Raw genomic sequence first — 72,089 nt, 5'->3', positions numbered from 1 at the left:
TGTGTCTGACAGAGGATCCCAGTTTGTTTCCAGGTTCTGGCGATCCTTTTGTGCTAAGATGGGCATTGATTTGTCGTTTTCGTCTGCCTTTCATCCTCAGACTAATGGACAAATGGAGCGAACTAATCAGACTCTGGAGGCTTATTTGAGGTGTTTTGTTTCTGCAGATCAGGATGATTGGGTGACCTTCTTGCCGTTGGCTGAGTTTGCCCTTAATAATCGGGCTAGTTCCGCTACTTTGGTTTCGCCATTTTTTTGCAACTCTGGTTTCCATCCTCGTTTTTCCTCGGGACATGTGGAGCCTTCTGACTGTCCTGGGGTAGATTCCGTGGTGGATAGGTTGCAGCAGATTTGGAATCATGTGGTGGACAACTTAAAGTTGTCACAGGACAAGGCTCAGCGTTTTGGCAACCACCGCCGCGGTGTGGGTCCCCGACTTCGTGTTGGGGATTTGGTATGGCTGTCTTCTCGATTTGTTCCTATGAAGGTCTCCTCTCCTAAATTTAAGCCTCGCTTCATCGGTCCTTACAAGATATTGGAAATCCTTAATCCTGTGTCCTTTCGCTTGGATCTTCCGGTGTCGTTTGCCATTCACAACGTGTTCCATAGGTCTTTGTTGCGGCGGTACGTTGTACCTGTGGTTCCTTCAGTTGAGCCTCCTGCTCCGGTGTTGGTTGAGGGCGAGTTGGAGTACGTGGTGGAGAAGATCTTGGATTCTCGTCTCTCCAGGCGGAGGCTTCAGTATCTGGTCAAGTGGAAGGGCTATGGTCAGGAGGATAATTCCTGGGTGGTTGCCTCTGATGTGCATGCGGCCGATTTAGTTCGTGCCTTTCATGCTGCTCATCCTGATCGCCCTGGTGGTCTCTGGTGGTCTTGGTGAGGGTTCGGTGACCCCTCCTTAAAGGGGGGGTACTGTTGTGAATTAGACTTTTTTGGCTCCCTCTTGTGGTCACTTGTGATATGACTCTGGGATTGTCTTTCCTCAGTTTGGCACCCACCTGGGTCGTTAGTCCAGGGGTGTTGCTATATAAACTTCCTGAATTCTCAGTCTGGTGCCTGGCATCGTTGTAATCAGTTCCTTTCTGTTTGCTCCTGTCTGCTGGTCCTGGTTTTTGCAAAATTAAGCTCAGTCCTGCTTCTTTGTTTTTTGGTTATTTGCATTGCTATTATTTCTTGTCCAGCTTGTACTAAATGTGATTCCTGATTTTGCTGGAAGCTCTAGGGGGCTGGTATTCTCCCCCCGGGCCGTTAGACGGTTCGGGGGTTCTTGAATATCCAGCGTGGAAATTTTGATAGGGTTTTTGCTGACCGTATAAGTCATCTTACTATATTCTGCTATTAGTCAGTGGGCCTCTCTTTGCTAAATATCTAGTTCATTCTTACGTTTGTCTTTTCTCCTTACCTCACCGTTATTATTTGTTGGGGGCTTGTATCCAACTTTTGGGGTCTTTTCTCTGGAGGCAAGAAAGGTCTATCTTTTCCCTTCTAGGGTTAGTTAGTTCTCCGGCTGGCGCGAGACGTCTAGAACCAACGTAGTCACGTTCCCCGGCTGCTGCTATTTGTGGTGCTAGGATTAGATATACGGTCAGCCCAGTTACCACTGCCCTATGAGCTGGTTTTTTGTGTTTGCAGACTTGGTATTTACTTTTGAGACCCTCTGCCATTGGGGTCATAACAACGTCCATCAGATGAAAGAAACTCCTTAGTTTTTTCAATATTGGGACAAGCGATGCATTTCCCACAGGGGCTACATCCCCATACATTGGTCCCATTTATGCCCTTATAGCCGAAGGCCGGAAGTTGGTTAGTCGGTAAATAGTAACTTCTAACTAAATGGTCACGTAAGTTATCACATCTACGAGAAGTGACAACAGGTCTCTCAGGTAGATACTGTCTCAATGTCTTGTCTGCCAATAGCACTGGCCAGTGTTTCTGCATGATCTCATACATCATCTGCCACTGTGAGTGGTAGCGCGTCACCATTCTTGGAGAATCCATTTTTGTTTTTGTTTTTTTTGAGAACATCAGATCATGACGATTGGCGTTTTTTGCACGGTTATACGCATGTTTGATGGAGTGTTTGCTGTAACCGCGTTCGCAGAACCTATCTCTCATTTCTTTTGCACGTTCTTCAAAATCGAGATTTGTGGAGCAAAGGCGTCTAAGCCTAAGGAATTGGCCAACCGGAACTGACCTCACCACATGTGTTGGATGAGAAGATGTGGCGTGTAAAATGGAGTTAACTGCAGTTTCCTTCCGTAACATATCTGTCTGCAGTAAACCCGTATTGTCTTTCTTTACCAATACATCCAAAAATTAAATTTGACATGTGTGGTATTTATAGGTCAGTTTGATATTGCAGGAATTATTATTAAGATTGGAAAAAAATGCTTCCAGCTCAGATGGAGTACCTCGCCAGATCAGGAAAATGTCGTCGATGTACCGGGCCCAAAAAATGACCCGGTCCATCGACGAGCCCTGATCCGACGAGAACAGGTCCCTCTCCCACAGCCCCAGGAACAGGTTAGCATAGGAGGGCGCACACGCCGCCCCCATGGCTGTTCCCTGGAGCTGTAGGTAGAAGGACCCGTTAAAAATAAAAAAATTGTGGGTGAGAAGAAAGTCCAAAAGTAGCTCCTCATATGAAAAATTGGTCATGGAAAGGAAATATTTAGCGGCTTTTAGGCCATCATGATGACGGATACTTGTGTAGAGGGACTCCACATCACACGTGACGAGAAGCATGTCCCCGTCCATGTGTATGGAGTCCACTCTACACAAGAAATCCGAAGTGTCCCGTAAAAAAGAAGGAATGGTTTCGACAAGAGGTTTAAGAAAAGTCAATATACTTGCCAATATTTTCGGTTAAACCCCCCACCCTAGAAATTATAGGCCTACCTGGAGGGTTTCTGATGTCTTTATGGACTTTTGGCAAGAGGTATAAAGTTGGAACAGATGGATCCTTGATACAAAGGGTGTTGCATGTCTCTTGGGTAATGACCTCTTTATCCACCGCTGACTGAAGAATTTCGCTAAGAAGATCCCTGTATGAAGACATAGGCTTCTTATAGCAAGACGGATCTCTCAGTTGCCGGTATGCTTCACTCTCATACATTTTACATGGCCACACCACCACATTTCCCCCCTTGTCAGCGGGTTTAAAAACCACATCATTAAGTTTTTTAAGATGTTTAAGGCCAGCACGTTCGGAGTTGGTCAAATTGTCCCTATAGATGTTTTTGGGTATCTTTTCAAAGTCGCCTGCAACAAGCTGGACAAAAATTTCAATGTTAGAACACACTGACAAGGGGGGGAATTTTTGAGATTTTTGTTTCAAAGAAGATGGTAAAATACCTAAAGGTGGTAGGTCATGTTCTTTACTGAGTTCTTCAAGGATCCGTAATGCCTCTTGTTCATCTGGTAAGGGACAATTGCGCCTTGTGTCCTCGTTGTGGAACCACTTCTTAAAAATCAGAGACCTCGCAAAGATATGGAGATCCTTGATGGCCATAAATGGATCAAATCTACTGGTGGGTAAAAATGTCAAACCCTTAGATAACAATTGTAATTCAGTATTAGAGAAACAATGCTCAGATAAATTAATTACCTTTGGTCCATTTTTTTGTTCTTGTTTAGATTCATATGTTCCATGTTTGGCTGATGGTAACTTATGATCTCCTTTCCGTTTGTTACCTCCAAATCTCGTTTTCATCGGTTTAGAGGAGTACTGTGAACTGTCAGATGATTCACCAACTGAAGACACTGATGACATGGATGCTGATCTTCTACTTCGCACTCTAGTATTACGGTGCCGCCACCTATATACCTTATTTTGTTGATAATCAGTAGTATCTCTAGCAAGTTTTTTCGCCTGCAGTGTTTTTATCTGAGTCTCCCACTCTTCCGATTTTTTTTTTTTGATAGAGATATATTAAAACCCAGCGGGGGGTTATTGGCCATAGTGAGTACAGTCCTGCTGCTTATTAGCGGGGTTATGAGGTAATTGAACTCAGTCCCATTGCTGGGATATGGCGGGCAGGGGTTAACTGGACGTCTTTATTATGTACTTGGGCTGTGGGGGAGGTGTAAGTGTTAATGTGCTTGGTGCCATTAGTGATACGTTACAGTAATCTGCATGTTGCAGCTGTGGAGCGCCCTGATCAGTCTGGTAGGACCGAACAGCGCGCTCACGAGCTGCAATATTGTGTGTCCTGCAGGTCCCACGGTACTCCTGTGCAGGCGTCGGGGCTGCGCCTGCCGGGGGTAGCGTGGAGACCTGGCCGGGACTTTGCTGAAGCTGCCTTCCCGGGGACCGGAAGTGATGCAATGGACTGGGTGGGACTTGGCTCTGACACGCTTGGCTCCGGGCAGAGCCAGTAGCAACCCGGGACTGACGCTTCCCTGCCTGCTGCCAGGGAGGTTGCAGCGTGGGGTAGGGAGGCCGCATCTCCGACCTGCGGATGAAGGATCAGGTGCTCGGGAGTGGGGGCCTGAACAGGTGAGCGAGCATGTGTGGGCCTGCCGGGAGTGGAGGTGCGAGGGATATGGGGGACCAGGGTAGGGGAGGCTGGAACTGGCGCCGTGCTGGGGCTGCTGTGGATATCTACTGGGCCGCCGGTGAGCCCAAGGGGGGATGTGATGTGAGTGCCCTCGGTGAGGCAGGCAGCACCGCAGTCAGGAGCCGGCATGGGGAAGGGGACGGCGGAGGGCACAGGAAGGTGAGCGCTAAGGCTGCTAATCATGGCTCGGATCCAGTGCTCACCTTACTGTGCTGCTCTCCGCTGTAGGGCCTCGGTCCAATCGTCGGACATGCTGATGAGGGGGTCGACTCCAGTTGTCCGCCGGGGAAAAGAGGATGTTACTGGCACGGACGCCTGGATTAAACCCCTGTAGGTGTGGCCATAGGACCCTTCCCCTTTAGGGACCATTGGCCGGCTGGGGCATCCTAATTAGTGCATCACCAAGGGGAGTGGTGCGAGGGGGGAACTGGGCACTGACCGTATTTTATTGTTGCTTGCTATATGTGCTCCCCAGTCAGAGGCATGCGCCTTACACAGTACCTCGCCTGCCATTCAATAGTGAGAATATAGTAAAAGAACGTTCTCAACAAGTCAGATGGCTGTATGGAGGGGGAGAGAGAAATTCTTGTATCGTAGATTGATCATCAGGCGATTCATGGGACGGACAATACCCTGTCAGTCCCTATGGAGCTAGCAATAGTCAATCCCCAAGACTCCCGCCCTGACAAGGACATTTCACAGCTACCCCTGTGATAATCATGCCCTGGACTCTCCCTTGAATGTCGTCCCAACGTGTTTCATTCAAGCCTAATCATCAGGGGACTAGCTTGTAAAAGGAGTTAAAGTGCTGAGTGCTGTGCTAAGGATTCCTGTGATTCATCTCCCTCATCTGAGGAAGACTCGGGTCGCTTCTGCCTTCCCCTAGACTTCCTGGACAAATTAGTGAAGGTGGTTAGGTGAACAATGGGATAGTAGAGCTCAGGCCAGAACTTTCCATGCAGGACATCATGTTTAAGGGATTCGATCAGAGGAAACGTAGATCCTTTCCCTTGAATGGAAAAATTCAGGATCTGATTCTCCGGGAATGGAAGAGGCTGGAGAAAGGGGCTCCTTGCCTCCGGCTCTCAAACGCAGATACCCCTTTGACAACCTGGCGTTAATACTTGGGATAAAGCCCCTAAATTAGATGCAGCTGTAGCTAAGGCATCAAAGAAATCCTCCCTACCCTTTGAGAATATGGGGTGCCCAAAAGGATCCTCTAGATAGAAAGGCAGACACTTTCCCTAAGAGGACTTGGGAGATGGTGGCCGGATTCCTGAGGCCAGAGGTGGCTTCCACTTGTGCGGCCAGATCATCGATAGTCTGGCTTGACCAACTCAAGTCTCAGATAAAGGAGAGATCTCTTTGAAAGACTATTTTGGGAGTCCTTCATGTAATTGAGTGTGCCGCTGCTTTCCTGTCCGATGCTTCAGTCGATTCGGTCAGGATGGCGGCAAGACCAGCAGGTCTTTCCAACGCTGCCCGCAAGGCCTTGTGGTTAAAATGCTGGCCAGAGGACATCCAGGCGAGGTCTAAACTTTGTGCTATCTCATGTGAAGGGGAATACCTCTTTGGCCCGGTCTTGGATGAGGTTTTGGATAAGGTGGGAAATGAGAAAAAGAAATTCCCCATCCTATTGTCCTCATTCTTCCTATCGGTGTCCCTTCTGCAGGAGAAAGTTCGGTCAGGGAAGGCCTACCAAGGACCATTCCAAGTGGGATGACACAGAAGAGAGGTACAGGCTTCATGTTTAGATGTTCTTCACGAGAACACAAGAAGCCATCCCAATGACTAGTGGTTCCCGTAGGGGGTAGATTGCCGGCCTTCTATCCAGCCTGGTCAGAAATTACCAACAGTGACTGGGTGCAGGGCGTGATATCATCGGGACTAAAACTTAGAATTTTTTTTCGGTTCCAGGGGATAAATTCACAATAACTCCCTTCTGGTCCTCTCGCCTAGAGCAGTCTGCCCTGGAGGCGGAAATTATGAGACTGTATCATAAAGCGGTCCTGGTGGAGGTTCTGGAATCCGATGAGGGTAGAGGTTTCTTCTCTCCCCTGTTTTTGGTTCAGAAACTGGATAACTCTTACAGAATCATCATCAATCTTTGGTTGCTCAATAAGTTTCTGATCATTCGCCCCTTTAAAATGGAGTCAATAAAGATGATGTTTCAAAACTGCTTCATGACGGTACTAGATTTAAAAGACACTTATTATCATGTGCCCATTCACACAGATTTTCAGCGTTTCCTGAGGGTGGCAGTATCTATAGGGGGCATAGTCCTTCATTTCCAGTTCAGGCCCCTCCCCTTTGGTCTTTCAGTCGCTCAACAAATTTTCACGAAGTTAGTTGCCGAAGTCATGGCTCACCTTCGGGAGTCGGACATCATGATTGTACCCTACTTGGACAACTTTGATTATAGGCAGTTCTGCTGATCATTGCTTTTCACAGGTAGAAAGGTCTAGGTCCACTTTAGACCTTTTCGGATGGCTGATAAACTCTGAAAAATCCCGTTTACAACCCTTGAAGGTTCAGCAGTTCTTGGGTCTTGTTTTAGAATGTCATCTGTCACCTGACAAAATAATTTGCCTTCGTCACCAGCTTTTGCAGGCAGTAAATAGGCCCTCCATGACCCTTAGGCAAGCCATGTCCCTATTGGGTCCCCCAACATCTTGCATCCCATCAGGTGGGCTCAGTTTCACACAAGATCCCTTCAGATGGATGTCTTACTTAATGATAAGGCCCTGGGGGGTCTCTGCAGGGAAAACAAGGGTATTACATACCTAGTAATGTGTTTTTTCCTGAGACATGACAGCACCACGAGAGAGGGTTCCGCCCATCAAGGGCAGGAAACCTTCAAGATAAAAGGGGTTGCTCCTCTCTCCACATCAGTTGTTTTACAGAGTATGAGAGGAACTCCGCCGGTTAGTGTACATATAAATAATACATCCTGTACGGTTCTATTCACCGATACCCCAGGGAGTGTAATAATGCACCCAACTAATGACGTGATCAAAAGGGTGGAAATATAAGGGTGCCATCATGTCTCATGAAAAAACACATTACCAGGTATGTAATACCCGTGTTTTTCCATCATACAGGACGGCACCACGAGAGAGTTACAGAGATTTGTATTCTCTATTAGGGAGGGATCACTGCTTATAACACTCTTCTCCCAAATGTGAGATCAGAGGTAGCAGATAGGTCTAGCCTATAATGTTTAAAAAATGTAGACGGAGAGGACTGTTATGACCCCAATGGCAGAGGGTCTCAAAAGTACATACCAAGTCTGCAAACATAAAAAACCAGCTCATAGGGCAGTGGTAACTGGGCTAACCGTATATCTAATCCTAGCACCACAAATAGCAGCAGCCGGGGAACGTGCCTACGTTGGTTCTAGACGTCTCGCGCCAGCCGGAGAACTAACTAACCCTAGAAGGGAAAAGATAGACCTTTCTTGCCTCCAGAGAAAAGACCCCAAAAGTTGGATACAAGCCCCCCACAAATAATAACGGTGAGGTAAGGAGAAAAGACAAACGTAAGAATGAACTAGATATTTAGCAAAGAGAGGCCCACTGACTAATAGCAGAATATAGTAAGATGACTTATACGGTCAGCAAAAACCCTATCAAAATTTCCATGCTGGATATTCAAGAACCCCCGAACCGTCTAACGGCCCGGGGGGAGAACACCAGCCCCCTAGAGCTTCCAGCAAAATCAGGAATCACATTCAGTACAAGCTGGACGGAAAATAAGAGCAATACAAATAACCAAAAAACAAGGAAGCAGGACTTAGCTTAATTTTGGAAGAACCAGGACCAGCAGACAGGAGCAAACAGAAAGGATCTGATTACAACGATGCCAGGCACTGGACTGAGAATCCAGGAAGCTTATATAGCAACACCCCTGGACTAACGACCCAGGTGGGTGCCAAACAGAGGAAAGACAATCCCAGAGTCATATCACCAGTGACCACAAGAGGGAGCCAAAAAAGTCTAATTCACAACAGAGGACCAAGTGGCCGCCTTACAGATTTGGTCGATGGTAGCATCTGCTCTCTCCGCCCACGACGTCGCCATGGCCCTCGTGGAGTGGGCTTTCAGACCCTGTTGAACAACCCTGCCTGCAGTACTATACGCTAGAATAATGGCCTCTCTCACCCATCTAGCGATAGTTTGTTTCGAGGCTTTAAGGCCCTTCCTTGATTCCTGGAATGAAACAAATAAAGCCCTCTGTTTCCTCCAGGATTTTGTCATCTCTAAATACTATAGGATACATCTCCTGAGATCTAGGCAATGGAGTCTCTCCTCTTTCTTGTTACTAGGATTGGGACAGAAAGAGGGTAGGGTTATATCCTGAGCCCTTTGAAATCTCGATACCACTTTGGGGAGATATGCCGGATTTAATTTTAATACAACCCTATCGTCCATAATTTGTGTGTAAGGGGGGTCAGCTGACAACGCGTGTAAATCCCCCACCCTACGGGCCGATGTAAGTGCCACTAACAAAGCTGTCTTTAATGTTAGTACTTTATCTGATGTTGTATTTAACGGCTGAAAGGGGCTTTCTGTCAAAGCTGTCAACACTAAATTTACATCCCATGGTGGAGGAGTATAGGATGGAACAGAGTCAGCTCTACTCCAGGCTCGGATAAACCTCACCACCCACTTATTGCTTGCCAGGTCACAGTTGAATAAGGCTGCTAAGGCTGAAATGTGTACTTTGAGGGTACTAACAGCTAATCCCAGATCTAAGCCCTTTTGCAGGAACTCCAGTATTGCCACTATCGGGACCTCCCCTTCCCGTATTGGTCCTGAGCTGGACAGGAATTTCTTCCATATTCTCCCATAGATCTTGGTCGTTACTGGTTTTCTGCTACTAAGCAAGGTGGATATTAAACCAGCTGAGAACCCTTCTTTCTCTAACAACGGCCGTTCAAATGCCAGGCTGTCAAATGTAGCCCGGAATTCTGCGGGTGGTTGAAGGGACCCTGTGTTAGAAGGTCCTGGTCTTCCGGGAGAACCCACGGGTCCGTCACTGACATCACTCTCAGCCAGTAAAACCATGGTCTTTTCGGCCAGAAGGGAGCTATTACAATTACCCTGGCCTTGTTCTCCCTGATCTTCTTCAGAACTACTGGGATTAGACATATCGGTGGGAAGGCATATAGGAGTCCTGACGTCCATTCTATGCTGAAGGCGTCTACTGCCAACAGACTGTCTGCTGGGTTCAGGGAGCAGAACTTTTGAACTTTTTTGTTGGCTTTTGAGGCAAAGAGATCTACACTGGGTCTTCCCCACATGTGCACTATCCGTTGAAAAATTGACTTTTTTAGGGACCACTCCCCTTGCCTTAAGTGGTTCCTGCTTAAAAAGTCTGCCTTTATATTGTCAACACCTCGAATATGCAGGGCCGATAATGAAAGGAAATGCCTTTCGGCTAGAGTCATGAGTCTTTTGGTTATGTGCATCAGTGACCGAGAACAGGTGCCCCCCTGGTGGTTCACGTATGCAACCGCTGTTCAGTTGTCCGATAGGACTCTCACATGATGCCCTGTCAAGTGAGGAAGTAATCTCTCTAGCGCCTTTTTGATTGCTAGGAGTTCCCACTCATTTGAGGATAGATTTTTCACCACTTGAGCCCAGGGATCTTGGACCCATAGTGTGTCTGAGTGAGCTCCCCACCCCCATGGACTGGCGTCCGTTGTAATTACTTTGGAGGCTGTGTATGTTGTAGCATGGCTAAAGGGTGTCTAATCGATGGGAGATATGTATCACAGAGAAGGCTTGTCGCTGTGATGTGACCCAGAGTGTTTTCTGTTTGCACATAAAGTAATAAGGAATTGTGTATTTGGGTCCGGGTTACGGGTAGCTATGAGAGATGGGAGGGTCTGGCTACCCATATACCTCACCCCTGGGTAAGGGGCATAACCATGCCTGTCTATGTTTGTTGCAGGACCTGTGGTGAGGTCACAACCACATGTCTGATCATGTGATGAGTTCTGGGTGTGGTTAGACCTATTAAAAGAAAGCCTAATGCTAGCCTCCAGAGGGAGAGTGTGGGAATCTGTCATGGTGGACAGAGATCCCTGTGTCCAGGCGGGACACTACAGACAGGAGTCTGTGTGTGTGGAGGAGAAAGCCTCCACAGGACTGAGCCTGAAGGACTAGACATTTGTATTTTCCTTTCCTGAGCTAAAGGCTATTTGTTTTCTGTTTTGCTGTATGGTTTATGGTGCAAATAAACCTGTGAACTTTTAAAGAGAACATGCCTCCGGTTTCCTCCAACGCACCTGAGCGAGTGAATCCCTACAATGTCCAGGGAACTCCTCTCTGAGATGACTCTATCTGTAACCACCATCTGAGTGATTTGAGTACACAGAGCGGGAGAATGAGCTTCTGCTCTAGCTGCCCCTGAAGATCCAGGTTGTTCTGCAGCACACACCATTGCAGTTCTCTTACATGGAACTGGGCTCATTTTACTGCCGGTATGCAGCAGGTTAGGGACCCTAACACCGACATGGCTCTTCTTAAAGTCATCTCTGTTTTTTTTAATGTGGTCATAATCATTTGTTTGATCTTTTCCTCTTTTTCCTCTGGGAGGTGACACTCCTGTGCCACGGAGTCTACCGTTATCCCTAGGAAATTCTGGACCATTGCTGGCTCTAGCTTGGATTTCTTGAGGTTCAGTTGCCATCCTAGTGTTTGTAGAGTGTCCATCACTATTCTGACCTGTTCCTGACAGTGAGAAAAGTTTTTCCCCACTATCAGGAAGTCGTCTAAGGGTACCGTCACACAGTGCCATTTTCATCGCTACGACAGCACGATTCGTGACGTTCTAGCGATATCGTTACGATATCGTAGTGTCTGACACGCTACTGCGATCCGGAACCCCGCTGAGAATCGTACGTCGTAGCAGATCGTTTGAAACTTTCTTTCGTCGTCTAGTGTCCCGCTGTGGCGGCATGATTGCATCGTGTGACACAGGTTGTATACGATGTGCGCACAGTAACCAACGGCTTCTACATCGCAAATACGTCATGAAATTATCGCTCCAGCGCCGTGTATTGCAACATGTGACCGCAGTCTACGACGCTGGAGCGATAATCATACGATGCTGCAACGTTACGAATCGTGCCGTCGTAGCGATGAAAATGGCACTGTGTGACGGTACCCTAAGTAGGGTATTATCAGAGTATCTTTCTCTCTGAGATGTGCTGTGACCTCTGCAGTTTTGTAAATACCAGTGGGGCTGTTGCTATCCCAAAGGGCAGAGCCCTGTACTGAAAGTGACGCAACTGGGACCCCATCTGAACTGCCACTCTGAGAAACTGACGATCTTGTTGTCTGATTGGGATGTGATAATAAGCGTCCTTGAGGTCTAGGACGGACATGTAACACTGAGGATATAGGAGCTTCACTGCTTATTTTATTGTTTCCATTTTGAACGATGGAATTATTAGATATTTGTTGAGGCCCTTTAGATTTATTATTGTCCTTCAAGAATTGTCCGTTTTTTTATGAGAAAAAGGGGGGAGTAAAACCCTTTCATCCTTTCCTCTATTGGAACTTCTTCCAAGACGTGTTTGTCTAGGAGTGATAATATTTCTCCTTCCAGACTGTCTCGTTTCTCTTGGGAGGACTGTACCGGGGTCTGCATGTATCTTCTTGGAGGCCAGTGGTGGAATTTTAGTTTTAGGCCTGATCCTATAATCTGACGGATCCATACGCTGGATGAGATCCTCTCCCAGGCTGGAAGGAAGTGAGAGAGCCTCCCTCCCACCTGAGAAGGACCGTCACTGGGAGGGTTTCTTGGTGTCCCTGGGGGACTTGCCAAAATAGAAGCCTTTTCCTCTCCTGGATCGCTTGTCCAAGTTGCTCCTGTCTCGGTCTCTAAACTGCTGCCTTCGGAATTTTCGGCCTCTCTGAAAGGAGCGCCGAAAGGACTGAAATGGCTGCTATGGAAAATTTTTCTTTTTGTCACTGGCTTTCTCCAACACCTCGTCTAATGCCGGTCCAAACAGGAAGTTCCCCTCACAAGGCAAAGAGCAAAGCTTCATCTTTGCCTGTGTATCTCCCGGCCAGCATTTAAGCCATACCGCCCGGCGTCCTGTGTTAGCTAAAGCTGCTGACTTTGCTGCCAGTCTAGCCGAGTCTGCTGATGTTTCAGCTAGAAACACTGCCGCTGCTCTCATGGTTGGTAATGCCACTAGGATAGTTTCTCTGGGAACTTTTTGTTCTACCTGTTCCTCCAGGTTGTCTATCCAGATTTTAAGGGATCTAGCTACACAAGTGGCCGCGATAGCTGGCCTTAGTGCCCCTGCTGAGACTTCCCATGCTGTTTTCAGGGAACCGTCCACTTTTCTATCCAGCGGTTCTTTTAGAGAACATAAATCCTCGAATGGCAGGGAGGACTTTCTGGCAACTTTTGAAACTGCCACATCAATTTTTGGGGCTCTATTCCAAGATGAGGACGCCTCCTCCTCAAAAGGATATCTTCTCTTTAGGGAGGTGGTTATTTGGGACCTTTTTTCCATTTTTTGCCGTTCCCTTTTAATCAGTTCTTGTAGCTGTTCATTAATAGGGAATGACCTCCATTTTCTCTTTTGCAAACCACTGAACATAAGTTCTTGGGCTGTATTTTTTGCCTTCTCATCTACCAGCCCCATGGTAGAGCGAACAGCTTTTATAAGCTTATCCTGTTGTGAATTCTGCTCCTGGGTTCCCTCCTGTGGTTGCTGCTGGTAATGCAGTGTCCCTGGATTGTGGTTCTGCTCAGGTGTCCCTGCTTATTGCTGGCTTGCTGGGTATTTAGCTTTGCAGGATCCTTTAATCCTTGCCAGTTGTCCATTGTTCTTGGAGGATTCACATCTCTGCCTGGTTTCTCCTCTCTGCTGCCCAAATCAGCAAAGATAAGTTCTGGCTTTTGTTTTTGCAGTCCACATGCTGTGGGCTTTACAGTTCAGTGCATTTCATGTTTTTTCTTGTCCAGCTTAGTCTGTGTAAGGATTTATTCAGCCAAGCTGGAATCTCTGGAGATACAGATATACCCTTCATATCTTTAGTTAGATGTGGAGTTTTTGTATTTTCTGTGGTGGATATTTTCTAGTGTTGTAATACTGACCGCATAGTATTCTATCCTATCCTTTCTATTTAGCTAGAGTGGCCTCCTTTGCTAAATCCTGTTTTCAGTCTGCGTATGTTTTTTCCTCTCCTCTCACAGTCAATATTTGTGGGGGGCTGTTTATCCTTTGAGGATTTTCTCTGAGGCAAGATAGTTTTCCCTTTTCTATCTATAGGGGTATTTAGTCCTCCGGCTGTGTCGAGGTGTCTAGGATCGGTAGGTACATCCCACGGCTACTTCTAGTTGCGGTGTTAAGTTCAGGGTTTGCGGTCAGTACAGGTACCACCTTCTCCAGAGTACGTCTCATGCTGCTCCAAGGCCACCGGATCATAACAGTACAACTGGCCAACTATGAGTTAAATGCATCTCAGAAGAAGGGAAGGAAGCTTTTGAGCCATTTTTTTTTCTGTAGTCTGCTTTGTCTTTCCTTCCCTCTTTACCTCTGCGTGGCTGAGGAGTTTTTTGCTAGCATGGATGTTCAGGGATTAGTTTCTCGTGAGGATCAGCTTGCTGCTAGGGTACAGGGTATTTCAGATTATATTGTTCAGACTCCGGTTTTAGAACCTAAGATTCCTACTCCTGATTTTTTTTTGGTGACAGGTCCAAATTTTTGAGTTTAAAAAAAAACTGTAAACTGTTTTTTGCTCTGAAGCCTCGATCCTCTGGTGATTCCATTCAGCAGGTTAAAATTGTCATCTCCCTGCTGGCGATCCTCAGGATTGGGCATTTTCCCTGGAATCGGGTAATCCGGCCTTCCTTAATTTTGACGCCTTTTTTCAGGCTCTAGGATTATTGTATGATGAACTAAATTCTGTGGATCAAGCAGAGAAGACCTTGTTGGAGCTGTCTCAGGGTCAGGAAGCGGCAGAATTGTACTGCCAGAAATTCAGAAAATGGTCTGTGTTGACTAAATGGAATGATTATGCTTTGGCGGCAATTTTCAGAAAGGGACTTTCTGAATCCGTTAAAGATGTTATGGTGGGGTTCCCCACGCCTGTCGATCGGCGCTTGCGGGAGCGTAGATCTGTGCACGCTGTGGCATTGTCCTCAGAGCGGATGCCTGAGCCAATGCAGTGTGATAGGATTCGGTCTAAAACGGAACAGCAAGGATTCAGACGTCAAAATAGGTTGTGTGTTTATTGTGGTGATGCTTCTCATGTCATTTCGCTTTGTCCTAAACGTACAAAGAGGATCGCTAGTTCATTTACCATCAGTACTGTACAACCTAAATTTCTTTTATCTGTGTCCTTGATCTGCTCATTATCGTCAGTTTCTGTCATGGCGTTTGTGGATTCAGGCGCCGCTCTGAACTTAATGGACTTTGACTTTGCCAGGCGTTACGGTTTTTCTTTGCAGTCTTTGCAGAACCCTATTCCTTTAAGGGGCATTGATGCTACACCCTTGGCTAAAAATAAGCCTCAGTTTTGGACACAGGTGACCATGCGCATGGCGCCAGCCCATCAGGAAGAGTGTCAATTTCTGGTGTTGCATAATTTGCATGATGCTATCGTGCTGGGTTTTCCGTGGTTGCAGGTACATAATCCTGTGTTGGATTGGAAGTCTATGTCTGTGATTAGTCGGGGTTGTCAGGGGGTTCATAATGACGTCCCTTTGATGTCAATCTCCTCTTCTTCCGCTTCTGAAATTCCTGAGTTTCTGTCTGATTTTCAGGATGTATTCGATGAGCCCAAGTCCAGTGCCCTTCCACCGCATAGGGACTGCGATTGTGCGATTGACTTGATTCCAGGCTGTAAGTTTCCCAAAGGTCGACTTTTCAATCTATCTGTGCCTGAACATACCGCCATGCGGAGTTATGTTAAGGAGTCTTTGGAGAAAGGGCATATTCGGCCATCTTCTTCACCGTTGGGAGCGGGATTTTTTTTTTGTTGCTAAGAAGGATGGTTCCCTGAGACCTTGTATTGATTATCGCCTCTTGAATAAGATCACGGTCAAGTTTCAATACCCCTTGCCTCTGCTTTCCGATTTGTTTGCTAGGATTAAGGGGGCTAGTTGGTTTACGAAGATTGACCTTCGGGGGCGTATAATCTTGTTCGTATTAAACAGGGTGATGAATGGAAAACTGCGTTTAATACGCCCGAAGGCCATTTTGAATACCTTGTGATGCCATTTGGGCTCTCTAATGCTCCTTCTGTTTTTCAGTCCTTCATGCACGATATCTTCCGGACCTATCTTGATAAATTCATGATTGTATATTTGGATGACATTTTGATTTTTTCCAATGATTGGGAGTCTCATGTGAAACAGGTCAGGATGGTGTTTCAAATCCTTTGTGATAATGCTTTGTTTGTGAAGGGGTCTAAGTGTCTCTTTGGAGTTCAGAAGATTTCTTTTTTGGGCTTCATTTTTTCTCCTTCATCTATAGAGATGGATCCAGTTAAGGATCAGGCCATCCATGATTGGATTCAACCCACATCCGTGAAGAGCCTTCAGAAATTTTTGGGCTTTGCCAATTTTTATCGCCGTTTCATTGCTAACTTCTCCAGTGTTGTTAAACCCTTGACCGATTTGATGAAGAAAGGCGCTGATGTGACGAATTGGTCCTCTGCGGCCGTCTTTGCCTTTCAGGAGCTTAAGTGCCGATTTACTTCTGCCCCGGTGTTGCGTCAACCAGATGTTTCTCTTCCGTTTCAGGTTGAGGTTGACGCTTCTGAGATTGGGGCCGGGGCCGTTTTGTCCCAGAGGGATTCTGTTGGTTCCTTGTTGAAACCGTGTGCCTTCTTTTCCCGTAAGTTTTCACCTGCTGAACGTAATTATGATGTCGGCAATCGAGAGCTGTTGGCTATGAAGTGGGTGTTTGAGGAGTGGTGACATTGGCTTGAGGGAGCTAAGCATCGTATTGTGGTCTTGACCGATCATAAGAATCTGATTTACCTCGAGTCTGCCAGACGGCTGAATCCTAGGCAGGCTCGATGGTCTTTGTTTTTTTCCCGTTTCGATTTCGTGGTTTCGTATCTTCCGGGTTCTAAGAATGTTAAGGCTGATGCCCTCTCCAGGAGTTTTTTGCCTGATTCTCCTGAGGTCCTTGAACCGGTCGGCATTTTGAAAGAGGGGGTGGTCCTTTCTGCTATTTCCCCTGATTTACGACGGGTTCTTCAGGAATTTCAGGCTGATAAACCTGATCGTTGTCCAGTGGGGAAACTGTTTATTCCGGATAGATGGACTAGTAGAGTGATTTCGGAGGTTCATTGCTCTGTGTTGGCTGGCCATCCTGGTATTTTTGGTACCAGAGACCTGTTTGGTAGATACTTTTGGTGGCCTTCTTTGTCGCGTGATGTGCGTTCTTTTGTGCAGTCCTGTGGGACTTGTGCGCGGGCCAAGCCTTGTTGTTCCCGTGCTAGTGGTTTGCTTTTGCCATTGCCGGTCCCTGAGAGGCCCTGGACGCATATTTCTATGGATTTCATTTCTGATCTTCCTGTTTCCCAGAGGATGTCGGTTATCTGGGTTGTTTGTGACCGGTTCTCTAAGATGGTTCATTTGGTGCCTTTGCCTAAATTGCCTTCCTCTTCTGATTTCATTCTGTTGTTTTTCCAGCATGTGGTTCGTTTGCATGGTATTCCAGAGAATATTGTGTCCGACAGAGGTTCCCAGTTTGTTTCTAGGTTTTGGCGAGCCTTTTGTGCTAGGCTGGGCATTGATTTGTCTTTCTCTTCCGCATTCCATCCTCAGACAAATGGCCAGACCGAGCAAACTAATCAGACCTTGGAGACTTATTTGAGATGCTTTGTGTCTGCTGATCAGGATGATTGGGTGGCTTTTTTGCCGTTGGCCAAGTTTGCCCTTAATAATCGGGCTAGTTCGGCTACTTTGGTTTCGCCCTTCTTTTGTAATTTTGGTTTTCATCCTCGTTTTACTTTGGGGCAGGTTGAGCCTTCTGACTGTCCTGGTGTGGATTCTGTGGTTGACAGGTTGCAGCAGATTTGGGCTCATGTGGTGGACAATTTGGTGTTGTCTCAGGAGGAGGCGCAACGTTTTGCTAACCGTCGTCAGTGTGTTGGTTCCCGGCTTCGGGTTGGGGATCTGGTCTGGTTGTCTTCCCGTCATGTTCCTATGAAGGTTTCTTCCCCTAATTTTAAGCCTCGGTTTATTGGTCCGTATAGGATTTCTGAGATTATTAATCCTGTGTCTTTTCGATTGGCCCTTCTGGCCTCTTTTGCTATCCATAATGTCTTCCATAGATCCTTGTTGCGGAAATATGTGGTACCCGTTGTTCCTTCTGTTGATCCTCCAGCCCCTGTGTTGGTTGATGGGGAGTTGGAGTATGTAGTTGAGAAGATTTTGGATTCTCTCTTTTCGAGGCGGAAGCTTCAGTATCTGGTCAAATGGAAGGGTTATGGCCAGGAGGATAATTCTTGGGTTTTTGCTTCTGATGTCCATGCTGCTGATTTGGTCCGGGCCTTTCATCTGGCTCGTCCTGATCGTCCCGGTGGCTCTGGTGAGGGTTCGGTGACACCTCCTCAAGGGGGGGGGGGTACTGTTGTGAATTCTGCTCTTGGGTTCCCTCCGGTGGTTGCTGCTGGTAATGCAGTGTCCCTGGATTGTGGTTCTGCTCAGGTGTCCCTGCTTATTGCTGGCTTGCTGGGTATTTAGCTTTGCAGGATCCTTTAATCCTTGCCAGTTGTCCATTGTTCTTGGAGGATTCACATCTCTGCCTGGTTTCTCCTCTCTGCTGCCCAAATCAGCAAAGATAAGTTCTGGATTTTGTTTTTGCAGTCCACATGCTGTGGGCCTTATAGTTCAGTGCATTTCATGTTTTTTCTTGTCCAGCTTAGTCTGTGTAAGGATTTATTCAGCCAAGCTGGAATCTCTGGAGATGCAGATATACCCTTTATATCTTTAGTTAGATGTGGAGTTTTTGTATTTTCTGTGGTGGATATTTTCTAGTGTTTTAATACTGACCGCATAGTATTCTATCCTATCCTTTCTATTTAGCTAGAGTGGCCTCCTTTGCTAAATCCTGTTTTCAGTCTGCGTATGTTTTTTCCTCTCCTCTCACAGTCAATATTTGTGGGGGGCTGTCTATCCTTTGGGGATTTTCTCTGAGGCAAGATAGTTTTCCCTTTTCTATCTATAGGGGTATTTAGTCCTCCGGCTGTGTCGAGGTGTCTAGGATCGGTAGGTACATCCCACGGCTACTTCTAGTTGCGGTGTTAAGTTCAGGGTTTGCGGTCAGTACAGGTACCACCTTCTCCAGAGTACGTCTCATGCTGCTCCAAGGCCACCGGATCATAACATTATCCGTAGCCTCTGCTGGAAATGTATCTCCCTCCTCTGAGCTACTATCTGAGCAGCGAGCTGTATCTGAGTCTCCCTCTGACTTCGAGGAATCTCTTTGGGATGCTACTGAGGGGCTGGATCTGTCCCTAGATCTGGTATCTGTGTTGGCTGTCTGCAATGCTTTACAGACCTACAGACCTCTGATTGGATCAGTGATCTTCGACTCTCTGTAAAGGAGGGTGTTTCCTCCGCTACGGTCTTGTTAATGCAATCCTGACACAGATTTTTATTCCAGGATAGTTTCAATGCTTTCTTGCATAAGGGACATTCCTTGTTTTTAGCCTTTGATTTACACTTCTTGGGGACCTCCTATACTCCACCCCCCCCCAAATGTATGTAAGAAAAGAGGGGAGAGACGGAGATAAGAGAAGAGAAAAGAACAGACATTAGCGTGCTGGACTTTCTCGAAGTTCACTCACCACTCGGACGCTTTCAAAGTATGGGTACCGGATCCGGAGGTTGGCTGGTTTTCTCCATGTCTCCCAATGAGACGAGGGACCCCTCCTTGGTATGGCGATCCTTCCGTACGCTATCCGAGCGGCTTCTGCTGCTGCCACGGCGGGTCTGGCTCTTTTCACTTGAGCGAGACCGCCTCTCCTGCACCTCTTGCTGTGGCATTACATGTTCTGGTGAAAAGCTCTCCATATTACACACTACCACGTAACAAGAGCAGTCACAATCAACCTGGCCTGGTTTAGTGACACAGGGCAGCACTTCTGGTTCGTTTAAATAGACTCGCTTCCCTTTTTTTTTTTTTCTAAATGGATCACCTGGTTGATCCTGCCTTTTACTGGCCGCTCAGCATTTTGTGCTACAATTAGGTGTATGTGCGCACCTGTATGTTATATGCAATTAATCACCTGGCTGATCCTGCCTTTGCAGGACCACTGGGTCCAGCCCCAGCTGGTTAATAAATGCATTTGCGCTTTCATTCTATGCACGCCGACGGTAGCCACGTCCGGTGTGCGCTATTTAATCAACTATTCACCTGGTTGATCATGCATCTGCTGGCAGCTAGCGCAACGCCTGCGCTGCATAACTATGCCATAGCGGGCACCCAGCAACCACTTCCGATGCGCGCTTCTTAATCCACCATTCACCTGGTTGATCCTGTCTCTGCCCAAACACTGCTGTCGGGCCTGCACGCGCACTCGCTTCCGGTGCGCGCTGCTGTATTGTGCTCCAGGCACACATCCGGTCACTACTTCCGGTGTGTGCCGCCTCTTTCGGTCCCCCTGCCCCTTAGCTCCTGTATAGTTTTCTGAGTGCTGCCGCCGGGTATTGTGCGCATGCGCGTACCCACCATTTCCGGGTAGCGGGCGCCGGCTGAGGAGCTCCACGGACTCCAGGAGGCAGAGTAGCACTCACCAACGTCCTGCTTCCAGTGACCCGGACAATGCTCCATACCCTTTGCAGCCTCAGGTACCGACCAGGGAGGAGGGAGGAAGAGAGGGGGGACCTGCTTTCAAACGCTCAACAGGGAGGGCCCCAAAAACCTCCAAGGAGCTTACCCAGCCTGGGCACCGATGTGCCTTATGGGCAGCATGGCCACCTTTGGTCAACAGGGGGGGCACATAAAAGTGACCCCCAAGGACAGCAGGATTTTTATACCCGGGCATTGCCTCACGGGTTGTGGCCATGCTTCGCTCAGGGGGGGCATGGAATACATGACCCCCGAGGCGACTACCGGTACCTGGTGACGGGTGCAGCAGACCAGCGCCTGCCGAAATCCACCCGACCCAGGCCCAGGCATCCTCTTCTGTCTTCATCAGAAGTCTCATCTTGAGGGTTTCCTGTCAAGGACAAGAAACCAACTGATGTGGAGAGAGGAGCCGCCCCTATTATCTTGAAGGTTTCCTGTCCTTGATGGGTGGATCCCCTCTCTCGCGGTGCCGTCATGTATGATGGAAAAAATGACATTAAGTCCGTCAGCCGTAAGTTCCCTAAGGTGGTGGTGGAACAAGGATAACCTAGCCTCGGGGGTTCCCTGGGAGAATCGCATATCCCGAATAATAACCACAGATGCCAGTCCTTCCGGTTGGGGGCCCATATGGGGGATATCGTAGTACAGGCTCAATGGGATCCTCAGGTAGAAGGTTCATCTAGCCTGAAGAAGCTATCGGTGGTAGAATTGTCAGTTAAAAAAACTCTTTGTGTACCTACAGAGTCACCATGTAAGAATTATCTCGGACAACCAGGTGGCGGTGGCCTACATCAACCAGCAAGGTGGGACCCGATCCAGTGCTCTGGAAGTAGCAGATCACCTTTTTCAGACAGCGGAAAGACATCTTCTATCTTTGACAGCGCTACACATAAAAGGAAAACACTAAAAGAGCAGACTTTCTAATTCACAATACATTGAGACATGGAGAATGGTCTCTAAATGGGGCCATCTTCAGCCAGATTGTCCACATATGGGGTCTACCAGACACAGATCTCTTTGCCACCAGGAAGAACAGAGAAGTAGAGCAGTTCTGCTCCCTGAACCCAGGGAAAATCCTCTTATGTCTTAAGGTGGATGCCTTCTTGAGGAAGTGGGACTTCAACCTGGCCTACGCATTACCTCTATTATCCCTGCTACCTCTGGTAGTGAGGAAAATCAGAGAAGACAGGGCAAGGATTATACTAATTGCCCTTTTTTGGCTCAGTAGTGCTTGGTTCTTGTGGCTAAGGACTATGTCAGACTGCGATCCCTGGGTGCTTCCAACTCTTTTGGATCTTCTCTCCAAGGGCCAGGTCAACCATCCACAAGTAGCGGGTCTCCACTTGACGGCATGGAGTTTGAAAGGGCGTTGTTGAGAGAGAGGTTTCTCCCTGAATAACTACCCTGCTAAAGAGTAGGAAGTTGATTACAGCTAAGATCTGTGCTAGAACCTAGAGACAATTCTTAGCAAATTCTATCCCTCAAGGTAGCCTTTTTGGTAGCGATAACTTCAGCATGCAGAATAAGTGATATTCAGGCACTCTCTAGACTTCCTCCTTATACGCAGTTTCTGGATGACAGGGTAGTCATTAGGCCAGATCCTGCTTACTTGCCCAAGGTTGCCTCAGACTTCCACAGGTCACAGGAGATAGTCCTTCTTTCCTTTCTCCCTAGCCCTACTAGACAGAAGGAGGAAGAGAAACTTCACACATTAGAGGTTACAAGATATCTCTGTTACTAATCCTTAGAAAAGGACGATGCCTTGTTTATATCCTTCCAGGGCTCTAGGAAGGGTCATAGAGTTTCAAAGTGTACATTAGCAAGATGGATTAGGGAGGCTCTCTAGCATACACAGCAGGTGGCGGTCCACCTCTGCAGAATTTAAGGGCGCATTCCACTCGAGCCATGGTATCCTCCTTGGGCAGAAAGATTGTGAGTTTCCATTGACCAAATATGTAAAGCGGCTACGTGGTCATCTCCTTCCACCTTTCTTAATCATTATAGGCTGGTCATGGGTGCTTCTTCAGATCTCACCTTTGGGTTAAGGGTGCTGCAGGCTGTAATCCCTCCCTAGGATAGTGTTTACATCTCTGTAATTCTCTTGTGGTGCTGTCATGGGAGTCCGAATGTAGTATTAATTTGCTTACCGGTAACAGTATTTTTCAAGAAGCCCATGACAGCACCGTTAGTTCCCTCCCTTCACATGTGGGTGTGCACTTCCCCTCTTATAAGTTTTCACGAGTGTGGAATTGTTCAGATTTAAATTTTGTACATATTATTTCCCATTAACCATGGTGGTCCTCTCAAGCTCTGTAATCCAACTGATGCGTGGGAGAGGTGCCACCATTTTATATCTGTAGGTTTACGGTTCCTGAAGGGTGGATCCCCTCTCTCGTGGCGCTGTCATGGGCTTCCGAAAAATAACGTTACCGCTAAGTAACTTAATACTTTCATGATGTGGTCAGATGACATTTTCTCTTAAAGGGCTCGTTCACACAAGTGTATAACACGGTTGAGTGCTATCCGATGTTTTATAGGATAGCACATGGACGAATATTATACTATGGTGCAAAGCAGATCTGTGTTTTTTTTCTCATACAGGTTCAGACCACAAGAACCCATTCAAGTCTAAGAGAGAGTGTAAAACATTGGACTGCTTGAGCCGAGTATCATTTACATCATTGATCCGATTCTCTCGAAAGAGAGAATCCTCACTCGTGTGACTCCAGCCAAAGCCTTATACATCCAAGCAAAGCTGGATAATTATATTTGTCGCCTATAAAAGGATCATTTAAAAAATGAAAAAGCATTTAACAAACCTGAAATACATAATGTAATTATTCCTTTAATATTTCTATACAAACTGCATACCAGCTGTCCCTCAACTATACAGGTTCTAAGGCATTATCTTATCATTTAAACAATAAAGATATAAATACAAACAGATGGATGTTAGTATTTTAGGGCAGATATGTATTAACCTTTGGTTACAAGTTGTAAAGAGGTGGTTCGAGGCCTCTCTTTTCATGTGATCTGGTGTCACGTGTGGGTAGATGCTTTTGAACTTGATTAGGACAGTTAAAGAGGGGATCATCCAGTCCCCACTTGGTCTCATCTGATTAATGAGACACCATAATCGTTAGATGTGACATGTTTGGTGTCTGACGCTTGCCTCAGCAACTGTCCCGATCATGAATACCAGAGAAGTGCTGGTCAACTCCTTTAAGATGCAGCTATAGTGATCACATGACAGTAAAGTATTCTATATACATGGTGAAATATTTAGGATTGTTATATCCATTCTACTTGCTGATGGTTATTGGTCACTGCATATAGTACATTTCCTAATCATTATCATTTAATATTCTAAATTGCTTTTCCTTTTAGACTTGTAGTTTAACTTTTACTGTAACTTTACTTATTTAATTCATTAATAAAATAATTTTATAAAATAAGAAATGTCTATTACCCTGTGTTTGCCTGATGTTTAACAAAATATAATTTCTTTGTTAAACATTTCCATATTCTCAATGTCAAAATGTCTTCTCTGTGTGTATTCTTTGATTAATAACAAGAGTTGATTCACAGGAACAACAATTCCCGCATTCTGTACATGAAAATGGATTATACTGTGTGAATTCACAGATGTACAGCAAGATTTGATTTCTTGGTAAAACCTTTCCCACATTCGGAACAAGAAAATGGCTTCTCCCCTGTGTGAGTTCTTTTATGTCTACTGAGATTTCCTTTGCAAGTAAAACACTTCCTACAATCTGGACATGAAATGGTTTCTCCCCTGTGTGACATCTTTGAAGTACAACAAGATTTGATTTCTTGTTAAAACATTTCCCACATTCTGAACAAGAAAATGGCTTCTCCTATGTGTGAATTTTCTGATGTGCAATAAGACTTGTTCTGTTGGTAAAATATTTCCCACATTCTGGACACGAGAATGGCTTTTCCCCAGAGTGAGTGCTTTCATGTTTAACAAGATCTCGTTTGTAAGTAAAACAATTTCCACATTCGTAACATGAAAATGGCTTCTCCCCTGTGTGACATCTCTGATGTATAGTCATATTTGCTTTGTTAGTAAAACATTTCCCACATTCTGAACATGAAAATGGCTTCTCCCCTGTGTGACTTCTCTGATGTACAGTAAGATATGATTTCTTGAGAAAATATTTCCCACATTTTGAACACGAAAATTGCTTCTCTCCTGTGTGAGTTTTCTTATGTGAAACAAGATTTGTTTTGTAGGTAAAATATTTCCCACAGTCTGCACATGAAAATGGCTTCTCCCCTGTGTGAGTGCTTTTATGTTTAATGAGATCTCGTTTGTAAGTAAAACAATTCCCACATTCTGAACATGAAAATGGCTTCTCCCCTGTGTGACATCTCTGATGTATAGCCATATTTGCTTTGTTAGTAAAACATTTCCCACATTCTGAACATGAAAATGGCTTCTCCCCCGTGTGACTGTTTTTATGTTTAACGAGATGTGCTTTGCATGTAAAACATTTCCCACATTCTTCACATGAAAATAGCTTCTCCCTTGTGTGAACTCTCTGATGTACAGTAAGATTTGTCTTCCTGGTAAAACATTTCCCACATTCTGAACATAAAAATGGTTTCTCCCCTGTATGAGCTGTTTGATGTTCAGAATCCCTTTTGTTATTATAATTTCCCTTAACTGTCTGTAATGACTCAGAAGATGAAACCTTTTGATAAGGAATAGAGGATAGATTTTTGATGTGAAGAGCTGGCGATATATCTGGAATAAAGTCATAATCTTCGTCTATATATGGTATGATACCATAATCAGATGCTTCAAAATCAGTATATGTCATCTGCCCCTCTGACGCACAGTCATCTGCCAAGAAAAACAAATATTTTTTTTTTAGAAATGCTGCCTTTAGAAACAAATTGGATTTAAATTCAATTACTAGATGATGAAGACAGGGAAACAAACTGTATACTTCAATGCAAGGACTAGTAGATTATGATAATAAAAAGTTGTACAATTAACTTCTCATCCAATGCTAGATTATTTATTTTAAAGCTTTATATTTCACTGTGCTTGTCACCAAATTTTTGTAATGTAATGTTCAGTGGAGAATCATAAAGAGGCCTGTAAGTCAGTGCTATTAGGTGGTGTCTGTGTCATACACTCCCTGACATCTACATGAACTATAGCACAGACGGCAAAGTGGAGGAGCAAGATGGTCGTGTACACTGAAGCCACAACTTTAGAGGAGGTGTAAGGTTGGAGTAGTACATGCATTTATGTATGTATTTTCAATGGCAAAAATAAAAAGCAAAGAGAAATTAGTTAATTAAAAATTAAAGGAGGACAAGTGAAATATTGGCTTTTAAGTAGTGATGTGCGAGTGTACTCGTTGCTTGGGTTTTCCTGAGCACGCTCGGTTGACCTCCGAGTATTTGTTATTGCTCGGAGATATAGTTTTCTTCGCCTCAGTTGCATGATTTATGGCTTCCAGATACGCTGAATTCATGTGAGGAATGCCTGTTTTTTAGGGAATTCCCACATGTATTCAGCTTATCTGGAAGAAGTAAATCATGCAACTGAGGCGATGAAAACTATAAATCCGAGCAATGACAAATATTCGGAGGTCACCTGAGCGTGCTTGGGAAATCCCGAGCAACCAGTACACTCGCTCATCACTACTTTTAAGCCATATGGGAGAGCTGGTACACCTGAAAATTAACTTAAAGCAGTGTCATTATCCTATTATGACAGCCAGCATCTGGTCTTTGAGATATAATAATAATCATAAAGCTTAATTACATTAAATGTATTGTATATTGTTGTATATTGAATACAGAAATGTTTGGCCATTTCTGCATCAAGATGAGCTATGCTTCTTTGCCCAAAGTACTTAAGCTTATATAAAATACAAAGAAGGATTTAAAAAAAAAATGGGGCACAACAAATATAAAGCTGATCTAGAAAAATTTTATTTTGTACGTACAATATATTTGCTAAACTGTCACATGATTATGCTATAATGTTGTTGGCATGATCCTGCACTTCATTTCATACCAGCTGCATTAATAGAGTCCATGGCAGCGCTGGTAGGGATGCTGCATGATGCATGTGGTCTCACAATCTAACCACGTACATGGCAGATTAGCCACTCTGGCAACTCTTCGTTTAGACAACTAGCTTCATTTTGTGATTGTGAGCATTATTACAAGTGCTTCTCACTAAATTAGAATATCAAAAAGCTAATTTACTTCAGTTCTTCAACAAAAAAGTGAAACTCATATTAGAGTCAATACAAACAGAGTGATCTATTTCAAGTGTTTATTTCTGTTAATGTTGATGATCATGGCTTACAGCCAAGGAAAACCCAAAAGTCATTATCTCAGTAAATTAGGATAATTAACAAAAAACACAAGCAAAGGCTTCTTAAGCGTATAAAAAGGTCCCTCAGGGTATGTTTCCACGGTCAGTATTGGCAGTACTTTGGATGCAGCATATGTCCACTCCATCCAAAGCGCTCCCGGCTTTTGTACGCACGGTGATTCTGCGTGTGTTCATTGAACCATGCGGAATCACAGCATCCTATACATAGGACTGTGATATTTATACAGGGGCGGATTATCAGAGGGTCAATATGGGCGGTAGCCCAGGGCCCAGTGGCTTGGGGGGGCCCTGGGCCACCGCAGATTGACCCTCTGATAATCCGCCGGAGGGTGACTGAATGCCCGGCCCGCCGGCATTTATGTGCCCCGCCCCCCGGACCCGGTGGGCAGAGAGAGGGGGTCCGCATCGGGCCCCTTCTCATCTGCTCACCGGGCCCCTTCCGGCGCTGCGGCGCTTTCCTATTGACGTGCGTGCGCGCGCGCACACCCGCACCTCAATAGTTAACAACAGCCGCCAGCCAGCCAATTGGAGGCTGGCAGCTGAAGTCGGCCGCAGCTCACACGTCGCCGGCGTCTGACGTCATTGTCAGTCGCTGGCGAGTGTGCGCTGCTGGAGGGAGCTCGCCGCGTGGAGCGCTGGTAAGGTGAGGAGACTGGTTTTTTTTGTTTTTTTTCGGGTTTTTTTATAAGCTAACGGTGGACTGTGGACACATTGGGGGCAATGCTGTAGACACTGGGGCAGATTGCTGGAGACACTAGGGCAGATTGCTGGAGACACTGGGGCAACGCTGGAGACACTGGGGCAATGCTGGAGACACTGAGGCAGATTGCTGGACACACTGGGGGCAATGCTGGAGACACTGGGGCAGATTGCTGGAGACACTGGGTCAATGCTAGAGACACTGGGGCAGATTGCTGGACATACTGGGGCAGATTGCTGGACACACTGGGGGTAATATGCTGGAGACAATGGGGCAGATTGCTGGACACACTGGGGGCAATGCTGGACAATTGGACATACTGGGGCAGATTGCAGGACACACTGGTGGTAATATGCTGGACACACTGGGGCAATATGCTGGACATACTGGGGCAGATTGTTGAACACACTGTCTGGGGGCAATATGCTGGAGTCAGACACTGGGGCAGATTGCTGGAGACACTGTCTGGGGGCAATGCTGGACACTGGGGCAGATTGCTGGTTACTGGGGCAATATGCTGGATATACTGGGGCAGATTGCTGGATACACTGGGGGTAATATGCTGGACACACTGGGGCAGATTGCTGGACACACTGGGGGCAGAACTGGAGGCATGGGCAGAATGTAGACACAGGGCAGAATGAAAGACATGGGGCAGGATTGGATCATGGGGCAGGAGAATACGATGGAGACAGATGGGGCAGGATGGGGAGAACACATGGGGTAGAATGGATACTCATGAGTGCAGGATGGGAGAACATATGGCAGGAGCCAGGAATGAGACACACGGGGCGAGGGTGGGGAATATTATTACCATAGGGGCTAATTAAGGGATATTATTACTGCAGTGATGTATTTATTTTATTTTTGGAGTATACTGTTTTAAATGGGGGGGCGGTCCTGTTACTGTGCAGAGTGACTCTATATCGCCTTTTTTTCTCCATGTGTAATGTAGAAGTTGTGAAAAATTAAGTAATGTGTTCTGCAAGCAGAGCTCGAGATAACTGTGTTATTTCCTGCTGAAACGAGTCCTGGCTGGAAGAAATGATGGCGGTCTGTGCTGGATGAAAGATGAAGGACTTCACCTAGAGACGTCATTGGTGAGTCAGTGTTACCTATACATTGACACTATACTATATACAGAGGTCCTGTGTACAATGTCACCAGTGATCACTGTATTACCTATACACTATATACAGAGCTCCTGTGTATAATGTCACCAGTGATCTCTGTATTACCTCTACACAGACACTGCATACTAAGTATAGATCTCCTGTGAATACTGGCGCTTATGGTGATAGTATTGTGTTGTTTTTTTTTATTATTACTGATAAGTATTGTAGTATTCAGTCACTATGTGGTGGTAATATGTGGTCTGGAAATGGTGTTGTGGTATTTGTCCCTTGAATGTGCTATTTGGTCACCAAGTGGTGGTACTATGTGGTCTTGACATGGTGCGGTGGTATTTGTTCCTTGTATGTGATATTATTCGATCACTGTGTTTGTAATTTGTGGTCTGGTCATGGCGCGGTGGTATTTGTTCCTTGTATGTGATATTATTGGTCAAAATATACCTAAATTATATTGCAGATTTTAACAAATATTTAATAGGTTACAGTAGAGTAGGGCCCGGCCATTTTTCTGGAATAATCTGGTTCGGGTATAATATGACCCCCCCGTCACATGACCCCCCCCTTTCACATGACCCCCCCGTCACATGACCCCCCCGTCACATGACACCCCCCCCGTCACATGACCCCCGTCACATGACCGGGGGGGCCCACAGTGTCTGAACAGCCCGGGCCCTGGCTACCCTTAATCCACCCCTGTATTTCTATTGCGAAGACTGAGCTACTCCGCAAGATAAATTGACATGCTGCGGTCTAGAAACACGTGCCGCATGTGCGTATAAGCAGGGACGCCGGAGGCTGCAATGTCTGGCCGCTGCGGCTGTACGCAGCATCCAATCGGCAGCGTTTACTGACTGTTGAAACATACCCTTAGTGTGTATCAGTAGGCTCCACAATCATGGGGAAGACTTGACAGATGTCCAGAAGGCAGTCATTGACACACTCAACAAGGAGGGTAAGCCTGAAAAGATCATTGCTAAAGAAAAAAAAAGCTCATTGCTAAAGAAGCTGGCTGTTCATAGAGTGCTGTATCCTAGCATAATGGAAAGTTGATTGGAAGGAAAAGGTGTGGTAGAAAAGGTGCACAAGAAACCAGGATAACTGCAGCCTTGAAAAGCTTGTTAAGAAAAGGCCATTCAAAAATTTGGCGGAGATTCACATGGGGTGGACTGCTGCAGGAGTCATTGCTTCAAGACCCACCAAACAGACGTATCCAGTACACGATCTACAAGTGTTGCATTCCTTGTGTCAAGCCACTCATGACCAATAGACCACGCCAGAAGCATCTTACCTGGGCCAAGGAGAAAAAGAACTGGGCTGTTGCTCAGTTGTCCAAGGTGTTGCTTTCAGATGAAAGTAAATTTTGCATTCCATTTGGAAAATCAAGGTACCAGAATCTGGAGGAAGAGTGGAGAGGCAAACAATCCAAGCAGCTTGAGGTCTAGTATGAAGTTTCCACAATCAGTGATGGTTTGGGGAGCCTTGTCATCTGCTGGTGTAGGTCCACTGTGTTTTATCAAGACCAAAGCCACTTCATTGTCCCTCTGCCGACAAGCTTTTTGGAGATGGAAATTTCATTCTCCAAAAGGACTTGGCACCTGTCCACACTGCCAAAAGTACTGATACCTGGTTTAAAAACAACATTATACGATGTTGCACATTTGGTGGGATTGTGACCAAATCAGACCTTTTTGGGATGGGGTAATTAATGCATATTGTAAGATCTCAGGGGAAAGAAACACTCCCTCCCCCTGGATTGCCCTCTTAGCTATGCTCCCAGGCCCTCTAGGTACATAGAAAAGTAGTCTTTTGAGATTCTGCTTGGCAGCAGCACGTACAATAATACCCAGACACTGGCGGACATCAGTCACTCCATCTGTCAGAATGGCAGGACGAAATTTCGTATATTTGTCATATGGAAGATCTATCAGCAGAAGTAGCGGGTGACAACATAAAGTTTGTTATGTTGTGGCAACCCTGGATTCTCTTTAGGAACTCACCCGAATTCTTTTCCTTATTTTCCTGAGAGAATAGACTAGACTTCACAATACTAGGAAGTAATCGATTTGGTCACCCCTCCTAGACACTTGTTTGATCCCCACTATTTATCCTTCCGAATAGGGAAAATATGGACTAAAAATTTCCATCACTCCACCTTACTCCTCTCCACCCTGTCCTCCCTTTGTTTGTCTTATCCTCTTGTATGATCTTCTTCTTCTCCTCCCCCTTCCAACTTCTAATCTAATAGAATTTATATATCCTTCTTAGGTAGTGTTCTGTCCAGCAATATAATTGCTGTCTAAAGTGTAGTCATATTTATGTCTCCGTTATTACAGACATTGTATTTTTGTGTGTATTATTCCTTCCTATATTTTATATTGTAAGATTACAGCACCATCTGCTGACATTTTAATGTTTACATTCTAGTTTAATTTGCAATGTATTATGGGAAGTTCCTAGGGCATTGTGGGATTGTTCCTGTTGCATTGTGGTCTTATTATGACACTGTGAAGGCAACAGCAGCCATTGCTTCTGAGGGTCATTCCATGTAAAGTGAACCAATGATTTTTACCTCTATATTTTTAATTCTTTTGAGATTTTGTTATTTGGTAATAGTATGTCAGAGAATGCAAAATGTGAAGAAGAAAAAATTCTAGATATTTTTTTTTTTTTATTGATTTTCAAAGTTCGGAAAAAGTGCGAATTTCGGTGTTGCCTGCCTTTACATTTCTCCTCATAACTCAGGCTAGAAAAAAGATAGAGAAACAAAATAAACACCATTCTACTCAGAACAGTACAGGCTTTCACCATATATGTCACAAGAGTATCTTTGTTAATATTTTACCCATGCGATCGGAAACGCAAAATTTTGAAACGCATTTCCGAAAAAAAAAATTATTTCCAAAATGTCAAAAACGGCATATGTGCCTGTTATGCTCCTAGCCACATCTGTACCAAAATACAAGTTGGGATCATGATGGGATCATATTTTAAAAAATAAAACTATTACAGTGTCAATTCGAAAATCTTGATTTCAGATCTGTTCAGCCTGTTGTCTAATAGTGTGGGGTCTATATTTACCAAATAATCCATGATTTTTAGATATTACTGTATTATTTTATTATGTTACAGAATCTTAGAAGCAGGAGAGGACAGAGGAGAAAGCTTTGTTAGGGCTGAACCTGAGAATGAGCAGGGGTAGACGGTGAATGCAGAGCAGATGACAGGCCGGCAGCTCGAGCCTCCAGACGCCACATTCACACCAAATCTTAACACCCAGGCAACTTTTCACATGGAGGGAGAAAAATATTCTCAACATCCAGTTCATGTATTGTACAAACCAGGACTACGAAGAGGAGGAGTTTGTGAAAACATCGGTTACAGGGAGCAGAACCCATCACAGGGACTCAGCAATACCGGACTGTCATCCCATGTAGTGACACAGAAATAAAAACAAGGATTTTTTCATTCAGCAAAGACAGTGAAGTCCATGAAGTGGTAGAAGGTGGCACCAGATGGGCCATGGATGACCTAACTGGTGATGTGACCTGTGAATATGATTGGCGTTGGTGGCTGCTACTGTACTCTCCAAAGATTGTGAAAATGAAGAAGTAGATGTGACTTTTCTGCACCTTCTGGTCCAGCGCCATCCTTTGTGTATCCAAGAAAACCAGACATTTTAAGGCTATGTGCACACGTTCAGGATTTTCTGCAGAATTTTCCTGAACAAAACCGAATTTTTCTGCAGGAAATCCGCATGCGTTTTGTGCGCGTTTTTTCCGGAGCTTCCCAATGTATTAAAAAACGGGAAAAACGGGAAAAATCCGCAAAATTAATGAAATGCTACGTTTTTTACCGCAATGCATTTTTTTCGCAGAAAAAAACGCATCATGTGCACAAAAATTGCGGAATGCATTCTAAATGAAGGGATGCATAATGTATGCATTTTTTATGCGTTTTTGTAACATTTTTATAGCGAAAAACCCGAATAAAAAAAACCCGAAAAATCTGCAACGTGTGCACACAGGTGGAGCCGAACACCATGACAGGTCGGCCATTGCTAGTAAGCGCTTATGGACAAGATGACATTTCACCACAAGAAGGGACACATTGATGATAAAAGGCCAGTGTAAAAACCTATTATTAACTCCTTAAGCCCCGAAGGGTGGTTTGCACGTTAATGACCGGGCCAATTTTTAGAATTCTGACCACTGTCCATTTTTGAGGTTATAACTCTGGAAAGCTTCAACGGATCCCGGTGATTCTGACACGGTTTTCTCGAGACACATTGTACTTCATGATCATGGTAAAATTTATTTGATATTACCTGTGTTTATTTGTGAAAAAAATGGAAATTTGGCGAAAATTTTGAAAATTTCGCAATTTTCCAACTTTGAATTTGTATGCCCTTAAATCACAGAGATATGTCACACAAAATACTTAATAAGTAACATTTCTCACATGTCTACTTTACATCAGCACAATTTTTCATCACATGCGCTGTGTTGTGCATACGCTACAGCTGGCTATAAGAGACAGTCTGCAAGAAGGACATGCTGCTGCACTGATTGGCAAGGTGAGAAAATTGGCTACTGTTGCCAGAACCCCTAAAGTTGACTCAATTTTGAAGAGACGTGCTGGAAAAGGGGCAATTATTGATCAAGCCACACGATGGGGCAGTACTTACTTAATGATTCAACGCTTGGTTGAACTGAAAACCTTTCTTGTAGACATGGATAACCCTCAACTGACGCTAAATGAAAGTCAGTGGAATCAGGTGACTGAGCTGGAAAAATTGCTAGAGCACCCATTTACAGTGACTAAAAAATTACAAGCAGAGGACTTAACTCCAGGTATTTTCTTAAAGGAGTGGAAGAACCTGATGTTTCGCCTGTCCCAAAGAGGAGGGTTAATTGCAAGTGGCATTGCTACATCAATGAAACGGAGAGAGGAGCTACTATTACAAAATAACATTCTTTTGGCAGCTGTTTATGTAGACCCAATGCATCGGATTCTTCTAGATGATCAACAGCTAACTAAAGGAAAAGAAGCTCTGTTTGAAATAGCAGTAAGGATGAAAGGGTTGCAGAACAGTCAGGAGGAACAAGAAGAATTTGGTCGTCCTGCCACATCTTCACCCTCATCAACTGATGAGGAATTTAATTTCAAAAATATTTGGATCACAAGGACCGTGCAAAGCGTTCCCGCATAGAAGAGGAGTCATCCCCATCAAAGAACACAGCCAGTACATTTCAGCAGAATTTTTCATGTTCACTAAAAGAAATTGAGAAATTTGACCGTTCATCAAAAATAACAGTGCAACAAGCGATTCCTCTGTATCCTGATATTGTCAGAGATGTTGCCCAAGTGGCTACTGCTTTGCCACCAACCCAAGTTAGTGTAGAGAGGTTGTCCTCTGTCTCAAAATAATTAGATCAGATTTGAGGGCATCCATGAAGGAGGATCTGACAGAGGCAATACTTTTTCTGAGGACAAATTTATAGATTTCTTCATACTAACTGCATAACAGTGTTTATTGCATATTTACTTACAAGAGTTTAGAAAAGTTTATAAAAGTTATTTGCTATATTCTAATTGTATTCTAATAAATATAGTTTTTGCTCTAAGTGGTCTGATTACTTATATGATGGTGAGAAACTGAATAAGCAAGATGTTAATATTTTACAACAGTAAATTTATTGTTACGAATTAGCCATTTATGAAGGAGTCGGAGTCGGAACCTGATAAAATCCAGGAGTCGGAGTCGCAACTGTGGCTTACCGACTCCATAGCCCTGCTTTGCACTTTATATCTATATTGCTGCTTTAGAGAAAAGGACCTTTTTGCATTGTTTTGCACATATTCATATGCTATGGATATATGAGATACATTACTGCATATATATTTATCAAATTTATACATATATTATTGAGGCTTGCACTTTTTTTCCGAGGGTGGTTATTTTGCAAACATTTTTGAGGTTATACTATTAATTTACTTATGCTTAACTCCACATTCAGTTGTGTGTGGTCACATCCCATCCCTGTATATTTGGTGTCCTGTAGTATTTTCTGTTTTTTTGTCTTATTATGGATTTAAAGTGAACCTGTCACCCCCCCTTCCCCTCAGGCGTTTGTAACTAAAAGAGCCACCTTGTGCAGCACAAATGCTGCATTCTGACAAGGTGGCTCTTTTAGTTATGCTCCCTGCACACGCTGAAATAAACGTTTATAAAATGTGCCCCCTGATACCTTGAAATAGTCCCGGGGGCGGGACTTTCCTTCCTAATCAGACGCAGCACAGCCGTCACTCCAGGCCTGTGTGCGCCGGGCGCCGCCTCCTCTTGCTGCATTATCGTCCCCGGCGCCTGCGCATTAAGTTTTCTTTTTCGGTCATGCGCAGTTGCGCTGCCCTTTGTACTTACAGAGCAGGCACCGGGGACGATAATGCACCAAGAGGAGGTGGCGCCCGGCGCGCACAGCTCCGGAGTGACGGCTGTGCTGCGTCTGATTAGGAAGGAGAGTCCCGCCCCGGGACGATTTCAGGGTATGAGGGGGGACATTTTCTAAACGTTTATTTCAGCGTGTGCAGGCATCATAACTAAAAGAGCCACCATGTCAGAATGCAGCATTAGTGCTGCACAAGGTGGCTCTTTTAGTTACAAACGCCTGAGGGGGGTGACAAGTTCCCTTTAATAAAGATTACATTTAGGGTATGTGCACACGTTGCGGAAAGGTGTGCGGATTTTTCCGCACTGATTTTGGTAAATCGGCAGGTAATCCGCACTGCGGATTTTCTGCGGATTTACCACGTTTTTTCCGCGGATTTCATATGCAGCTTTACACCTGTGGATTCCTATTGAGGAGCAGGTGTAAACCGCTGCGGAATCCGCACAAAGAATTGACATGCTGGGGAATAAACAACGCTACGTTTCCGAGCGTTTTTTTCCGCAGCATGTGCACTGCGGATTTTGTTTTCCATAGGTTTACATGGTACTGTAAACTCATGGAAAACTGCTGCGAATCCGCTGTGGCCAATCCCCTGCAGATCCGCAGCAAAATGCGCAATGTGTGCACATACCCTTAAGGATTATACTCTCTGGTGGTGGTTTAATTTCCTTTTCCTGACAGTGATATAGTGAGTTTGAGTTTTTTGTCCTTCATATATGATTTGGGGTCCTTTGGTAATAATATTTCTCAATTTTAGCAAAAAGAATTATCTCTCAACATTTCTACTACTGCACAGATATGTTCCTGGTGAGAATCCAAATCGGGCAAAAAAAATAAAGATATCATCAAGATAAATTACAAAAAAATCTTCCGATGCAATCAGAAAAAATATAATTTATGAAGTTGTGAAATACTGCTGGTGCATTGGTTAACCCAAATGGTATGACAAGATTTTCGAATAAACACTGACGTTAAAAATGCTTATAATCCTTCCAGATCCACAGCACAAGAACTGGCAACTCCAACCTCCATCACATGTGAACAGACCCGCTCCGAGGAGTATAACAGGAACCCTGCTGCTTGCCCACCACATCTCTCCAAAATTCTGTGGTCCATCCTTATAGCCTGGGTTATGGCCTCCGCCAAAGAGCAAGGGGAATCATGAAGAACCAGAGTGTACTTAAAGGGACTCTATCAGCTCAAATTGGCGGGATATTAAAATGATTTCTTACTGGTCAGATGGGCGGCGTAACCTCTTTATTACTCCACCCCGTCCGTCCCTGCTCATCGCTTGAAGACTGAGGTAGCAGGGTAAAAACTAACCTACAGCTCTTGCTGAAAACTCAAACTGTTTCTTCTTTTCCAAAAATTTATCAGGAAGAGTTACGCATTCAGAGGAGGTCAACTGCATGTCTGAAGGTACAGATGTCACAGTCACCGCTGGCAACAAAGAGCTGGTGAGCTTTCACACAGCAAGTCACCTTTTCCTGGTCCTGCAACTGTAATGATTCAAGGTTCTGGTGCTGTTTAGCTAGATACTGATTCTTTTGGGTCAGATTTGCCACCTGATTACAATGCGTGTGAATGGGATCCTTTCTGGCGAAAAAAAATGTTATGTGATGCTAAATGACAACTCATGGACAAGCCATGTGGCAGGGAAGATCAGTAGTCCAAGATCATGTGCCAGAATAGTATATCAAAGGCAAAGGAATACAAAAAAATTGAACAGTCAGAGGCAAAGTCCGGGGTCAGGCAGCTAAAGTCAGAGTACATCAAGGCAAAAGGGATAATACAAACGAGTAGTCAAAAGGCAAATTCAAGGTCTGGCAACACAGATCAGAAAATCAGTACACAGAGTAAAGACTATGTGTGACCATTGCCATCCAGCAAAATACCAGATAATCACTCTGAACAGGTGACACCTGGAAGAAACCCTGCCGTACAAGCCAGATTGGGCAGCTGAGCTGTCACTCACAATACTGATAGCCCAGAATGCCCCTGATCCTAAGGGTGGCTGAGCTGTCACTCACAGTGTCCTTAGGACACTGTGACTGGTAGAATCGTGACAAATAGGCAGCTGAGTAGTGCATAGCTTGTGAGGCATGGGCACAGAACAGAGTGCAGATTCAATAGAAAGTCTACAAAATTAAACACATAATTGTTCCAATCGGTCAATACGTAAATACAGAAGCTACTACTCACTTGGGTGGTTATCGGTAGGAATCTCCTCTTTACACCACTCATCACCCTTCACATATGTCCCTGTAGTATTAATATAGGTCAGATCTTCACCCTGAAACAAATATTGTAAAAGTAACAGACAGATGGAGAAGTCACATCTATGATCAATTCTAATCCTGCCTTCTTCACAATTCTCATTAACAAGTGTAAGAGAGTGGAAGAATGATCAGAACCCCCTGAAAGATCATATAATAAAAGTAATATGTTACATTGCTGCCTTTCTCAATTACTGTATTGATTTACCAGGGTACTGTGTAAAGTAATGCTTGCTGCAGGAGTTTTGGATAACAAACGATTAGCAATTAGAAGTTCGTGCTTCAGCAATATAGGGGGCTGTGAAGGCCTAGAACACCAGATTGCCTGTACTTACAGCAACGTGAACATAAGCCAGACAGAAAGCAGATTCTGTCTGAAGAGGAATCCAGAAAAAGTAGCAGAAGCATTATCTTGGAAGGGATTACAGGTTAGGGCTCATACTCATTTGCGAGAAAAAACGGATGAGAGCAATCCGAGAGAAAAAAATCGGATTGCACTCTGACCAATGTTATTCAATGGGTTACATCTCATCTGCGTTTTCTCAGCTGAAATTGGACTGAGAATGCAACTCAATGGATGAGAGAAAAAAAACCGCACAGCACTCGCACCATGCGAGTGCTGTCTGTTTTTCACGCACCGGTGTCCTTTTAAAAGCCGGTAGTTCTCTGGACTGGTAACCTCTGGACCGTAGGAAAATGCCAGTGCATTTTCCCATGCTCCAGAGTTCAGCGCAGGTCAGGCTGTGAGGCAGCGCAGCATCAGTGATGGCACCACTAGTCACTGAAGCTGCCGTTCGCAGCCGTGCTGAACTGTGATGACCTCTGGACCATGGGAAAATGCACTGGCATGTGAGGCTGTGAGGGAACGCAGCTAGTCACTGAAGCTCTGCTCACAGCATCTCCTCATTCACCAGTAGTTTTCAGCCAGGGCGGTTGCATCTTGGCACTATCCTGGTTGAAAACAGTATATACCCCAGATATGGATTACAGCATGGGACACAACAACGGACATGGAAGTCGCATGGATTAGGAGTAATAATAAAATGGGAAAACTGTGTTGTGGTTTATTTCATTAAAATACTTTATTCTAGCTGTGTCTTTATTTAACATGTAACAACTATAGGATTAGGAATGGATAGGTTATTGACACCTCTCCATTACTAAGTCGTGGGCTTGATGTGACTTTACAATACAAAGGTGACATCAACCCCACAACTATTACCTCACTTGCCACTGCTACAAGGCAAGTGGGAAGAGCGAGGCTAAGTGTCAGGACTCTGAACATTTTGATTACCTTTTGTGCATTACTGCCCTTTTCCAAGATGGCGTCTTTGGTTTCATATGCACTGTGTCTTCCTGCTATATAACTCCATCCCAGCCTTTAGTCTGTGCTAGAGTATTCTGCCTTGCATCCAGCTCCTGACGACTCCCTGGCTTTGCACCTGCACCTGTGAACCTGTGTGGAGACCCTGCTACTCAGCTCTGAGTTTCTGCTGCATATATCGGTTTCCAGTAATCCTCCATCTGGCTGCTTGTGTTTGTATCCATCTGCATTTGCTGGACATGTAAGCTGTTGCTGCTCTGCTTAAACCTGAGACTATTAACCAGGCCTCCCTGGTTGTGCTAAGATATTATTTGAACTGCCTTATAAGCATATCTATCTGTGTTTGGACTAAGACAAGGACTTATGCGTGTCAAGTATCCTCAAGAATAATTGTGCTTCATAGACTTTCTGCGTGATTGCATTTTCCTCTGAAGTTCCCTATAGACTGCTAAGCTGCGTTTAATATTTACACCAAGTGTTGTGGACTTGAGTTTCTCTCTGCACCTGTTTGAATCACCGTGTGATAATATAGACTTTACCACTTATAAAACTGTGTTCTGTAGTTGTCTTGTTCCATGCAAAGAGTCTCCTGAGTTATCCCTTATAATCCTTACATTAAGTGCCGAATTGGCGCATCTTAGAGGTGCGCCTTTTCTGGGGTGGCCGATTGCTGATTTTTTTAGCCGGGGGGGCTATATTTATGGCCCCTTCCTAGGCTATTAATATCAGCCCGCAGCTGTCTGCCTAGCCTTTGCTGGTTATTAATTATGGGGGACCCCACGTCATTTTTTTGGGGAGGTCCCCCATTTTAATAGCCAGGAAAGGCTAAGTATGCAGCTGTGAGCTGATATTAATAGCCTGGGGAGCTCCATAGGCATTACCCCCTTCCCAGACCATAAACATCTGCCCCCAGTCATTTCCTTTCCCTCTGCTGGTTGCGAAAATTGCACAGGAGCCCAGGTCCTTTTTTTCTGCAAAACAATCTTCTAATAATTAAAATCATGTACAGTAATCTGCACACACACTCTACAATTTATTTGTCACTGTCATCTATATATCTACCCATTCTATTTGTATTTACTGTAATGTATGAATGTAATTCATCTCTTCTATCTATCTCTCTGTGCATTGTGTGTGTGTGTGTGTGTGTGTGTGTGTGTGTGTGTGTGTGTGTGTGTGTGTCACAGACATCTATATATATACAGCTCTGGCAAAAATTAAGGGACCGCCACATCAAAACCCTGTCATGGGCAGCCCAATATCCAGACCTGAATTCCATTGAAAACCTCTGAAATGTAATAAAGAGGATGCTGGATAGTCAGAAGCCATCAAACAAAGAAGAACTGCTTACATTTTTGTGCCACAAGCAGTGTGAAAAGACTGAGTTAAAACATTAGTATTGTTGTTTCTAAATGATTCTGAACTTTTTTATTTGCTTTATTTGAGGTCTGAAAGCACTGTTTGTTTGTTTCTAATTTTGACCATTTCTCCTTTTCAGAAAAAAATATAAAATGTATTGCTTGGAAATTCAGAGACATGTTGTCAGAAGTTTATGGAATAAAAGAACAATTTACATTTTACTCACAAATATACCAATATAGAGAAAAATCAGACAAATTGAACATTTTGCAGTGGTCTCGTAATTTTTGCCAGAGCTGTATATATATGTATTCTATGTGTATATCTATTCTATTCTAACCTGTCAGTGTGATTTTACTGTACCTGCACAAGAATTCAAGAATTACCGGCTTTTCTTCTATCAATGTGTGTTTTGACGAATATTTCCTTTAAAAACTATGTGTACATGACGTAGAGAACTGCTATATGTAAATGCTCATGTTAAAAATCACACAGGAATCTGATAGCAATCGCACTGCACTCGGATGTAAATCAGATGCTAGATGTGAAAATCGCATTATACTCTCATGACACTCGTCCGCTTTTTCAGTCCAGATTACAGAACTTTCTTTTTTCTCGCGTATGGGTATGAGCCCTTAGTAGGAAGCTGGGAGAGGCTCACATGCGAGCATAGTTGGGGACAACGAGGAGTAGAGCAATTGGTAGTCCTGAGATTGCTGTGGGCTGGACAAAGTCACCCTGCAAGTTGTCAACATTTGAAAAGGAAGCTGATGTAGCCAGTGTGAAGGAAGTAATAAAAATGGTGTTTGCTAAAAATGGATTGATATGACTATGAGATCACATTGAAGTAGAAATGTAAAGTACTGCCATGTGTAACCATCTATGTGAAAACTCTGTCAAATCCAAATGTGAATACCATACAGTACGATGGCAGTTATGTTATGTATGTTCAACTTCTACCTTAGTAAAAGACTTTCTGTTGTTGACTATTATGGCCTCTCCTGATTCCTTGTTCACCTCCTCCACCACACTATATCACGGGTCATTGTCATTGGCTTCCAAGGGAGCAGTACCAATAGTGTGAGGATGTGATGTAGAGAAGACAGTGTCACTACATCACGTGTTTCACTGGAGTTCACAGTTTCTTCATCATACTCGGCCAAATTAAATCTTAACCAAGTGTAAAGCATATAATACTTGTGGATAAAACAAGATTGAGCACAAGACAGTCACAGCCATCTACAAATCATAGGGGAGATCTCATGTCACCTTCTCTCCATCTACGTTATGATCCTGAGGAACATCGGGATCTTCTTGTTTACAGTCCTGTGGAAGAAGAGGACGGGGACATCTCTCTGGTGTTGTCCTCTTACTGGATAGATCTGGAGGAAACACATACAGAGACTGAATTCATTCTTTACATATAGATAATTATAGGCCGTGTGTATTTGGGCCTGTCTATTACCTGGTGATGTGAGGGGCTGGGGAACCTCCATCTTGACGCCCTTGTACAAATCTTTGTGTCCTTCTAAATACTCCCACTCCTCCATGGAGAAATAGACGGCAACGTCCTGACATCGTATAGGAACCTGACACATACAATGATACCATCATCCCCCGATCCCTTCATAGTGTTACTGTATAATGTCCCAGAATTCCCAGCAGTGTCACCTCTCCAGTCAGCAGCTCAATCATCTTGTAAGTGAGTTCTAGGATCTTCTGGTCATTGATGTCCTCATGTATCAGGGGTTGAGGTGGAAGCTCTGTGATTGGGCTCAGAGGTCTTCCCCATCCCTCAGACACAGAAGCCTGATAGCGCTCACTAGAGGTCTTCTTCACTACTGTGTAATCCTGGTTATGGAGAGACACATTAATAAATCTCACTACAGACATTTCCGGAGTCCTCACCTCTCCAGTTCTGTCTGTTATTCCCATAGATAAGAATGATGTAATGTGACGTCATCAGAATCTCTCACCTCTCCAGTAAGCCGGAAGAGGATCTCTAGGGTGAGGTGTAATATCCTCTCCACCATCTTGTCACTGCTCTGTTCCATCCTTGATGGGTCAGTCATGAAAATTCCCTTATATAGAAGATCTCCACTGAGAGGATCTGATATTGTAGGGACCTGAATGAGGAGAAGATGACAATGTAACATCATAAAGAATCCCATGTAATAATACAATAATGAAGACTTTATATCCAATCACTGAACACAGAAATGAGGCTGACATGTATGGCAGGTGACGATTTTATCAGTGTTCACCTGTGTTGTTTTTTTTATGGAGAATTTAGACCCAAACTTTCTGGCATGGAGCCTGTTATACCAGGAGACCGGATGAGACAGAGGTTCTGTCATGAATATTCAGTGAAGGGGTACATTTTTTTCCCATACACTGAGTGAAAAAAAAAAAAATCACTCATCTGCACTGCCGCATTATAGGACATTGGTCCGAGTGCGGTCCATTATTTTATAAACCGCACTCGGACTGAAAATACCGTCTTATCGCTTCTGATTTACCAACGTAATTGCCAATATCAGTCTCCAACCCTGGCCTTTAAATGGCACTGTCTTGGTGGGGGAGAATTATCTGCTGCGCTACTGGTAAATAAATATTCCAAAAGTGTGATCTTGTAAAGTTTGTGGATTAATTCCCATATTTTCTACATATCAGGAAATGTAGATACCCTGTTTCCCCCAAGATAAGCCCTAGCAGGAATTTTTGGCCTTTTTGGAGTATGCAGCGCCCCAGAGTCCTGGTCGTTGCAGTACTGATGCTCCGCCACTAAGGGGAGTGATGGTACGTCTGATGGCACTGAAGGAGTTCATCTGAGCAGGTATCACAGACACCAATACACTTCACAGTCTGGCCTCCAGGGGAAGCTAAGGGCGCTATGTATTAGGCCACTCCTCACAATCTGGTAAAACTGGGGGTTAGATAGGAAGTTGGAGAGAAGCTGACTGGGAATTGAACAGGCAACATCCTGTGGCAGAGGGTGTTGCGGGGAGAGACTCAGGGGGGTCCTTGTCAGGAGTGGGATCCTGGCAGAGACCTAGCGAACAAGAGGGAACGTTACGGGACCACGCCTGCACTTCCTTGCGGCGGTACCCAAGAAAGGACAAGAAGCGAGGTGCATTGAGAAGAGTGAGAAACGAGATCAAAGCAACAAGGAGATAAGCCAGTAGGAGTAGTGCTGAAAGATCGAGCAACATTCTACTGAGGCGCGTAGCCGGTGGCCAGAACGCCGAGGAAGTAATTGACTCCAAGTATTACTTCAAACAGAGGCAGGACAGTTGATTACAGGCTGTCTCACACAAATCACCTATGAAGACATGGGGGGCAACCGTGGGAGAGGGGCGACTCTAGGGTCCCGGAAGAACTCCAGGCCTACTCGTCATACGGGTGCGTCCCAGCCAAACGATCTGGGGGACGGAGAAGAACATCAGAAACAGTTGTGAGGGAACATCAGAAACAGACACAACAGTTGTGGGGACTTTCCCGTGGTGCTCAGCAGGGAAGGACTACAACATACAGGCGCTAGTTGGTAGGCACCGATTTCCACCTGCAAAGGGAACTCTGGACGTGCCATTGGACCGGCCGGTCTCGGACAGCTCGGTTAGCAGTGCTCTGGATTGAGGATCCTGAAGCCTTCAGTAAAGAGGTAAAGAGACTGCATCCCTGTGTCCTCGTTATTGATTGCACCTTGCACCACACACCGAACTGTTATTTCTTTATTGGACGCCCCCTTAACAGGGTCACGGACCGGGTCTAGCCACTGTGACAATCCCAGAACCGAGACACAGAGGCCCGGTACCGGGTACCCCTCGGCCCTGCGACAGTGGGGGCGCTCCAACTTGGCGTCACGAACAGGATCTACTTAAGCCCGAGGATCGGGTCATGTGTGCCTTGGAACTGTGATTGAATTGTGCTAAGACTGTGTATTGCCATTACCACAAGGATTCCCGCCAAAACCGCCGCCATTATAGTACCATGTGGCGTGCAGGAAGAGTGGGGCGTGTCATCGTGGGTGTAGCCTGGAAGGGTGGCGCGAAGGTGGAACCAGCCCCTCACAGATACTACTATGTCCGAGAGATATGTCCATTGACGAGAAAGGTCCGCCTCCTAGTGTGGGATGGTGAAGGAGAGAGAGGCCGCCCTCCGGACGGGGAGGAGCAGGAACCGCTGGATGCCACGAGGCAGAATCCGGTTGGCATCATGGCGAGCGGAAGTCACCCAGGAGAGGGGGAGAAGACCCGTACCAGTCCCCGCCAATGGGAGCCGAGGGAGCTCCTACCAGGCTGCGCAGACCAGGAAATCCTCGGAGCGGAGGTGGAAGAGCTGTGCCGGCAGTTCCGGAGTCTGTGCCAGCGAGCGACTATCGCTAGTGAGGGACCGCGTCATCACCAGGTCCCGATATCGCAGCCTGCAGCAGAGGAGACCGGCGCCAGAGATGCTCCGGAGGCAGGTAACAGCGCTGACCCTGCCGCGGCGACCGCAGAGCCCTTCCTGGTGGATGTGTACTCACTTCCACCACGACCACCCGGACGGGTGTGTAGTCTCATTGAATGCGAGAGGCCCTGGGAAACCCTGCAGACGACCGACAAACCCCTGCGACCCACCAAGCAGGCCGTAAATTTCCAGGGAGAATGGGTGACCTTCAAGTGGACCCGTGCGACCACCACCGATCTGATTGGGTTCCCAGGGGACGTCCAGGAAGAGGGGGAGAGTATCGAGGTCATCCGCCAGAGGGAATACCGCCAGCAGCTGCGCCAGCAGGAGGAGGAGTGGGCCCGCAAGAAAGAGCTCCGGCGTCAGGCAGGCCGGGATCTCTTTCCGGGGGACCGTGTTCGGTACACCCGACATTGGGGAGAAAAAGGGTGGTATGCTCTGCATGTGCGCAAATACCGACCAGAGGTGACTATACCATCACATGCCTCCCCACCAGCGGTTTGCCCGTCGATTACCCTGTGTGCCAAGTGCCTGAGGACCATCACACCAAGGCGGACTGTGAGTACACAGACTCCTATCCAGAGTGCAGACGCCCTCTATGTTGTGGCAGTTGAGGGCCAACACTCAAAGGGGCCACCACTAGAATCAGAATAAACCTCGAAAAACTGAACATGTAAATAGTTAACTGTTTGTCCTTTTGCTGTTTTGCTGCTAAGTACCCGACTAGGGTTAACTCTTAAAGGGATCCCTTTGTTTACCCGGGATCCCTCTTCTGTCTTTTGCTTTTGTTTCCTGTTTTATCATTGTTGAAAAGAACTGCTGGATCATGAACACTGCATGATTACAAACTCCTTGTAAATAGTTTGCACCTTCTTAAAGGTGCCCTCTACTGGTTTTACAAAAGAAAAGGACTCTTTGCGAAGAAACTGTTCCTGGAGACAGTACCGGAGTCCTTGCTGTATACAGACTTGCAGCTTGAGAAGTTGCACTACCTCCTAGAGACTTGGTCCCTTCTTAAAGGGAATGTTCACATGTTGCATTTACGAATGGTATTGCCTTAAGATAGTTAAATAGTAATGATGTCTTGAAAGAAGAAGTAATGATGTTGATATGTAAAAGTTCTATATAGATAGCTAGTTAATTGTGAGAAATCTTTAATGATGTTGCTAGAAGAATGAGGACAGGAAGTGAACCCGTATGGGGTTAGTCGGTGAGTCCTCTTAGGAGCCATACCGAGATGGCTCAGTGATCCTGAACTGAGAGAAGGAAGATAAGATCTATACTGTGTATAGTAGCCAAAAGGCAGTAGGCCCGGGCAGAAAGGGGCGGTCCTGCAACAGAATGAGAGGCAGTAGGCCTGGGGCAGATAGACAGGCGGTCCTGCAGATGTAAGAATGGAAAATGAAGAAAAAGTTGATTAGTCTTATAATGTTTTATAAGAAGGTCTTTAGTGGATTCAGCGTGTACGTCCTTAAAGGCAATGTTAAATTATTGTTCAGAAATTTGCACTAAGTAGAATACCCGGTTGGGTAAGAAGTTATTTATAGGATGTTATTTAAAAGTATTTGACCATGTTTGTAACGTTCAAGTGTCCTCACCTCCCATAAAGGGAAGCTCTGTTAAAGTTTACTTGTTATTGCATTTTAAAAAATTGTATGTCTTTTTGCTGACATGTATTGTTGTTTCTTCCCAGTCCAGGAGTACTGGATTTAACCGGGGGGAGTGCAGCGCCCCAGAGTCCTGGTCGTTGCAGTATTGATGCTCCGCCACTAAGGGGAGTGATGGTACGTCTGATGGCACTGAAGGAGTTCATCTGAGCAGGTATCACAGACACCAATACACTTCACATTCTGGCCTCCAGGGGAAGCTAAGGGCGCTATGTATTAGGCCACTCCTCACAATCTGGTAAAACTGGGGGTTAGATAGGAAGTTGGAGAGAAGCTGACTGGGAATTGAACAGGCAACATCCTGTGGCAGAGGGTGTTGCGGGGAGAGACTCAGGGGGTCCTTGTCAGGAGTGGGATCCTGGCAGAGACCTAGCGAACAAGAGGGAACGTTACGGGACCGCGCCTGCACTTCCTTGCGGCGGTACCCAAGAAAGGACAAGAAGCGAGGTGCATTGAGAAGAGTGAGAAACGAGATCAAAACAACAAGGAGATAAGCCAGTAGGAGTAGTGCTGAAAGATCGAGCAACATTCTACTGAGGCGCGTAGCCGGTGGCCAGAACGCCGAGGAAGTAATTGACTCCAAGTATTACTTCAAACAGAGGCAGGACAGTTGATTACAGGTTGGCTGTCTCACACAAATCACCTATGAAGACATGGGGGGCAACTGTGGGAGAGGGGCGACTCTAGGGTCCCGGAAGAACTCCAGGCCTACTCGTCATACGGGTGCGTCCCAGCCAAACGATCTGGGGGACGGAGAAGAACATCAGAAACAGTTGTGAGGGAACATCAGAAACAGACACAACAGTTGTGGGGACTTTCCCGTGGTGCTCAGCAGGGAAGGACTACAACATACAGGCACTAGTTGGTAGGCACCGATTTCCACCTGCAAAGGGAACTCTGGACGTGCCATCGGACCAGCCGGTCTCGGACAGCTCGGTTAGCAGTGCTCTGGATTGAGGATCCTGAAGCCTTCAGTAAAGAGGTAAAGAGACTGCATCCCTGTGTCCTCGTTATTGATTGCGCCTTGCACCACACACCGAACTGTTATTTCTCTATTGGACGCCCCCTTAACAGGGTCACGGACCGGGTCTAGCCACCGTGACAATCCCAGAACCGAGACACAGAGGCCCGGTACCGGGTACCCCTTGGCCCTGCGACAGTGGGGGCGCTCCAAGTAGTCTTCAAATGTAAGCCCTACTCTAAAAATAAGCCCTAGTTGCGGTTCAATGAGGAAGTGTCCAGGCAGCTAAAAAAGTTAACGAATACAGCGGGATCCTTAATTTAAGAAAGCGGATACCCACAAAAGAAAGCACACCCCACACACAAAAAAAAAATTAAAAAATTGCACTCACTAGACCCTAAAAAATTACAGCTGGCAAGTGCCATGTTGGATGGGATCTCGAACAGAGATCTGCATCGCTATCAGGTCCCTCGCCGTTCCAGCTGCATTGCTTGGGGCCCCTGTGCAAGAAATGTGTCTGGGCCCCCCAACTTTTATGGCGACAAAGGTACAAATAAATATATAGCCACACACACATATACATGTATATACATTACATAGTCTCCTTTATTATGTACAGTGCCTTGTGAAAGTATTCGGCTCCCTGGAACTTTTCAACCTTTTCCCATATATCATGCTTCAAACATAAAGATACCAAATGTAAATTTTTGGTGAAGAATCAACAACAAGTGGAACACAATTGTGAAGTTGAACGAAATTTATTGGTTATTTTACATTTTTGTGGACTGCATACAAAGATCAGGTGGAAGCGAGCGATACTGCTTCCAGCCAGCAAGGGGGGGGGGTGGCAACCTCTGTGGAATGCAGGGAGATCTGACAGTGAGGCAGATTTGTATGCGAGAGCTCAATCACTTGTCATCTTTTTTGTTTAGGGTGTGGTAAGTGCCATCCTTTTGGTGGGGCATCTGCTTTCTTTTGGGGTAAACAGCAGATAGAGAACAATAATTTTGAAAATGGAAATTAAAATATAAATACTGAATATACGTAGCCAGTAGATGGCACCCCAAACAACGGAGAAAGAGCAAGAGTGGGAATAAATGACCACCTCAAAATTCATAGGATCTCACGTCAACTGAAGTGCAGCAAAACATGAGAGTTTATATTAAAACTTAACTTTTACGAGGTCGCTAAAATGAAAAAGAAGTGCTGCCTAAAAAAGGGAAAAGGGGCTCCAGCTAGGGTATGTAACCCGTGGCATAGAGTGGAGGCCCATCCTTTTATAATAGAACGCAAGAGTCAATGAAAGTTGAAATCCTGGTCCACCATCCTCTAGTGAAATCCCGGATCGGAAAAACCACCCAAGGTATGGGAACACGGACAATAGCGAGACATCTAACCACACATATCCATATGTCAATGCGGATCCGGGTAACAAGTCTACACCTCTTCTCCCAGTGTCCACTATTGGCTGCGGTGCTGATGTCCTGACTCAGAGAGGTATCACCGGTATCTGCTGGTTACATAGGACTTACAGAGGACATCTACATTATCTGTATTCTAAAGAGTTATCACTGTGTTATCTGTGGCGTTACATAGAACTGCAGGTAATATCTACGACATGATCTGTACTCACAGTTATTAGTGATGAGCGAGTGTACTCATTGCTCAGGTTTCCCAGAGCACGCTCGGGTGGTCTCCGAGTATTTGTTAGTGCTCGGACATTTAGTTTTTGTGGCCTCAGATGCATGATTTACGGCTGCTAGTCAGGCTGAATACATGTGAGGAATGCCTGTTTGGAAATTCCCACATGTATTCAGGCTGTCCAGCAGCTGTAAATCATGCAGCTGAGGTGAGGAAAACTAAATCTCCGAGCACTAACAAATACTCAGAGATCACCCGACCATGCTCGGCGAGACCCGAGCAACAATGCTATTCACTCATCACTAAAAGTGATAAAAGTAATAAAAAACACTGTGTTATCTGTGGTGTTACATAGGACTGCGGGTGACATCCACTGCATTATCTGTACTCAGAGTTATTACTGTGTTATCTGTGGTATTACATAGGACTGCAGGTGACATCTATGACATTATCTGTAAGGAGAAAGCAGAAAAGTCCAGTTCACAGATGAAATCCAAAAAAGTCAATTTTATTATCCAAGGTACATGAAGCAAAGATTAAAATTGTGTGTTCACAAAAAGAGAGAATACAGGCATCATATGATGTGCTTCGAGCGACAAGCGCTCTTTGTACATTATCTGTATTCAAAAGAGTTATCACTATGGTATTACATAGGACTGCAGGTGACATCTACTACATTACCTTTACTCAGAGTTATCACCGTGTTATCTGTGGCGTTACATAGGACTGCTGGTGATATTTATTCATGATATGTCTGTCACGGTTCACGGGGAGGATACCTTTATCATCCCCACCACTCACACCAATTTGTCATATACCGGGGTTGTTTGGTTGCCCCTGGTTCCTTTCTGAAGGGGATTTATCTATATCCCACTTCCCAGTTCCGGTTTGGAAATTGCAGGTCTCTGGCGCTCCACTTACCCTCAGGTGAGACTAGGTACTGCAGCTAGGATAATTAGTCACCAGAAAGGCTGCCTTACTTTGTACTGGCTAATGGGCACGCTGCGATATAACTACTCCCACTCAGGAGGGAACAATAATTATCAACGCCGCCGTCACTACAACACCTCACAAACGCACAGGACAACTCCGCTGCCACCAGCTTCGATTTCTTAGGTCCAGAGCCAACCTAAATTAGTAGCGTAATTCACTTCAGAGACGTGACAGTTCGTTATAGAGCAAGGAGAGATAAAGCTAGTAATTTTATATACTTTACTCCAAAAAAGGTAGGCAGTGTTTACAGAAAGGTAAAAAGATATTATAAAAGTAGACAAGTCGTATGCACAAACAATTACAATTAAAATGGGTTTAAAGTTGAAAAGACACTCCCATTTGGTTCAGATCATTTCATCTCCTGGCTGACCATGTGCTCAGGGGACACATCAAGATGCATCACAAATCTGTACAGCAGCTAGACCCCGGACAAAAGACACTGGAAGACTGCTGTTTCACTCACTTATTTCCCAGCCTAAAACCAAAGCACTCCCCTGTGGTGACCTCACTCAGGGCTGAATCCTCCCCTTTCTTAGACCTGTGACAAACCATTTTTAATACATAGCTCGCTGTATGAACCTCGCATACGAACGACACAAGGATCAGGATGTGCATTCATTCGGTTTAGCTCCTAGCGATTTCCGTGAGCTATAGATCTCTCGATGGACATCCGAAATATATAATCCTTATATCTCTAGTCCGGATCGGTGCCAATAAACATAACCTTAAAAGAACAATAGAATCCCATGCTTGCTGTACCAATTTTAGCCAGTATCAGGTGGGAGGAGGAAATGAGGAATGTAGGGAGAGACTGGGGTTCACAGCACAGGGCCATATAAATTCTTGAAGGAGGGGGGAAGTATAGGATTACGCACGCAGGCAGAGTAAGGAGAAAAGTTGTTTTTACCTCACGCGAAGGGGGGCTGTCATCATCCACAGGCATGTGTCTGAAAAGCAATGGGCTTCTTTGGCATATACTCAAAACATGGCATATTCATATTATCGTGACAATGTCCTTAGAGAGTTATCACTGTCAGGGTCGGCGTACCCGGGCAAGTGCCGGGGCCCTGGCGAGTAGGGGGGGGGGGGCACACTCACGCTGTCTGTGATATAGGCAACTCACCCCCCGCCAGCGCCGACTCACCACCCTGCCAGCGCCAACTCACCCCCCGCCAGTGCCGACTCACCCCCCGCCAGCGCCGACTCATTCCTCCGCCAGCGCCGACTCACCCCCCCCTGCGAGCGCCGCCGCATTCAACTATACCGCTGTCTATGACGCCGGTACAGTTGAATGCAATGATGGAGGAGAGAGCATCAGATGACGTTCCCTCTCCCATCATTCCCCTCTGCCTCTAACACTGTGGGTGCGCGATGACATCACATTACATTCTAATGGGGGGCTGTATTACATTCTATGGGGTGCTATGCTGTATTATATTCTATGGTGGGCTGTATTACATTCTGTGGGGGGCTGTTTTATATTCTATAGGGGGCTGTATTATATTCTATGGGGTGCTGTGCTGTATTATATTCTATGGGGGGCTGTATTACATTCTATGGGGTGCTGTATTATATTCTATGGGGTGCTGTATTATATTCTATGGATGGGCTGTATTATATTCTATGGGAGGGCTGTATTATATTCTATGGGAGGGCTGCATTATATTCTATGGGGGGTTGTATTATATTCTATGGGGTGCTGTGCTGTATTATATTCTATGGGGGGCTGTATTATATTCTATGGGGGATGTATTATATTCTATGAGGGAGGATTGCATCATACTCTTATGGGGCTACATTATATTCTATGGGGAGGTAGGCTGTATTATATTCTATGTATTAAATGTATTCTATGTATTAAATGTATTATATTCTATGAGCGGTGATTGCATCATACTCTATGAGGGGGCTACATTATATTCCATGGGGGCTGCATTATACTCTATGAGGGGCCTACCACATATTATATATGCAGGGGCTGCATTATATTCTCTGGGGGGTTATATTATACTCAGGGGGCTACAATATATTCTGTGGGGTGGCTGCATTATACTCTGTGAAGTGGCAGCATTATACTATATGTGGGCTGCATTATACTGTATTCAGAACTATGGGGAATACATTATATGAAGACCTATGGGGTGCATTATACTATGGCAAGTGAATTGTACTACATGGATAACTATGGCGGTGCATTATGCTATATGGAGCACTATGAGGAGTGTATTATACTATATGGAGGACTGAGGAGTGTACTATACTATACGGAGGACTGAGAAGTGTACTATACTATATGGAGGACTGAGGAGTGTATTATACTATATGGAGGAATGAGGAGTGTATTATACTATATGGAGGACTGAGGAGTGTAGTATACTATATGGAGGACTGAGGAGTGTAGTATACTATATGGAGGACTGTGGTGAACATTATAATATATGGAGTGTATTATACTATACAAACAAAATGCTGACTATTCATCAAGTTGTATGCATACAGGTGCTGCTCACAAAATTAGAATATCATCAAAGTTAATTTATTTCAGTTCCTCAATACAAAAAAATGAAACTCCATATTATATAGTCATTATAAACAGAGTGATCTATTTCATGTGTTTATTTCTGTTAATGTAGATGATTATGGCCTACAGCCAATGAAAACCCAAAAGTATTCTATAATGCTGATTTGCCTCTAATATTACAGGTACTGATACCCTGAGACCTGTGGACCTTAGCTCACCAGAGTTAGCCATCTGCTAAATCACAGGATCTACATGTCACCTACTCCAAGAGTGACACAGTGCAGAAACGCCACTATCAGGACTTATTTTCCAGAACACACACGTGGACTAGTAAGTGACCAATCATTACTATATATTAGGTCGGACTCGGAGTCCCACTTGCGAGAGCCTCGCATCACTTCACCCTGCTCAGCCGCCCGTTCTTTGGACAGGAATGTGCAGCTGCAGAGAAATACGGACGTTTCGGGTGATGCAATGCAAGGCTCGCACATCGCTCTCGAATATAAGTGGTTGACTTATATATATATATATATATAAAACCCCTCTGCTGTATGGTATTGTAGAATTTACAATAGCTATCACTCATGTAAGAAGTGAAATCTTTGGCATTGTACTATACCTATATTTCTCTGCTGTATCTGTGCATCATGTCGTAGTATGTGTTAAGGGGGGGGGGGGGGCACAGACTCTTTCGCCTGTGGCCCTCAAAAACCTGGAGCCGGCCCTGATCACTGTTATCTGTGAGGCGGCTTTGTATTCTTTGCTAGAGCACCATAATACACGTCTCGTGGTCTGGGCCACTAATCGTTTTTGACCCCCGCACAAAATGCAAAAAAGTGATCAAAGACAAAAAAAAAAACTAGAAATAAAGCCGCAAACATAAGAAAAAGGTAACGATAAACCTTGTGGGAAAATATCTGCCAGACACCCGAGACTGCAGAGCCCGATCTCAGGGTCTCCGGGTCACAGGTCAGAGCCCAGCGACCAGCAACTGGGGGAGAACGTGTGTATTCAGGGGGAAAACATAAAGGCCATTTATTATATGGGGAGGAAAAATGGCCGAGTGTGACCAGCGGCTGATCCTGATAGAGAATAACGGGGCTCCAGCACCTACCTCCACCTGCAGAGCCGCACTCCACATATATGGCTGTTCTGTGCACACAGGACCTGTGATGAGGTCACAGGAGGGGAGGAGTCAGGGGTCACATGATCAGGGGCCTCAGTGTATGCAGGACTCTGCTGTGCTGGTTGTCATGGTGCTGGATGAGGGCAGGGCCGTATTTAGAGTTTCTGCTGCCCTAGGCACTTTTAGTTCTGCCTCCCCCATTGGTGAGTATGACACTATCGGCAGTGACTTTGCCATAAATCGCTGATGCAGTTTTTCCGCATCTGCCGCGTAACAGATCACTTACAGCAACACTGCGTTCGGCCTCATTCATTTCCTATGGGACTTGCGGACATGTGCGGCACTTGCGGTTTTGCTGCGATCCGGTAAATGCGGTACTTACAGCAATGGAAAAAAACACTGCTAGAAGTGTTTTTTGTATCACCGCAAGTGCAAAACCGCAAGTGCCGCACATGTCCGCAAGTAGCCATCACTACCTGTCCCTGCACCTTGCTAGCTCATCCCTAACCATCCCTCTCTGACCTAAAACTACACTATAAAGCTTTAGGAAAACAATTTATTACCTGACATATTCCTATGATAATGAGGCTCCAGGCTACGGCGTAGACTAGGACGGGCAGTCTCCGGATCTCCATTCTCTCTGTGCACACCCTCAGTCGCCGCCTCACTGCCTGTGCACAGACCTCCCTCCACCAGACCCGGTAATCACCGCTCGCAGTAGCATACAGGCAGAGGTGTATCTAGGGTTTCTGGCACCAGGGGCAAGAATTCATTTTGGTGCGCTCCCCCCACAGGACATATGCGATCTGCACACTTAGTCATGTACCGACGAGCTCCTCTCCCTAATGCTCTCAATGTTCAGTGAAAAACAGAGAAGCAGAAGAGAATCTCGTCACAGGACCATGAGTATGAAAATCGCATATGAGTGAAGTGTCCATGTGACGCCTACTGGAACCTGCAGAGCTGAATCCTGACATCGCAGCTTCTGAATTCTCACAACTAATGCACTGCACACTTTTAGGATTCTCCTTTGCCGGTGGTCAGTCATGTCAGCACAAGCATGCGATTTGTATACTTCTGACCACATTCCGACTAGACGTGCCCGGCCTCGCTCAGTTCATTATCATTGAGTAAGGCCACACATGTCTAGTCAGCACGTGACCGCATGTATGTAAATCGCCAGCACAAGAGAATCCTGACAGCGTGCAGTGCGCACTGTGAGAAGTCAGAAGTCTGCAGTCACAAAGAATGACTGCAGACTCATCACAAACCTGGACATCCCCTTTAATGCTCCTAACATAAATAAAAACATGAAAGTTAGTCAGTATCACAAATAACATTTACATCCAGGTACCTGATAGATGACGTCGCCTCTGGAACCGTTCTTCTTTTCTTCATCTTGTCCAGATCCCATGATTAGTTTTCTCATCCACAGCCGTCTCTGCAGACTTCCATCTTCTCCGCTCTTTTGCAGAAAATCTCCACATGATGCCCTTAAAGATACAAGTGTCTTTATAATGCTCCTGAATAAAAAAAATTGCCCCTCACTATATTGTCTGTAAAAAATATGACCCCCACATTGTCCCTCTTATGGTACATGCTCTTCACACTCCTTCACCTCTCCTTTCCATACTGGCCCCCTCTTCACACTGTCCTCACACTGTGTTCCCCTATAGGGCTCAGTATTTTTACTGTACTCTCTCATCACACTCCCCCTCCTTGGTATACTGTCCCCTCCTGGCTGTGCCCACACGCTGTCCCTCCATGCTACGCCCCCACTACTCAGTTTCTATTTTATGCCCACTCACTTTTCTGCCCCCATACTGTCTCCGCACACTATTCCCCTCCCTCCTCATACTGTCTCCTCTCACATTCCCCCTGTTCACCATCCTGTCTCCTCATATATTTACCCCCTCACTTTCTATATTGCCTGCTCACCTGACTCTCCATACTTTGTCTGCACACATCCCATCACCCTCACTTCCCGTACTCTGTCCACATCCATTTTTCACATTGCTACTTATACTGTGTCCACACACATTCCCTCGTTTGCTCCCCATACTGTCTGCACCCATCCCCCCATTTTGTTTCCCCATATATGCCCCCCCCATTCCCCCATACTGTTTCCTCATACATGCCCCCCATTCCCCAGTACTGTTTCCTCATACATGTCCCCCATCCTCCCATCCTGTATGCATGGCTCGGCTCCCCCATCTTGTATGCATGACTAGGCTCCCCCATCCTTCCATCTTGTATGCATGGCTCGGCTCCCCCATCCTCCCATCTTGTATGCATGGCTCGGCTCCCCCATCCTCCCATCTTGTATGCATGGCTCGGCTCCCCCATTCTCCCACCCTGTATGCATGGCTCCCCCATCCTCCTACCCTGTGTGCACGGCTCCCCCATCTTCCCACCCTGTGTGCAAGGATCCCCCATCCTCCCACCCTGTGTGCACGGCTCCCCCATCCTCCCACCCTGTGTGCACGACTCCCCCATCCTCCCACCCTGTGTGCACGGCTCTCCCATCCTCCCACCCTGTGTGCACGGCTCCCCAATCCCCCCACCCTGTGTGCACGGCTCCCCCATCCTCCCACCCTGGGTGCACAGCTCCCCCATCCTCCCATCCTGTGTGCACGGCTCCCCCATCCTCCTCCCGTGTGCACGGCTCCCCCATCTTCCCACCCTGTGTGCAAGGATCCCCCATCCTCCCACCCTGTGTGCACGGCTCCCCCATCCTCCCACCCTGTGTGCACGACTCCCCCATCCCCCCACCCTGTGTGCACGGCTCTCCCATCCTCCCACCCTGTGTGCACGGCTCCCCAATCCCCCCACCCTGTGTGCACGGCTCCCCCATCCTCCCACCCTGGGTGCACAGCTCCCCCATCCTCCCATCCTGTGTGCACGGCTCCCCCATCCTCCTCCCCTGTCATACCTCTCACCGCACGGCGAAGAACTTCCCGGCATCTCTGCAGCGTCTTCCTTCCTGTATGAGCGGTCGCTTGACCCCGGACTTTATTAAAAAAAAAACAAAACCTTGCTCACGTGCGCCCCCCCGCATTCTGCCACCCTAGGCACGTGCCCTCAAGTGCCTGTGGGGTCAGGGGGCATTTACAGTGTGGATGTAGCAGAGCCGTGTGTGTGCGCAAGGTGTATGGAGCGGAGCCGCATGTGTACGGAGCAGAGCCATGTGTGTACAGAGCAGAGCCATGTGTGTATGGAGTGTATGGAGTGGAGCCTTGTATGAGGTGAGCGGAGCAGACTGTGTATGAGGTGTACGGAGCGTAACCGTTCGTGTACAGAAAGTACGCAGCAGAGCCGATTGTATACAGAGCGTATGTAGCGGAGCCGTGTGTGTTCAGAGTGTATGTAGCGGAGCCGTGTGTACAGAGCATATGTAGCAGAGCCGTGTGTGTACGGAGCATATGTAGCGGAGCCACGTGTATCTGTCCCTCCCATTACTTTGCTATAATTGCTGTCCCTCCTGTGTCTTCTCCATGAGACAAAGGAAATACAATCCCACCTCGTCCCCCCAATCTCTGTGCGGCCCCTCATCTGCTCATCAGCTTCCTACAATGTAGAGAACCACAGAAGCTGCAGGTCCTGGAGCAGCCGGACAGGAGATGGTGGGCAACGATGGCCAGAGGGAGCGCTCATAATGTTAGGTTACTGTAACTGCATCAGCATGCACATTGCGCAGATAAAGTAACATTCTGCGGCAGAGCAGGGAGAATCGATCTCCCTGTTATGCCACCCGGCCACTATGGTGCCACTGAGGAGGTGGGGGGGCCCAGTGCCAGCAGTAGGCCCTCCTGCCCATCATCGCAGGTTCAGCTGTATTGGCTAGATGCCGATACAGCTGTCAGAATTGATGAGAGAAGGAGCGTTACACTCCCTCTCCCATCATCCCCCTGTCAGCGTCTGACGTCACTGACGCAGACACTGACAGCGGGAGTGATGACATCACTGCTCGGCGCCTGTGGTCCAGAGGTGTGCGGGCGCTCAGAGCAATGCAGGAACCAGGAGAAAGAAAAGTGAGTATATATTTTTTTTAGAGGCTGCCTATGCAGGTGGATTATGTTATACAGGCTGCCTATTGGGGGGCTGCATTATGATATAGAGGCTGCCTATGAGGGGGGCTTCATTATGTTATACAGGCTGCCTATGGGGGGATCTGCATTATGTTATCGAGGCTGCTGCCTATAGGGCTGCATTATGTTATAGGGGCTGCCTATGGGGGGGCTGTATTATGCTACAGAGGCTGCCTATGGGGGTCTGCATTATATTATAGAGTCTACTGCCTATGGGGAGTGCATTATGTTATAGAGGATGCCTATGGGGGTCTGCATTATGTTTTAGAGGCTGCTGCCTATGGGAAGTGCATTATACTGTAGTCTGCTTATGGGGGGCTGCATTATGCTATAGACGCTGCCTATGGGGGCTGCATTATGCTATGGAGGCTGCCTATGGGGCTGCATTATGTTATAGAGTCTGCCTATGGGGGTGCATTATATTAGGGGCTGCATTACACTATAGAGTCTGCCTATGTGGGGTGCATTATTCTACTCCTACCATATATTTCTGTTAATGTACATTATGTGTTGTCTGTTGATCAGCTATTTAATTGTCATTATGGTTTATGACATCATCACATTATTGTAGCGAATTTTCTGTCCTGAAAGTGTCAACTCCTCAGTACATGCAACAAATCATCTCCATCCAGCTCTAATTTGGATTTATACTTAGTATGCTAGCGATCCGCACTTCATTGTCTACACAGATGTGGTGGCTGGAGACGGCACAATTGATACTATATGAGCACACATCGCGCATGCGCCAGCGCCCTGCATCTTACACACACCCATTTAGGCTATGTGCACACTTTGCGGATTCCACTGCTGATCCGCAGCGGATTTGACCGCTGCGGGTCCGCAGCAGTTTCCCATGAGTTTACAGTACAATGTAAATCTATGGGAATTGAAAACCTCAGTGCACATGCTGCGGAAAAAAACGCGCGGAAACGCAGCGGTTTACATTCCGCAGCATGTCAACTGTTTGTACAGATTCCACTGCGGGTTTCCACCTGCTCCAATAGGAAACTGCAGGTGAAAACACGCAGAGGAAACCGCACTAAAAACCGCGATAAATCCGCAGTATAAAACCGCAGCGGTTTTGCACTGCGGATTTATCAAATCTGCTGCGGAAAAATCCGCAGCAGAGTCCGCAACAGTGTTCACAATAGATTTAGAGCGATATGGCTCTCCTGCCCTCAGCGCGCACTGTGCATGCGCTGGTATCCCGCACCATATCCAATCATATGACCAGCCGGGGCTTTATACAGCGGGACCGGCTCATTCACTGCAGCTTCTCCCCTGCTAAGACACGGCTTGTGTCAGCTCTTTCCACTTAGCCACCAACTTAGGGTACCGTCACACAGTGCAATTTTGATCGCTACAGCGGCACGATTCGTGACGTTCCAGCGATGCATTTACGATATCGCTGTGTCTGACACGCTACTGCGATCCGGATCCCCGCTGAGAATCGTACGTCGTAGCAGATCGTTTGAAACTTTCTTTCGTCGTCTAGTGTCCCGCTGTGGCGGCATGATTGCATTGTGTGACACAGGTTGTATACGATGTGCGCACAGTAACCAACGGCTTCTACATCGCAAATACGTCATGAAATTATCGCTCCAGCGCCGTGTATTGCAACGTGTGACCGCAGTATACGACGCTGCATTATACTATATGGAGACCTATGGGGAGTGCATTATACTATATGGAGACCTATGGGGAGTGCATTATACTATATGGAGACCTATGGGGCGAGTATTATACTATATGGTGGCCTGTGGGGAGTGAGTGCATATACTATATGGAGACCTGTGGGGAGTGCATTATACTATATGGAGACCTATGGGAGTGCATTATTCCATATGGAGGCCTATGGGGAGTGCATTATACTATATTGAGGACTATATGGTGTATTATGCTATATGGAGGCTATCTAGGGGGCCATCATAAAGTGTGGAGATTACAGTGTTGGGGCCATTAGTTTGGGGGATATTAAGGGGCCAGTATATATACAGTGAGGGGGCATTATACTGTGTATAAGAGAACATCATACTGTGTAAGGGAGCTGTACAGGGGGAGACTCAGGACATTAGTAAATGTAAAGTGGGCACTTATTATAGGGGAACGCAGGTTACTGTGACTGTCAAAAGGGGCACACAGGGCATTACTTTCTAGGGGACAAAATGTGGGCGCTGTTTTCTAGGGCACTTGCACACAGCATTAGCAGCAGCGGCTCAGTATTGGGGTATGGGCAGGATGAAAAGTTTGTGCAGGTTAGAAATAGTCCCATTGGGGACAGTGCTGAAAATATGAGACATGAAAGGTGTGTTGTATTCTCTGCAGCTGAGTCCTGTCTGGAAGAAGTTGTCATGTCGGTCTGAGACAGATGGAAAAGTAAACGATAACATCAGAAAGAACGTCAGCGGTAAGACATTATCTGTAACTGTGCTGTTATCTCTTATATGCTCTGTAGGACTGGTATTTACCACTGACCATATGGCGGTAATATCAATGTTGTTTTTTATATAGAGATTATTTTCAGTAATAGCGCAGTCATCTGCTGAGGTTCTCCTCCACTATTAGGGTGTGTCACCCAGTTGTAATCAAGGTTACCTGGTTAGAAGCCCACTAAGAAGTTTCACCCCCCTGAACCAAAACCCTAGCTACTCCTCTGCCCCTCCCCCCAGTGTAACTGATCAGTGGGTAATAAGAGGGGTCAGACTGATTACAGTCGTCTATTGGAGCCTTCTGGTAAACAGCGTTTTCCGTTTCCCCCTCAGGTGCATTTATGGAGATTTTTGGGGTCACCACCCTAGAGCAAGCAACATAGAGGTGACCATGTAAAATCTGCCCCCAGATTCTTGCGACTCTTGTCAGTGATTGACCTTGTGCTTTGTTTCTGGTCATAGTAAATGCAAGTCGTATTGGGAACTGCAGACACCTATAATGGGGGATGTGTCGCTTGGTAATGAGGGGGGGATACACGGAATGGAAACATTTCCCCCTTAGTTTTCCATAAGAATAGTGGCCCCAATAACGTTGGGCTGAGACTCGAGCACACGACCTTGTGCTGTTCTACAATGTGCTAGGTGAAGGTTCCTCACTAACATTATCGGAGCTCCTATCCTTATAGTGAGCCCCTGCGGTGACATCCAGGAGACCCCAAAGAATTCAGGAACTCCAATGGGAACATTACAGCTTGTTCACTCTCTATGGCTGAAGCAATGCACATGTACAGGTGCTCCTCACTAAATTAGAATATCATTAAAAAGTTAATTAATTTCCGTTATTTAATACAAAAAGGGAAACTCATATAGAGTCATTACAAACAGAGTGATCTATTTCAGGTGTTTATTTTTGTTAATGTTGATGATTATGGCTTACAGCCAATGAAAACCCAAAAGTCATTATATCAGTAAAATAGGATACTTTATCACACTAGCTTGAAAAATGATTTTAAAATCCAAAATGTTGGTCTATGAAATGAAATGTGTGTTCAGTAAATGCACTCAATACTTGGTCAGGGTTCCTTTTGTCTTGATAAAACACAGTGGACCTACACCAGCAGATGACATGGCTCCCCAAACCATCACTGATTGTGGAAATTTCACACTAGACCTCCAGCAGCTTGGATTGTGGCCTCTCCACTCTTCGTCCAGACTCTGGGACCTTGATTCCCAAATGAAATGCAAAATGTACTTTCATCTGAAAACAACACCTTGGACCACTGAGCAACAGTCCAGTTTTTTCTCCTTGGCCCAGGTAAGAAGCTTCTGGCATTGTCTATTGGTCATGAGTGGCTTGACACAAGGAATGCGACACTTGTAGGCCATGTACAGTACTGGATGTTTCTGTGTGGTGGATCTAGAAGCAATGACTTCAGCAGCAGTCCACTCCTTGTGAATCTCCCCCAAATTTTTGAATGGCCTTTTCTTAACAGTCTTGTCAAGACTACATTTTCCTGGTTGCTTGCACATCTTTTTCTACCACACTTTAACCTTCCACTCAACTTTCCATTAACCCCTTAGTGACAGAGCCAATTTGGTCAATTTAAATATCTTGGGATATGGATCTTGACACCTGTTGCGGACTACATGCGTAAGAATCTGACTCCGATCTTAAGTATTCTTAAGGCAAAAGTGGATGCTTGGATTAAGTTGCATTTATCTGTGATAGGCAGGGTGAATCTCATCAAAATTATTCTGATGCCGAAAATCCTATATGTTCTTCATAATGCGCCAGTTTGGATACCACGCGGGAAATTTAAGCAGATTAACTCCCTGTTTAGAAGTTTAGTATGGGGGAGACGTCACCCATGGATCAGGCTGGAGACGCTTCAGCGACCCAAGGATGATGGGGGCTTGGCGTTGCCTAACCCTGAAGTAAATTTTTTTGCGGCCCAGAGTCAGCACTTGAAGGGCTGGGCATATGAGGGATCGTCCAGTGCGGTACAGCAACTGATGGAAAAAGTGACAAACAGAAGACCGGTGGTGCAGTGTCTAGAGGATGGATCCCTGGGGGCCTTGGGGAAATCGTATCCCACTATATTATTGATATGTAAGTTGTGGGGTAGACTGAAACACATACGTGGGATTAAGGGTCTGACCAGGTTCTCCCCGATTTGGCATAATAATAACTTACTAAGGGGTATTGTTTCTCCTTATGGAGAGTGACATACCATCTCTGGCTTGTCAAGGTAAGGAGGCTTATTTGCCGTACAATGCTCCTCTGGGAATTTAAATATGCAAATTGCCTCTTCTGAGAAAAAGAGGACTTAAACTCTACAGCGCCACCTATTGGAAGTAGCGATCCTACAAGTCACAATCAACCCTTTAACGAGTTGTGCATAATGACTTAGGATAAAAGCCAAATCAGTATCTCAATTCGCAGACACGGTGTTTCGGGCTGTTGGCCCTCGTCAGTGCGAAGCATGAGAACTGATTTGGCTAGGTGAGAGGCTCTGGACATGGGGTCTAAGGGGTATCGTTTCTCCTTATGGAGAGTGACATACCATCTCTGGCTTGTCAAGGTAAGGAGGCTTATTTGACAAGCCAGAGATGGTATGTCACTCTCCATAAGGAGAAACGATACCCCTTAGACCCCATGTCCAGAGCCTCTCACCTAGCCAAATCAGTTCTCATGCTTCGCACTGACGAGGGCCAACAGCCCGAAACACCGTGTCTGCGAATTGAGATACTGATTTGGCTTTTATCCTAAGTCATTATGCACGACTCGTTAAAGGGTTGATTGTGACTTGTAGGATCGCTACTTCCAATAGGTGGCGCTGTAGAGTTTAAGTCCTCTTGTTCTCAGAAGAGGCAATTTGCATATTTAAATTCCCAGAGGAGCATTGTACGGCAAATAAGCCTCCTTACCTTGACAAGCCAGAGATGGTATGTCACTCTCCATAAGGAGAAACGATACCCCTTAGACCCCATGTCCAGAGCCTCTCACCTAGCCAAATCAGTTCTCATGCTTCGCACTGACGAGGGCCAACAGCCCGAAACACCGTGTCTGCGAATTGAGATACTGATTTGGCTTTTATCCTAAGTCATTATGCACGACTCGTTAAAGGGTTGATTGTGACTTGTAGGATCGCTACTTCCAATAGGTGGCGCTGTAGAGTTTAAGTCCTCTTTTTCTCAGAAGAGGCAATTTGCATATTTAATAACTTACTGGAATTTATTGCACTGGGGGTATTACCAGAATGGCAGACCATGGGAATTCAATATGTGTATCAAATAATTGAGCGGGGGGGGGAGTTGAAATCCTTTTCCCGATTCCCGAGTTTGGTCTCGGACCTAAGGGGGAATATCAGTATTTGCGGTTGAGGCACGCATTTGGAGCTCAGAATAGGGACGGAAATGTCAGTATTCAAAGGGATATAGTGTTGGAATATGTGTGTGGTGAGGGGTCTACTAGGGGGGTTATTTCTACTCTTTATAAAGACTTGCTGCATACTTACCTTCTGGGATATCAGATCACGGCAAGAGCTAGGTGGGAGAGAGATGTAAGCCCAATGGAAAATGAAACTTGGGAATTGGTGTTGGAATGGGTCCCAAGGCTGTCACTGAGTGAGCCGTATAGGCTTTCACAGCTCTATGTGATACACAGAGTCTATAAATCTCCGGAGGTATTGTTTAAGGCAGGTTTGCGTGACGACTCTGAATGCCCAAGGTGTAGGTTCGCAGATGCTGACATATCTCATGTGATGTGGACATGTCCGAGACTGGCTGCTTTTTGGTTAGTGGTTTTGAGTCTAGTGGAAGGTGCGTACAAATGTACGGTGCCAAGAGACCCGTTGGTGTGCTTGCTGGGGTGCGTGGATGAGATTGGAGTGGATAACAACCTGAAGACAGCTATTGCCAGATTACTGTATATGGCTCGAAAGGTAATCGCGCAAAATTGGATTAAGGATGAGCCGCCTACAAGAAGGGAATTCCTTCAGTATGTAAAACAGGGCCTGATATTAGAAAAAGGGATTTATAAGAAAAGAGGGAAAATAGAAACCTTTGATAAATTGTGGTCTCCGTGGCTTGCCATGGGATAGGTTCACTATAAAAGAAGGGTACATAATATGAGGCATGCAGATTTACATGAGATGATAGTAACTTTATAGTCCTGATGGTTAAGTTATTAAAGGAGGTGGGCTGTCTGTTTGGGAGGGGGTGGATTAAGTTGGGAATGGGGGGGTTTGTTTTGGGGTGAAAACTCTGTATTGTAATATACGAATGTGATAAGTAAATTGTCATGTGATCCTAAATAAAAATTTATTTGAGTTAAAAAAAAAAAAGGTGTGCAAAACCATATTCAAGAAGTTTATTAACCCTTCAGGTGCTTCACGAGAACAAAAGCAATGTGGAAGGAAAAAAAATGAATATTTTACTTTTTTCACAAAAAATTTATTTTGGAACCAAACCTTTTTATTTTCACAAGGGTATCAGGAGAAAATGGGTCACACAATTTGTTGTGCAATTTCTCCTGAGTAGCCAATACCCCGTATGTGGAGGAAAGCCACTGTTTGGACGCATGGCAGGGCTCAGAAGGGAGGGAGCACCGTGTAGCTTCTTGAACGCAAAATTGTCTGGAATCAATGTTGGGCGCCATTTCGCATTTGGAGACCCCCTGATGTACCTAAACAGTGGAATCCATTTCTAACTTCAACCCTAACCCCAACACCCCTAACCCTAATCTCAACCATAACCCTAACCACAACCCCAACACACCTCTAACCCTAATCCCAGCCATAACCCTAACCACAAACCTAACCTCAACACAACCCTAACAACAATTCTTGCCCTAAGGGAAAAATGGAAACTTTTTTATTTATTTATTATTTTTACCTGATAAAGGGGGTTTGATTTACTACTTTTTTATTTTGATCACTGTGATAGACCCTATTACAGTGATCAAAATGAATCAATAGGAAAAATTTCCTATTGTTGCCAGGAGCCAGCCGGCAGATTGCGCACTACGCCTGCCATTTTTTCCCCAGAAGAAGACGCCGGGGGATGGCGGAGGGTCCAGGGACACCAGGTGGGCTCGGGAGACCCCATTTCTCTCTCCTCTGATGTGCTAGATCATATTAGACGATAGAGAAATTAAATGGGAAATCTGAATATAACCTATATCTCTGGCTATAAACTTATATCTTAGCGCCGTTAAAAAGGGGCTGAGTAATAAGTACCCTTAACTGCCACCAACGTTAAAAGACGTATCGGCGGCCGTTAAGGGGTTATTATGCTTGGATACAGAGCTCTGTGAACAGCCAGCTTCTTTAGCAATTACTTTTTGGGGCTTACCCTCTTTGTGGAGTGTGCTACTGACTGCCTTCTGGAGATCTGTGAAGTCAGCAGTCTTCCCCATGATTGTGGAGTCTACTGAAACTGACTAATGGACCTTTTTAAATGCTTAGGAAGCCTTTGCAGGTGTTTTTTGTTAAATATGCTAATTTACTGAGATATAGACTCTTGAGTCTTCATTGGCTGTAAGCCATAATCATCAACTTTAACAGAAATAAATACTTGACATAGATCACTCTGTTTGTAATGACTCTATATATGAGTTTCACTTTTTGTATTGAAAAACTGAAATAAATTAACTTTTTGATGATATTCTAATTTTGTGAGAAGCACCTGTAAATACCAAAAAACCTCACAGTCACGTTTGCGTATTGGTATTCTAGCTCCGTCATTTCAATTTTCATCAGATCAAAATGGTCATGATAATCATCCAGGTGAGAAACCATTAACCTTTTCATGACCAGACATATTTTCGGTTTTGCGTTTTCTGATACCGTTCTTCCCAGAGCCATAACCTATTTATATTTCCATCAATATGGCTATGTGAAGGCTTGTGTTTTGCGGGACCAGTTGTACTTTTGGAGGACACCATTGGTTTTAACATATCGCGTAGTGGAAAATGGGAAAAAAATTCCAAGTGCGGTGAAATTGCAAAAAAAAGTGTAATCCCACAGTTGATTTTTGTTTTGCTTTTCTACTAGGTTCACTAAATGCTAAAACTGACCGGCTATTATGATTATCAAGGTCATTATGAGTTCATAGACACCAAACATATATAGGTTCTTTTTTATCTGAGTGGTGAAAAAATTTCCAAACTTTGTTAAAAAAAATATTATAAATTGCGCCATTTTCCGATAGCCGTAGCGTCTCCATTTTTTGTAATCTCAGGCTGGGTGAGGGCTTATTTTTTGCACACCGAGCTGACGTTTTTAATTATACCATAATGGTGCAAATATGATCTTTTGATCGCCCGTTATTGCATTTTAATGCAATGTTGCAGCGACAAGAAAAAATGTAATTCTGAAGTTTTGACTTTTTCTCTCGCTACGCCGTTTGGCAATCAGGTTAAACCTTTATTTTATTAATAGATCAGGCGATTCTGAACACGGCAATACCAAATATGTGTATTTTTTTTTTATTGTTTTATTTTGAATGGGGCAAAAGGCAGCGATTTGAATTTTATATATTTTATATATTTTTAAAAACACTTTTTTTTTCCACTTTTGGCATGCTGCCATAATCTTCGCGGGAGACTAGAAGCTGCCATAACCTGATCGGCTGTGCTGCATACAGGCGATGATCAGATCGCCTGTATGTAGCAGAATACCTCAAATGCTATGAGCACCGACCACTGGGCGGCGCTCATAGCAATCCGGGAATGACAACCATAGAGGTCTCCAGGAGACCTTTGGTTGACATGCCAACCCTTCGGTGACCCGCGATCATGTGACGGGGGTCACCGATGGTCGGATTTCTGGCCCGATTGCCTTAAATGCATGATAAAAGCCGCTATTAGCGTTTGACAGTGGCATTTAACAGGTTAATAGCCGCGGGTGACATGTACCGGCACATGTCAGCTGTTCAAAACAGCTGACATGTGCAGGAATAGATGTGGGCTCAGCGCCGGAGCCCCTATCAAAGGGAGGGGTCCAACATCGGCGTACTATTACGTCCAATGTTGAAAAGGGGTTAAATAAATGTGTTCGTTAGGGTAAGTTGATAACTTATTTCCTCACTCCATTCCCACTGTCAAGGGGTTACCTGTTATGACCCCAGTGGACAGGGTCTCAGAGGAACGTGTAAGTCTGCAAGATACAAAAATCCAGCTCATAGGGCTGTGGTAACTGGGTTGACCAAATAGCTACTCCTAACGCCAACACTAGAAGTAGCCGGGGATCATGCCTACGGTGATCGCTAGATGACTCGCGCCAGCCGGAGAATCTGACTACCCCTAGGAGAAGAAAACAAAGACCTCTCTTGCCTCCAGAGAAAGGGACCCCAAAGCAAGATACAAGCCCCCCACAAATAATAACGGTGAGGTAAGAGGAAATGACAAACACAGAAATGAACCAGGTTCAGCAAAGAGAGGCCAGCTTACTAATAGCAGAATAAAGCAAGATAACTTATCTGGTCAACAAAAACCCTATAAAAATCCACGCTGGAGATTCAAGAACCCCCGAACCGTCTAACGGTCCGGGGGGAGAACACCAGCCCCCTAGAGCTTCCAGCAAAGGTCAGGATACAGATAGGAACAAGCTGGACAAAAATACCAAACAAAACAAAAGCAAAAAGCAAAGAAGCAGACTTAGCTTGAAAAACAGGAACCAGGATCAGAGGACAAGAGCACAACAGATTAGCTCTGATTTCAACGATGCCAGGCATTGAACTGAAGGTCCAGGGAGCTTATATAGCAAAGCCCCTGAACTAACGGCCCAGGTGAGGATATAGGAAAAGACAGACGCTCCAGAGTCAAATCACTAATGACCACTAGAGGGAGCAAAAAGCAAAATCACAACAGTACCCCCCCTTAGTGAGGGGTCACCGAACCCTCACCACGACCACCAGGGCGATCAGGATGAGCGGCGTGAAAGGCACGAACTAAATCGGCCGCATGAACATCAGAGGCGACCACCCAGGAATTATCTTCCTGACCATAGCCCTTCCACTTGACCAGGTACTGAAGCCTCCACCTGGAGAGACGAGAATCCAAGATCTTCTCCACCATGTACTCCAACTCGCCCTCAACCAACACCGGAGCAGGAGGCTCAGCAGAAGGAACCACAGGCACAACGTACCGCCGCAACAAGGACCTATGAAACACGTTGTGGATAGCAAACGACACAGGAAGATCCAGGCGAAAGGACACAGGATTAAGAATTTCCAATATCTTGTAAGGACCAATAAAACGAGGTTTAAATTTGGGAGAGGAAACCTTCATAGGAACAAAGCGGGAAGAAAGCCACACCAAATCCCCAACACGTAGTCGGGGACCCACACCGCGGCGGCGGTTGGCAAAGCGCTGAGCCCTCTCCTGTGACAACTTCAAGTTGTCCACCACAAGATTCCAGATCCGCTGCAACCTATCCATCACAGAATCCACCCCAGGGCAGTCAGAAGGTTCCACATGACCCGAAGAAAAACGAGGGTGGAAACCAGAGTTGCAGAAAAACGGCGAAACCAAGGTGGCGGAACTAGCCCGATTATTAAGGGCAAACTCAGCTAACGGCAAGAAGGTCACCCAATCGTCCTGATCAGCAGAGACAAAACACCTCAAATAAGCCTCCAAAGTCTGATTAGTTCGCTCCGTCTGACCATTAGTCTGAGGATGGAAAGCAGACGAAAACGACAAGTCAATGCCCATCCTACTACAAAAGGATCGCCAGAATCTGGAAACGAACTGGGATCCTCTGTCTGACACAATATTCTCAGGGATGCCGTGCAAACGAACCACGTTCTGGAAAAACACAGGAACCAGATCGGAAGAGGAAGGCAGTTTAGGCAAAGGAACCAAATGGACCATCTTGGAGAAGCGATCACATATCACCCAGATAACAGACATGCCCTGAGACAACGGAAGATCAGAAATGAAATCCATGGAGATATGTGTCCAAGGTCTCTTAGGGACAGGCAAGGGCAAGAGCAACCCGCTGGCACGAGAACAGCAAGGCTTAGCTCCAGCACAAGTCCCACAGGACTGTACAAATGACCGCACATCCCTAGACAAGGAAGGCCACCAAAAGGATCTGGCCACCAGATCTCTGGTGCCAAAAATTCCTGGGTGACCTGCCAACACCGAGGAATGAACCTCGGAAATGACTCTGCTGGTCCACTTATCAGGCACAAACAGTCTGTCAGGTGGACAAGAATCAGGCCTATCAGCCTGAAATCTCTGCAACACACGTCGCAGATCTGGAGAAATAGCTGACAAGATAATACCATCCTTAAGAATACCAACAGGTTCAGCGACTCCAGGAGCATCAGGCACAAAGCTCCTGGAAAGAGCATCGGCCTTCACATTCTTTGAACCTGGTAAATACGAGACAACAAAGTCAAAACGGGAGAAAAACAATGACCAGCGGGCCTGTCTAGGATTCAGGCGTTTAGCAGACTCGAGATACATCAGATTTTTGTGATCAGTCAAGACCACCACACGATGCTTAGCACCCTCGAGCCAATGACGCCACTCCTCAAATGCCCATTTCATGGCCAACAACTCCCGATTGCCCACATCATAATTTCGCTCCGCAGGCGAAAACTTCCTAGAGAAAAAGGCGCAAGGTCTCATAACAGAGCAACCAGGGCCTCTCTGCGACAAAACGGCCCCTGCTCCAATCTCTGAAGCATCCACCTCAACTTGAAAGGGAAGCGAGACATCAGGCTGGCACAAAACAGGCGCCGAAGTAAACCGACGTTTCAACTCCTGGAAAGCCTCCACGGCAGCAGGAGCCCAATTAACCACATCGGAGCCCTTCTTGGTCATATCCGTCAAAGGTTTCACAATGCTAGAAAAGTTAGCGATAAAACGACGGTAGAAGTTAGCGAAACCCAAGAACTTCTGAAGACTCTTAACTGACGAGGGCTGAGTCCAATCAAGAATAGCTCGGACCTTGACTGGGTCCATCTCCACAGCAGAAGGGGAAAAAATGAACCCCAAAAATGGAACCTTCTGTACACCAAAAAGACACTTTGAGCCCTTGACAAACAAAGAATTTTCACGCAAAATTTTAAAGACCATCCTGACCTGCTCCACATGCGAGTCCCAATTATCAGAAAAAAACAGAATATCATCCAGATAAACGATCAGAAATTTATCCAGATAGTTCCGGAAAATGTCATGCATAAAGGACTGAAAAACTGAAGGGGCATTAGAGAGCCCAAAAGGCATCACCAAGTACTCAAAATGACCTTCGGGCGTATTGAATGCGGTTTTCCATTCATCCCCTTGCTTAATGCGCACAAGGTTGTACGCACCACGAAGGTCTATCTTGGTAAACCACTTGGCACCTTTAATCCGGGCAAACAAGTCAGACAACAGCGGCAAAGGATACTGAAATTTGACAGTGATCTTATTTAAAAGCCGATAGTCAATACAAGGCCTCAAAGATCCGTCCTTTTTAGCCACAAAAAAGAATCCCGCACCAAGAGGGGAAGAAGACGGACGGATGTGTCCTTTCTCCAGAGACTCCTTGATATATGAACGCATAGCGGTATGTTCAGGTATCGACAGATTAAACAGTCTTCCCTTAGGAAACTTACTGCCTGGAATCAAATCTATTGCACAGTCACATTCCCTATGAGGAGGCAGTGCACTGGACTTAGACTCGCTGAAGACATCCTGATAATCAGACAAATACGCCGGAACTTCCGAAGGCGTAGAAGAAGCAATAGACACAGGCAGGGAATCCTCATGAATACCACGACAGCCCCAACTAGACACTGACATAGCCTTCCAGTCAAGGACTGGATTATGGGTCTGTAACCATGGCAGCCCCAAAACAACCAAATCATGCATTTTATGTAGAACGAGAAAACGTATCACCTCGCGGTGTTCAGGAGTCATGCACATGGTAACCTGTGTCCAATACTGCGGCTTATTTTCTGCCAATGGCGTAGCATCAATACCCCTAAGAGGGATAGGATTTTCTAATGGTTCAAGAATAAAACCACAGCGCTTAGCAAATGAGAGATCCATAAGACTCAGGGCAGCACCTGAATCTACAAATGCCATGACAGGATAAGATGACAGTGAGCAAATCAAAGTTACAGACAGAATAAACTTAGGATGCAAATTACCAACGGTGACAGGACTAACAACCTTAGATATACGTTTAGAGCATGCTGAGATAACATGTGTAGAATCACCACAGTAGTAGCACAAGCCATTCCGGCGTCTATGAATTTTCCTCTCATTTCTAGTCAGGATTCTATCACATTGCATCAAATCAGGTGTCCGTTCAGACAACACCATGAGGGAATTTGCGGTTTTTCTATCACATTGCATCACATCAGGTGTCTGTTCAGACAACAACATGAGGGAATTTGCGGTTTTGCGCTCCCGCAACCGCCGGTCAATTTGAATAGCCAGGGACATGGTATCATTCAGACCTGTGGGAATGGGAAAACCCACCATAACATTCTTAATGGCCTCAGAAAGGCCATTTCTAAAATTAGCGGCCAGTGCACACTCGTTCCAACGTGTCAGCACGGACCATTTCCGAAATTTTTGGCAATACACCTCTGCCTCGTCCTGGCCCTGAGACATAGCCAGCAAGGCTTTCTCTGCCTGAATCTCAAGATTGGGTTCCTCATAAAGTAAACCGAGCGCCAGAAAAAACGCATCAATATCAGCCAATGCCGGATCTCCTGGCGCCAACGAAAAAGCCCAATCCTGAGGGTCACCCCGTAAGAATGAAACAACAATTTTTACTTGTTGAGCAGAGTCTCCAGACAAACAAGGTTTCAGGGACAAAAATAATTTACAATTATTCCTGAAATTCCTAAACTTAAATCGGTCTCCTGAAAACAGTTCAGGAATCGGAATCTTGGGTTCAGACCTAGGATTTCTGGTAACATAATCTTGTATACCCTGCACACGAGCGGCAAGCTGGTCCACACTTGTAATCAAGGTCTGGACATTCATGTCTGCAGCAAGCTTAAGCCACTCTGAGGTAAAGGGGAAAAGAAAAAAAAAATGAGAGAGGGGAAAAAAAAAACTCAAAATTTTCTTTCTTATAATCCCACTTCTGCAATGCATTAAACATTTAATACTGGCCTGGCATACTGTTATGACCCCAGTGGACAGGGTCTCAGAGGAACGTGTAAGTCTGCAAGAT

The 72,089-nt window shown here is 45.6% G+C and overlaps 1 protein-coding gene across 1 annotated transcript; it reads right to left on the bottom strand.

Moving 5' to 3' along the window:
• Window positions 1-23,220: 23,220 nt before the first annotated feature.
• Window positions 23,221-53,511, bottom strand: LOC143766273 (uncharacterized). Its single transcript, XM_077253819.1, has 7 exons — window positions 53,373-53,511; window positions 42,003-42,152; window positions 41,698-41,877; window positions 41,492-41,615; window positions 41,296-41,408; window positions 37,270-37,360; window positions 23,221-25,270 (listed from the first exon to the last, which is right to left on the bottom strand). The coding sequence occupies exons 1-7, from the start codon at window positions 53,397-53,399 to the stop codon at window positions 24,279-24,281; spliced, it is 1,677 nt and encodes a 558-aa protein (XP_077109934.1). The 5' UTR covers window positions 53,400-53,511; the 3' UTR covers window positions 23,221-24,278.
• Between the last annotated feature and the right edge of the window lie 18,578 nt (window positions 53,512-72,089).

The sequence above is a fragment of the Ranitomeya variabilis genome, chromosome 4 (assembly GCF_051348905.1).
Source record: "Ranitomeya variabilis isolate aRanVar5 chromosome 4, aRanVar5.hap1, whole genome shotgun sequence".
Classification (NCBI taxonomy): Eukaryota; Metazoa; Chordata; class Amphibia; order Anura; family Dendrobatidae; genus Ranitomeya; species Ranitomeya variabilis.
The sequence above is the reverse complement of the archived record's forward strand: the minus strand, read 5'-3'. Positions and strand labels throughout refer to the sequence as shown.

Excerpts from the sequence above, each read along its gene's own strand:
- LOC143766273 (XM_077253819.1), bottom strand. The coding sequence starts at position 53,399 with ATGTGGAGTGCGGCTCTGCAGGTGGAG. Across the intron at positions 42,153-53,372 it reads GTGCGGCTCTGCAGGTGGAG|GTCCCTACAATATCAGATCC; the intron begins GTAGGTGCTGGA and ends CTCCTCATTCAG. Across the intron at positions 41,616-41,697 it reads TTGAGCTGCTGACTGGAGAG|GTTCCTATACGATGTCAGGA; the intron begins GTGACACTGCTG and ends TGTATGTGTCAG.